This window comes from Bubalus bubalis, chromosome 16 (genome assembly GCF_019923935.1).
Source record: "Bubalus bubalis isolate 160015118507 breed Murrah chromosome 16, NDDB_SH_1, whole genome shotgun sequence".
Classification (NCBI taxonomy): Eukaryota; Metazoa; Chordata; class Mammalia; order Artiodactyla; family Bovidae; genus Bubalus; species Bubalus bubalis.
Genome location: NC_059172.1, coordinates 4,664,307 through 4,736,395, shown reverse-complemented (window position 1 = coordinate 4,736,395; position 72,089 = coordinate 4,664,307). Strand labels below are relative to the sequence as shown.

The 72,089-nt window shown below is 38.4% G+C and overlaps 6 protein-coding genes and 1 pseudogene across 6 annotated transcripts; 6 read left to right on the top strand and 1 right to left on the bottom strand.

Moving 5' to 3' along the window:
* Window positions 1-10: 10 nt before the first annotated feature.
* LOC102414683 lies at window positions 11-871 on the bottom strand (annotated as a pseudogene).
* A 17,301-nt stretch (window positions 872-18,172) lies between these two features.
* LOC123464960 (olfactory receptor 1052-like) lies at window positions 18,173-19,114 on the top strand. The gene has a single exon (XM_045162842.1). The coding sequence runs from the start codon at window positions 18,176-18,178 to the stop codon at window positions 19,112-19,114; it is 939 nt and encodes a 312-aa protein (XP_045018777.1). The 5' UTR covers window positions 18,173-18,175.
* Window positions 19,115-28,871: 9,757 nt separating this feature from the next.
* On the top strand, window positions 28,872-29,813 carry LOC102415359 (olfactory receptor 1052-like). The gene has a single exon (XM_006080771.4). It carries the CDS (start codon window positions 28,875-28,877, stop codon window positions 29,811-29,813), a length of 939 nt encoding a protein of 312 aa, XP_006080833.3. The 5' UTR covers window positions 28,872-28,874.
* Window positions 29,814-39,562: 9,749 nt separating this feature from the next.
* LOC123464959 (olfactory receptor 1052-like) lies at window positions 39,563-40,504 on the top strand. The gene has a single exon (XM_045162841.1). The coding sequence runs from the start codon at window positions 39,566-39,568 to the stop codon at window positions 40,502-40,504; it is 939 nt and encodes a 312-aa protein (XP_045018776.1). The 5' UTR covers window positions 39,563-39,565.
* A 9,745-nt stretch (window positions 40,505-50,249) lies between these two features.
* On the top strand, window positions 50,250-51,191 carry LOC123464958 (olfactory receptor 1052-like). The gene has a single exon (XM_045162840.1). The coding sequence runs from the start codon at window positions 50,253-50,255 to the stop codon at window positions 51,189-51,191; it is 939 nt and encodes a 312-aa protein (XP_045018775.1). The 5' UTR covers window positions 50,250-50,252.
* An 8,147-nt stretch (window positions 51,192-59,338) lies between these two features.
* On the top strand, window positions 59,339-60,277 carry LOC112579604 (olfactory receptor 1052-like). Its single transcript, XM_025266323.3, has one exon. The coding sequence runs from the start codon at window positions 59,339-59,341 to the stop codon at window positions 60,275-60,277; it is 939 nt and encodes a 312-aa protein (XP_025122108.1).
* A 10,289-nt stretch (window positions 60,278-70,566) lies between these two features.
* LOC102392866 (olfactory receptor 8I2) lies at window positions 70,567-71,496 on the top strand. Its single transcript, XM_006080629.3, has one exon. It carries the CDS (start codon window positions 70,567-70,569, stop codon window positions 71,494-71,496), a length of 930 nt encoding a protein of 309 aa, XP_006080691.3.
* Window positions 71,497-72,089: the final 593 nt, after the last annotated feature.

Here is a 72,089-nt window from a genome sequence, read left to right as displayed (position 1 = left end):
GATTCAAAGACTATATATGAGTGGATTCAGCATGGGGATGACAATAGTATAAAACACAGAAGCCACGTGGTCCTTCCCCAAAGAGTAGGACTTACTTGGTTTTACATAAGTAAAAATTGTAGTACCATAAAAGATGGTGACCGCCAAGAGATGGGAGGCACAAGTAGAGAAGTCTTTTTGTTTCCCTGAAGTGGAAGTAATTTTCAGGATGGTAGACAAGATGGCCACATAGGATGCAGACAATGATAAGAGACACCAGTAGAGTGGGGCCAGCAAAAATGGATATAATGATTTCAATGCCAGTGCATGACAGGGCTAAAATTGAGGGTGCTTCACGGAAAAAGTGATAGATTACATTAGAGCCACAGAAATGCAATCTGCTCATGCAAAGCACATTGACAAAAGAGTCCATAAAACCAATCAAATAAAATCCAAAAAGTAGGGAGCAGCACTGTCTGGTGGACATAGCAACCCGGTAATGCAGAGGGTTGCAGATAGCTACATAGCGATCATAGGCCATGGAGGAGAGAAGGAAACATTCAGTGTCACCCAAGAAAACAAAGCAATTCAACTGGATGAAGCAGTTCAGGTATGAAACATACTTGTTGAAAGTCAGTAAATTTTCTAAGGTTTTAGGGGTGATGACACTTGAGTAACTGAGATTAAGAAATGACAAGTGACTGAGGAAAAAATACATGGGTGTGTGAAGCCGGGGGTCCAGGGAGATTATCAATATCATTCCCACATTCCCCAGCACAGTGATCAGGTATATCAGGAGAAAGAGGGTGAAGAGGACCAGCTGGATCTCTTCAGAGTCTGTCAGTCCCATGAGGATGAAGTCAGACACTTGTGTGATATTCCTTCTGCCCAATAGTGTTCAAATGCTCCAAACAGTTGAGATCAAAGTTGATACTCAGGAAAAATTTCTTCAAAAAGTTTTCATTTTCATTAATGACATGGCAAATTTATATTAGTGTTTCTAGGATGTGATAATAATGAAGTGTGTACAGAGTATGAAGAGAAACATCTTAATTTGATTGCCAAATATATAAATACAGAAACAGGTATAAACTGACATTTGGATATAATATAATAAACACTAACATATTGATGCTTTTGAACTGTGGTGTTGGAGAAGACTCTTGAGAGTCCCTTGGACTGCAAGGAGATCTAACCAGTCCATCCTAAAGGAGATCAGTCCTGGGTGTTCATTGGAAGGACTGATGCTGAAGCTGAAACTCCAATACTTTGGCCACCTGATGCGAAGAGCTGACTCACTTGAATAGACCCTGATGGTGGGAAAGATTGAGGGCAGGAGGAGAAGGGGATGATAGAGGATGAGATGGCTGGATGGCATCACTGACTCGATGCACGTGAGTTTGAGTGAACTCCGGGAGTTGATGATAGACAGGGAGGCCTGGCGTGCTGCAATTCATGGGGTCGCAAAGAGTCGGACACAACTGAGCGACTGAACTGAACTGAATATATCAAAAACAATTAGGATATCCCTAACACCATTTCCCTTTGTTAAAATGTTTAATTCTCATTAGAATATTACATCATAGGTATTACCCACGTTTTTTAGTTGAGAAAAAGCACACAGAGAATTTAGGTAATTTTTTCAGTCAGGGCTATTTCATATTTTCTCTGTAATTCTACCAAGAGAGATTCATCCCAGAGAGTATGCTCATGATACTCTATTCCTATTTATAATTAATTTCAGTAAACCTGAAAATAAATGCTAGATATAAAAGGAACAGTGGTAGAATTGTTTTAATGTATCATGTACTGTTCACTATATTTAAATATTCTTTAATACTAATGAAAAACAAATATCAACCTCTTGACTTTTTAGTTGTAAAGAGTATTAAGATTATAGCTTCATATATTAATTTTCAAAATATACATTTTACTAATTTGACTATTAAAATCAAATTTCTTCTAAAATTAACAATTTCCTGCAGACCTTGATTACATCAATTTTATATTTCTGGATCCACAAGTCCTGGAACTTCTTAGGGTAAGAAGAAGAAATGATAAAGTAAGCAATCATTCAAATAATATTTGTAAGAAATGATATAGAAATCATTTAAATGATATCTGTAAGATATGATACAGGTATCATTTAAAAAATGGTACCTGTATGCAGAGACTTCTGATAATTCCTTATTATATTTGAACCTAACAAAAGTCTTCTAATTTTGAGAATAGTACTTACCAGGAGGCAAAGTTAGTGAAAAATCATTTTCTTCTAATATTATCTGTCTAGAAGTATGTCAACCTCAAATTTTGCTCACAAATGAAATATGAAGATCTTTTCAGTCAAAAATTTCTGTAATATAATATTTGTTTTCTTTGAGATAAGTTCTTTTGACTTCTTAGTGCATTCTTTTTTTTATTATTCTGAGAGAAAAATTAATCAACATAGAAATTCTGTTCAGCTGCTGATCATGTGTAAATTTTGCCTGGAAGTTGGTCTAAAAAGCACATCAGGGCTCTACCATGTAAGTAAACAGAGCAGAGTATGCTTTGCCTCTTATATTAACAATTTCAAGGTACTTCACATACTGGGGATTGATGTTAATGCAAAATTTCATCATCTCTGTGGACTAGTTTCAAGGCATATTATATTGTATGTCTCCAAGGAAAACATTTCTTAAACTAAGTGTAGCTATGCTAAGGTTTTCAAAAGCTTGTTATCTTTTCCCTTAGGAGTCAGACAGTGAAGAGCATGATGGTTTAATCTTCCTTTGTGATGCTCTAGATTTATGCATGTGGTAATAGAGAAACTATTTCTAAAAAAATGCTTGATTGCTTTATGACTGGAGCCATTAGGGACAAAATGATGCATTTTTCACAATGAAACATTTATATTTAAATGTGTAACACTATTATAGGAGTTATTATGTTCATTAGAAACGAAATCTGAAAATGTGAAGGGAATTCTAGGCAAGGTAAAAACTAATTATTTTTAAGTTTTATTGAAATATAATTGAAACAGGAAGATTGGCACTCATTTACTAGTACATATTAATAAGTTTGGACTTCTGTATATATCCATGATGCCATCACCACAATCAAAGCTCTAAACCTATCAAAAAATCTCCAAAAATGTCCTTGTGTTCTTTTTTCCATATGTATAATTTATGATTACAACTGATTTTTCTAAAATAACTGTTGCATGCTAAATTGTATCAGGAAAAATAAAGATACAAAATAAGAATATAATAAAATTCAAAAATGATATGAAAATAATCAACCTCTTGTAATATTTGATAAAGTTTTCTCAATTTTTCTGGTTCATAAATGCTTATTTGGGTGCCTCTAGATTTGCATACTTTTTTATCATACTGTATATTTAGTATCCATCTGCATTTTATAACTAAAATTTCACAATATACTATGACCAATGTTATGCTGTCCTTTCCTAAAACCCATAATTTCATGCATTATGCATTGAGTGATACTCCATGACCAATTTTCCTCCAGAAATGTTCATCAAATGCTGCATTGTGGTGAACCAAGGATGAAAGAGCAGATAAAACCAAGGCAGGTCCTGGAACGTAGGAACAGAAAAACCAGACCCTTATCATCTTTCCCTCCCCCATGTTGTAACTATTAATGGATTTCAGGTCCTCCTGAGCAGTAGAACCTGTCTCCCCTCCTACCCCATAGGAGGGAAGAAGGCATTTGCCTTACTCTTCCCCCGGCTGAGTATACCTGCCTCATCCAATCAGCAAATGACCCACAAGTCCCATATCCCACTCCTTGTACCCTGGGAATAAAAGTGGATTAAGGACCTGTGTTCAGCGTCAGCTCTCCCTTGAGCAGGCCTGCTGTCTCCCGCTCTAATAAACTTTATTTCCCTCTCACTCTGTCTATTGTCTGGAAATTCTTTTCCAACTCGTGCCCACACCATGACAGTTTTTGTGGCCCATAAGGCGACTTGGGGTCTTTTTCCCCACCTCCTCACTTCTCCTTTCTCATAGGGACCCTCTGAGAACAGGCGAGTGCTGTGGAAGCAACTGAGGATCTCTGGCCATGGTTTCCCTCTGGTGTGTTCCAAAGGCCCCACTGCTCACAGAGCCCCAGTAGCTGCTCCCTGAATGGGTGAGGGTCTCTCCTTTTTCTTCTCTCCAACTGAGGACTGCTAAGTCACTTCAGTCGTGTGATCCTGACTCTGTGTGATCCCGTAGATGGCAGCCCACCAGGCTCCGCCATCCCTGGGATTCTCCTGACAAGAACATTGGAGTGAGTTGCCATTTCCTTCTCCAATGCATGAAAGTGAAAAGTGAAAGTGAAGTCGCTCAGTCGTGTCCGACTCTTAGCCACTCCATGGACTGCAGCCTACCAGGCTCCTCCGTCCATGGGATTTTCCAGGCAAGAGTACTGAAGTGGGGTGCCATTGCCTTCTCCGCAACTGAGGACTAGGCCAACCAATATTGTGAACATGGGTCAGGCACTTAAAAGCCATTAGGGTGCCTGCCACATGAAGACACCTGTGCAAGGATATGGGGGACACAGAACCAATCAGGCCACAAGGGCATCCGCCCCCAGCAAGACAGCTTCCGTGCACCATGTCAGGTACATAGTGGTTGAAGCAAAACAGATCATTGTCCCCTGGCCACCGCCTTCCCGATAGGATTGTAAGGCTGATTCCTCATCCTTCTTTCCTGTCACTTTCACTTCTTTTCCTTTCGGTCTGGATTGATTTACAGGAGCCTAGGTGTAGCCTCTGAACCATCACAAGAGTGCCTTCCACATTTCAGGAAATCACCAAACGGTGAGTCACCTGGTTGCTCCCAGGAATCTCTGTCTTTCTCTGCCTGGGTCACATGGTGCCTTAGCTGCAACCGTTCTCAGGGGTCACCTCTGTGGACTCGACTGCTGGGACGGTCAGCCATTTGTGTGCCATTAGTCTCACGCAGAGATCACTGGGACAAATAGGACAACTTTCTGTCAGCCGGTGACTCTTTGTAACCACATTCCAGGGCACATAGGCTAAGAGTGTGTTCTGGTATGTTCCAGGAGCCTCACTCAGACTTACCCTTTGGCTATATTCTCAGAAACTGGAAAACGTTGACCCTGAAAAAGGCCTGGCCCCAATACAAACTGGGGGAGCAAAAAAAAAAAAAAAAAAAGGCCTCTGAATGGCACATTCAGTTCAGTTCAGTCACTCAGTCAACTCTTTGTGAGCCCATGAATCGCAGCATGCCAGGCCTCCCTGTCCATCGTCAACTCCCAGAGTTGACTCAGACTCACATCCATCAAGTTGGTGATGCCATCCAGCCATCTCATCCTCTGTCGTCCCCTTCTCCTCCTGTCCCCAGTCCTTCCCAGCATCAGGGTCTTTTCCAATGAGTCAACTCTTCTCATGAGATGGCCAAAGTATTGGAGTTTCAGCCTCATCATCAGTCCTTCCAGTGAACACCCAGGACTGATCTCCTTTAGGATGGACTGGTTGGATCTCCTTGCAGTCTAAGGGACTCTCAAGAGTCTTCTCCAACACCACAGCTCAAAAGCATCAATTCTTCGGCGCTCAGCTTTCTTCACAGTCCAACTCTCACATCTATACATGACCACTGCAAAGACCATAGCCTTGACTAGACAGACCTTTGTTGGCAAGGTAATGTCTCTGCTTTTCAATATGCTATCTAGGTTGGTCATAACTTTCTTTTCAAGGAGTAAGCATCTTTTAATTTCATGGCTGCAATCACCATCTACAATGATTTTGGAGCCCCACAAAATAAAGTCTGACACTGTTTCCACTGTTTCCCCATCTATTTGGCATGAAGTGATGGGACCAGATGTCATGATCTTCATTTTCTGAATGTTGAGCTTTAAGCCAACTTTTTCACTCTCTTCTTTCACTTTCATCAAGAGGCTTTTAAGTTCCTCTTCACTTTCTGCCATAAGGGTGGTGTCATCTGCATATCTGAGGTTATTGATATTTCTCCCAGCAATCTTGATTCCAGCTTGTGCTTCTTCCAGCCCAGCGTTTCTTATGATGTACTCTGCATATAAGTTAAATAAGTAGGGTGACAATATACAGCCTTGACGTACTCCTGCTTCTATTTGGAACCAATCTGTTGGTCCATGTCCAGTTCTAACTGTTGTTTCCTGATCTGCATATAGGTTTCTCAAGGGGCAGGTCATTTGGTCTGGTATTCCCATCTCTTTCAGAATTTTTCAGTTTATTGTGATCCACATAGTCAAAGTCTAGCTTTTGCCAAAAGCAGGGAAAGGTCTCAGAATTTCCTTCCACTCAGTCCTTCCTGACCCTCAGTCAGAATCCTCAGATTTGAGGGACTCATGCCGCATGTGTCTTTCTGTTGCCTCCCTATCTCCTTTTGCTCTCTGTCTCTCTCCATCAGATTTCCTAGACAACCCCAGCTCAATCTGTCATATCCACATGATCTCTAGCATAGGATTCTGAAGTTCCCTTTGATCCAGGTCTTTCTTCTATATTCAAAAGCCTGAAGGGTCAAAAACTCTCCTCTATGTTTCAAAACTGGTTCTTTTTGCACATGCAATTAAAAACAACTAGTTTGTTTAAAAGTCTGCCTAAGGGAAAGCTTGAAGTTAACCCATTCCATGTCCATGAAATACACAGCCCACTTTGCCTGAGACCTCTGCTATTGCTGCTAAGTCACTTCAGTCGTGTCCAACTCTTGCGACCCCATAGACGGCAGCCCACCAGGCTCCCATTTCCCTGGGATTCTCCAGGCAAGAACACTGGAGTGGGTTGCCATTTCCTTCTCCAATGCATGAAAGTGAAAAGTGAAAGTGAAGTTGCTCAGTCATACCCGACTCCTAGAGTCCCTATAGACGGCAGCCTACCAGGCTTCTCCATCCATGGGATTTTCCAGGCAAGAGTACTGGAGTTTGCCATTGCCTTCTCAGCCTTGGGCAAATTAGAACTTAAAAAAAAAAAAAAAAGAGGGGGTGTCAAAGAGACATTTTAAATATCAAGTGGAAAGCTATGAGATCTCTCTCTGTCTGCCTGGGTTTATGTATATCTCAGTGTGTGTCTTTTTTTTTTTTTTTTAAATAATATTGCTGAACTTGTAAGTGAGTTCTAATTTAATTGGCCTAAAGAAAAGTAAGTGCTTACAAGAGAAATTCTAAATATAAGAGAAATTAACTTAAATGAATTTCAGATTCATGTGAACTGGGAAATATTCAATATTAAATATCTAGCATTAATGTTTGTTTGCTAATCTAATATAGACATGTCTAAGAGCTATTAACATTAAGCATAATATTTTCATTGTGCCTAGGTTTAGTATAAATTACAAATTGTCATATTTCTATATCTGTTACAAGTTTGTCAGAAAGGAAAATACCTCGAGTGAAGAAACTTTAAAAAAATGTAAATGAGATATGAGCTTTTAGATAAACTCTATTAAGAATAATTATACTTTAAAACTGTCTGTCTAAAACAGTCTGTCTAGAATTTGGTAACCCGAATTTCTAGGGTTGTGCTAAACTAAGTCACAGAAGTTTATTGGATAGCTAGGTCATTTCCAAATAAAATAAGACTCCAAAACAGTCATAACTTAACTCTAACTTCCTCTTACACAGAAACTAAAGAGATTTTGGACGATTAATGAATAATGTTTGGTGCCACCCTGAGATGGTCTCCATAAGAAAGCAAATTTTTAAAGAAATTATCACTGGTATTTATGTTCACCAATCTACAGAATGCTAATATAAAGGTCAGTTCTTGGTTGCTTAAGGAAAGTAGGATGTGTGTTTTCAGTAAAGAAGGTTTGAGGAATGAAATTACATTTTATGAAGGGAAAAGGAAGTAGGCCTGACTTTCAGGTGGCCGTTTCAGGATGGGAGAACAAATGGGCACAGAAAGTGATAAGAAGGTTTTATGGAAAGTGGACCCCAAGGGAAGAGTTTTGTGCATAAATACCAGTGTTCTTGAAATATTGAACTGCCTTTGATAATGGATTTTAAGTTTCTTTACCTCTGAAGTGATCTGTTCTATGTTTACCTTTAAAATCTTATTTGTTACTTTGGCTAAGTGAATATATTGTTTCACAGTGATATATATGATTCTATCTGATTGAGTGTTATAAATCCTTTTAATATTTATTGACAAAACTTCCTAAATAACTTGACTTCTAGCTAACTTTGGGACGCTTCAGAGGGCCCCTGAAACATCTAAAAGAGCTATTAAACTACCTGAGTTCATTTGACATGTTAAATTACATGGGAAGTATTGTTGGAGGAGTGATGGAATCTTCTCAGGTTATATTGTATATTGATGTTACTTATATAAATATCCTGGAAATTATGTGAAATTCATAAAAATCTGATATGTCCTGGTAAAATGTTTTCAGTTATAATTCTAGTTATCATGTTAAAGTGTTACAAGCCACAGCAATGACCAGGCTACTTTGTCAATTTCACTTTAATTAGATTTTAAACATGTCTTCTATGGTTTCACACTCACGCCTTAAGAAAAATACTGCTAGTTTTTCAAGGTGTATGGAAAAGACTTCTCTAAGATTAAGTGATAAACAAATTTTCTTTGTTATCTGGTACTCTGGTAACAGACTGGAATTTAGTCTACTCTCTATGTTAAGAGAGCAAAGTTTTCTTATAATGAAGCTTTCAATAAAAGATTATGAATTTATTTGCCTCTGAATGATTTATATTTGTTTTTAAAATTTGTTGTGACTTTGGTAAAGTAAATAAGCATTATTTAAGATTATGGTACATGTAAAAGCTCATTCTGCTTCTACAAAAACTAACCCCTCACTGTTAGATTTTTGCTATCCTGATGTCCTTAAAACATGGCAACAGTCTACTCCTAAATCAGGCAATTAAAAATGGGTGAACAACAGCTGTAAATCAAAAAGCCAGGGCTATGGGAAATCCAAGATGGCTCCTTGGCTTTACCCGGCTCCCTGACGAACCTCATTTTCATTTGATGGGTTAAAACCTTCTCTGGCACCAGGGTTAATGCCCTCATAATGAAAAAAATAATGTTTCACTGAATATTAAGTTTTTCTAATTGTTAAACTAAGTTTCTAGTTTTGTTTACTAAGACTCCTGAGATAGCTCCTCGTTATGTTATATTGCTCAAAAATTTAATTAAATTATTAAAAAGGACACTCTAAGTTTGTTTGTAAATCTTATCTCAGTAACCAGCCTTCGGATAAAGATCAGATGCTCCATGGTGTACAATCAGGAGATTAACTCAGGCTATAGTCATTTAACAAATGAAGTCAGATGACCTGGGGTATACTGGGCTCTACCTAATGAAAGTTCTTGACTTATAATTCTTACTTATGACTTCACTAATAACTTCTAGCTATAGCTATTTTATTTTCTATGTCACTTGTTCCCGAAGATTCTTACCTTACCAAATGTGTGACTGAGTCTGTGATAAAATGCTGATACGCAGTTCCATATGAGATCAATGATTGTACTATTGTAACTCTAGATATGGAAAGCAGCAACAAGAGGGAATATTTTCCTGGATCAAGAGGCTAGTAAGACAGATATAATCCAGAAACTTTTGCTCTCACAAGGCCCGGTCCAATAACAGCACACTGAGGAGCCTGTCAATGGAATCTTTCCTAGACCTGGGAATGAGTTTTTCCAGCCCCGTGGGACACAATGGCCATAAAATGCCCCCAAAACATAGTCAAATAGTGGCTTTGAAGGGACCCTGCTGACTGAAAGCTGCCCCTACAAAGATTACATCATGACCACTGCAAGCTGCTAACCCTCAACACTCACTGAAAGGAGTTCAGGGTGGAATTCAGAAAAAAAGGCACCCTGTGCTCTGGGAAAAACCCAGAAGAACTGGCCTTCAGATAGTCAGATGTTTTCAGGTAAAGATTTTATGAGCCCTAATCCTTGCCTCTTCTTGCACCCAGAGAAACACTAACGCCATAAACCAAGGTCTGGTCCTGCTTCTCCTGGTATCCCCCGAGCAGCTCTTCTGCTTCTATTCATCTTTAGGCCACATACCTTTAACTTTCTTGTTAAGCTTGTTTCTCCTAGAATACCGCAAGTCTCCAAGTACGACAAGAATCTCCCTGAGCAACACCTAGACGATGCTGAAACAAGTCACCTTATCATCTCCCTCCTAAATGCACCCTGACAGAGAGCAGGCAAAGGGAACCCAGAGCCAATCAGCAAATGACTCTCAAGACCTCTATCCCACTCCTTGTACCCTGGGTATAAAAGTGGACTAAGGAACCCTGTTCAATGTCAGTTCTCCTTTGAGCTGGTCTGCTGTTCTAACAGCATCTCCCACTCTAATAAACTTTAATTCCCTCTCATTCTGTCTATGGTCTGTAAATTCTTTCCAACCCATGCCTGGACCACAACAAGTATTTCACTAAAGATAATTTATCAAGATGAAGAAACACAGGAAGGGTCTAAAAAGGAACATATTAAGAATAGATTACAATGTTATTATAAAGTTTCTGCTGATTTGTGATAATTAAATCCATGTTAATATAGATTTAAAAGTGACTCTTACAGAGAAGGCTGCTCATACTGCAGACTTTCAGGTGATAGCTTATTGGTGTCGATAAAGGAGCTACTTTTGTATGTGCTATTGAAGGGTGATTCTACTCAACAAATTTAGTTTTGATAAAACAGGCCTCTTTGGAAACAAAAAAAAAAAAAAAAAAAGAAAAGCGGTGTAAACCTATAACAGTCAACTGTGAGAGTTAAGCCAATAATTGAGAAACTAATGGCAATTTTTAATGTAAATGCCACCGCTGTACCAATGGTAATTGCAAAATTACCAGAATCGAGTTGTTCATGCTCAATAATGTCCCAAAGTTGAAACTCATTTTGCTCATGCTTAGTGTTATGACTTCACGCTACTCTCATATGTCAGCTACAAACTGGCACTTATCGAGTGTTGCCAACAACTGAACAACAAAGGCGTTTGCCATCTGTCTCTATGGAGATTGAACCCCATGCTGCTATAGCTTTTGACCTCCAACAACACCTGAGAGAGTTCAGGGTGCAGTGAGGTACTCTGTGCTCTAGGGAATCTGGTGGGACAGGTATTTAGATAGTTAAATGATTTTATGATCTCAGTGCTTGCATATCTTATATCTAGAGAAGCGTTAAGCACTAAATCCCTTCACAGTGACTCTGTGCTCTAGGGAATCTGGTGGGACAGGTATTTAGATAGTTGAATGATTTTATGATCTCAGTGCTTGCATCTCTTATATCTAGAGAAGCGTTAAGCACTAAATCCCTTCACAGTGACCTCAGATCCTCATGACTAACAAAAAACCTTTTGTAGAATGAGTGCTTCAGGGTATTAACTCCCTTCACCAAAACCTTATATATTGACTTTAACCCACTGCCACTTTGGAGCAGTCTCTCAGAGCTGTATGAGATGCTGCCTCCTGGCTGCAGTCCTATTTTTGCCCCAAATAGAACTTAATTCACAACTCTCAAGTTATACATCTTTTTTAGTGGACTTATACCATCTATTTTGTCACGTTGAAACCAGGTCCTCTTAAAATTGAGCTCCCCTGCTGAATTTATTATTAACGTCTCTATGCAAAATGGGATCTCTTTTCTTATTCATCACTTGTTCCCCACAAGGTTGAAGATTATCAAAGAAAAGTGGGATTGAAATGCAGAGGACAGGCTGGGGCCCTTTCAAATACAAAACCATTGTCCCCCAGTTTCTTATTTGTAGAAAAAAGTCTTTCTTCCTCCTAGACCTTCCCTGTTTCCCAAAGGGCATATTCACACAGTAACTAATTAAGGCTTGAAAAAGTTGGCTTAAAACTCAACATTCAGAAAACTAAGATCATGGCGTCCGGTCCCATCACTTCATGGCAAATAGATAGGAAAACAATGGAAATGGTGAGAGCCTATTTTTTGAGGCTGCAAACTCACTGCAGATGGTGACTGCAGCCATGAAATTAAAGATGTTTTCCCTGGGAAGAAAAGCTGTGACCAACCTAGACAGCATATTAAAAAGCAGAGACATTACTTTGCCAACAAAGGTCCATCTAGTCAAAGCAATGATTTTTCCAGCAGTCATGTATGGATGTGAGGTTTGGATTCTGAAGAAAGCTGAGTGGTGAAGAATTGATGCTTTTGAACTGTGATGTTGGAGAAGACTCTTGAGAGTCCTTTGGACTGCAAGGAGATCCAACTAGTCCATCCTAAAGGAAACCAGTCCTGACTATTCATTGAAGGACTGATGTTGTAGCAGAAACTCCAATCTTTGGCCACGTGATGTGAAGACTGACTCATTGGAAAAGACCCTGATGCTGGGAAAGATTGAAGGCAGGAGGGGAAGGGTTCAACAGAGGATGAGATGATTAGATGGTATCACTGACTCAATGGACATGCATTTGAGCAAGCTCCAGTAGTTGGTGATGGACAGGGAAGCCTGTGTGCTGCAGTCTATGGGTCGCAAAGAGTCAGACATGACTGAGCGACTGAACTGAACTGAACTGAACTGGACTGCAGCATGCCAGGATTCCCTGTCCATCACCAACTGCCAGAGCTTGCTCAAATTCATGTGTATTGAGTTGTGATGCCATCCAAATACCTCATCTTCCCTCTGCAGTGGTCCATTTATGTATCAATTTGTTTCAATTTTGGCTACTACATTACTAAAGGATCCTCAGTTGAATTTGTAGAAGTGGATGAACCACAAAAACAGAGGGAAGACTCACAATTACACATGGATTTTTCAACTGCACAAGAGGACTGGCATCCCAACACATTATTCAAGAGTCAGTTGTGCATTTCTTATATAAATATGTCATATGTGGACTGAAAATGGATTATATATTAAAAAACAAACAAACAGAGAACACATCAAGTACTTAAAGTGCTCTAGGTCTCATCAAATAATGGAGTATCTTCTGGCCTAACTCAAGCTTAGAATATCAACTAACCCCCACTCCTAACCTTTGCCCCATCAGCTGTTAATTCAGACATTTAAGAAATTTTCATTTAGGTTGAAAAATTGTAATTGATTATAGAATAAATAATAAAGGAATATATATATATATATATATATATATATATATATATATAATATGGAATAGTTTGAAATACTGCTACCAGAATCACTCATGATTCATTTTAAGATAAAGATAAAAACCCCCAAATTTTTATCAGCAAACACAGGCTAGATTGGATGAATGATTGACTTCTTTACAAGGAAGACTTTTACGATGTAGTAGTTTTAATTCTAATTTTCTTGATGACATTCTTACAATCCAAGGAAGTAAAGGGATAGATTTTTTAATTATCAGGTCTTGTTCTACTACCTTAAAGCTCACTGGAGTTTGCTTTTTCTTCTGTTTGTGTGTTTATTGGAATATGTGTGCATGTGTGTGTGTTTCCAACATTAGGCACAGATAATACATTATGAAAAGCTCCTCTTCCTAAAGCACCAAGCAGGGATCACTATCAATTGCATCAATTGCATTTCAGTTCAGTTCAGTTACTCAGTTGTGTCTGACTCTTTTCGACCCCATGCACTGCAGCACCCCAGGCCTCCCTGTCCATCACCAACTCCCGGAGTTTACTCAAACTCTTGTCCATCGAGTTGGTGATGCCATCCAGCCATCTCATCCTCTGTCGCCCCCTTCTCCTCCTGCCTTCAAGCTTTCCCAGCATCAGGGTCTTTTCCAGTAAGTCAGTTCTTTGCATCAGGTGGCCAAAGTATTGGAGTTTCAGCTTCAGCATCAATCCTTCCAATGAATACTCAGGACTGATCTCCTTTAGGATGGACTGGTTGGATCTCCTTGCAGTCCAAGGGACTCTCAACAGTCTTCTCCAACACCACAGTTCAAAAGTATCAATTGTTTGGTGCTCAGCTTTCTTTATAGTCCAACTCTCAATACATTTATGACTACTGGAAAAACCAAAGTTTTGACTAGACAGACCTTTGTTGGTATGTATGTATACACACACACACACACACACACACACACACACACACAGATTTTTCTCTTTACTTGTGGCAAATTTCCTTTATTCATTGTAAAGTAAGGAAGTAAAATCCTTAGGGGCAAATTGCATTCTTGTGAGTTTCCTAAATCTCTCAAGATACACAGAGGAACTTTTAAATAACATATTTATTATATCCTTTGATCACAAGATGAACTCCAGGGACTATTTCCATTTGAACTGAGGTAATTATATAAATTAACTTTTTAACTAAATCTGTTTTCTGATATGATTGTTCTTTGTTCATCTTTCTCTTGCGTTGACAGCATGGAATCTGTGCCTTTTCTTTTATATTAAAATTTTTAAATTTCAAATCTACTACCTGCTAACTTCTGCCACTGACTTAATTTATGCATCACTGAAAACCAAGAGATTTAACTATTTTTTGTGTGTTTGTTTTTGTTTGGGGGGAAATATAGAAAAATAGACCACAAGAACGGGTGATGAGGAGGCTCATAAATGAGCTAAGTTGTCGCACATTTTTTTCTTCCACTCACTGATAAGTAAAATTCATGCAATACTCAGTATATATGCACTCTGTCAAAAGTTGAAATACAAAGAAGAAGAAGAAGAAGAAAATCACATTCAGATTTTAATGTGATCACGACTTCACGGTGTAGGGGAGGAAAGGATTTGTAATTTGGCTCTCATCTCCTTGTATATCCTCCACTTAAGTCTTTTTCTCTATATTAACCTCAAAGTTGTCATGCAACTTCTTTGGGAGTAATACAAATGAATGTTTGGATTCAATTTGGAATATTTTCTAAAGAATGAATTTCAATATAAAACATAACTATGTAATCTTATGAAGATTATTCACCTGTCTCCACAGATTTCTAGATCTATAAAAGTATTATCATAGAAGAACAATATTGTGAGATTATGAAAATAATAGGAAATAAGGAAATATTGGGCTTTACATACTGAACACAGGGCTAGCACCTCACATGTGAAAGGATGATAAATCCAAGAAAACCTAATCCTTTATTCTGTAGAAGTAAAGTTACTATGTGTGTGTCAGTTGTTCAGTCTTGTCTGACTCTTTGCCACCCTGTGGACTGTAGCCAGCCAGGTTCTTCTGTCCATGGAATTTCCCAGGAATGGGATGCCATTTCCTTCTCCAGGGGATCTTTCCAACCCAGAGATTCAACCCAGGCAGATTGCAGGCAGGCAGAATTTTGTAGCATCTGAGCCAAGGTTGCACTAGTAATCCTGCTTATTTACAATGTTTTCATTTTTAATATAAATGTAAAAAAAAAGAGTTCCATTTTGTGGGCAATATATAGAAATAATAAACGTGCATTGGAAAAGACATGGCATATTTTAAGAAACTTGCTGCGATATCATGAAAAAAATATTGCAAAGAAGTAGCCGTATATTCTATAGTTGGTTTTATTTTATGGGACTTTCCAAGTGCTCAGAAGATGTCTATTGGTTAAGTGGAAAAAACGTGGCATATTTTAAGAAACCTGTTGCAGTATCATGAAAAAAATTATTGCAGAGAAGTAGTTGTATGTTTTATAGGTTGGCTTTATTTTATAAACTTGCTTTACTTAGAAAAGTATAAAGATTGTTTCCTGAGTCTCTTACATATGGCATTTCTATTGGATATCAAAGGCCATAGATCTTCCTTTGTATTAGAAATGCATTGTTAATACAAACCATCCAAAGTAGATTAATAAAAGTTCTGCTTCTTATGTCATTTATTCTATAAGACTTTCCACACTATCATATGAATGTAGGAGTATATTGTTGTATGGCTTGTCCTTTTGGAAAATGGGAACCACCCAAACATGCAAACTATTTCAACAAATTTTTTTTAAAAAGGAAGTTTTTCCCAAAAAAGGCCAATTATAAGCTCTACTTATCATATTTCGTATTTCAGCTCAGAGTACCCTCTCTCTCAATTTCTAGTGGACATTCTTCTTAAAAGCCAATTCTTCCTGCTATTTTCTAAGAATGAATCCAGAATTTTTGATATTGAGAACTTGCCTTTTGTCAAATCAAAGTTTAAAAAAATGTGGACTACACACTAAACATGAGAACATAAGTGGGAAAACAAGCTAAAAGGTTATGACATAGTTTATACTCAGATATTTATAGATATGACATTCAGTTCTGTTCAGTTCAGTCGCATCCAACTCTTTGCGACCCCATGAATTGCAGCACGCCAGGCCTCCCTGTCCATCACCAGCTCCCAGAGTTCACTCAAACTCACATCCATCAAGTCAGTGATGCCATGCAGCCATCTCATCCTCTGTCATCCCCTTTTCCTCCTGCCCCTAATCCCTCCCAGCATCAGAGTCTTTTCCAATGAGTCAACTCTTCCCATGAGGTGGCCAAAGTATTGGAGTTTCAGCTTTAGCATCATTTCTTCCAAAGAACATCCAGGACTGATCTCCTTTAGAATGGACTGGTTGCATTTCCTTGCAGTCCAAGGGACTCTGAAGAGTGTTCTCCAACACCACAGTTCAAAAGCATTTCTTCGGCGCTCAGCTTTCTTCACAGTCCAACTCTCACATCTGCACATGACTAGTGGAAAAACCATAGCCTTGACTAGACGGACCTTTGTTGGCTAAGTAATGTCACTCCTTTTCAATATGTTATTTAGGTTAGTCATAACTTTCTTTCCAAGGAGTAAGTGTCTTTTAATTTCATGGCTGCAGTCACCATCTGCAGTGATTTTCGAGCCCCCCAAAAATAAAGTCTGACACTGTTTCCACTTTTTCCCCATCTATTTCCCATGAAGATATGACATTAGCCACAATTAAATCTGTTATGTTTATTTTTTTGTTCTTGTGTATGTATAGTTGATTTATAATATTGTTTTAGTTTCTGGTGTATGGCAAAGTGATTCTCGCTCTCTCTCTCTCTCTCTCTCTCTATATATATATATATACACACACACATACACACACACACACATATATATATATGTATATAATACATATAAATGCTTTGTATATAATGTATATGGAATCGTTTTCAGATTCTTTTCCCATGTAGCTTACTACAAAATATTGAGTATAGTTCCCTGTGTCATTCAGTAGGTCCTTGTTTTTATCTATGTCATCTATGCTGCTGCTAAGTCGCTTCAGTCATGTCTGACTCTGTGTGTCCCCGTAGACGGCATCCCACTAGGCTCCCCTGTCCCTGGTATTCTCCAGGCAACAACACTGGAGTGGGTTGCCATTTCCTTCTCCAATGCATGAAAGTGAAAAGTGAAAGTGAAGTCGCTCAGTCCTGGCCGGCTCTTAGCGACCCCATGGACTGCAGCCCACCAGGCTCCCCTGTCCTTGGGATTCTCCAGGCAAGAGCACTGGAGTGGGGTGCCATTGCTAGTAGTGTGCATATGTTACTCTCAAAACCCTACTTTATGTCTCCCCATCCCCTTTCCCTTTGGAGACAATAGGTTTGTTTCCTATGTCTGTAGGTCTGTTTCTATTTTGTAAATTAGTTCATTTGCATCATTTTTAAAAACTTTTTTCTTTCAGTTTTTGACTGAGGGATCTTAGTTCACTGATCAGAGATCAAACCTACAACCCCCTGCAACAGAAACGTGGAGTCCTAACCACTGGACTCCAGGGACACCCCTGTATCATTTTTAAAAGAGAACTTCAGTGGTATTACAGATTACAGTTCCAACTTAAATAATTATGCTTTATAATATAGATTTTGCCTATTTTAGAAGCTTCTCTGGTGGCTCAGATGGTAAAGAATCTGCCTGCAATGCAGGAGACCTGGGTTTGATCTGTGGGAAGATCCCCTGGAGAAAGGCTACCCCCTCCTGTATTTTTGCCTGGAAAAATCCCATGGAGGAGGGACCTGGTGGGCTACAGTCTATGAGGTCACAAAGAGTAGGACACAACTGAGCAATGCACACACACACAGAATGAAATTCACTTAAGTTTTTTTCTTCACACTAAGAACAGCATTTTGAATGTATCCTGAAGCTAAAACTCTAATGTTTTCTTGCTTCAATTCTTAGAATTTTCTATGGGACAAGCAAATAGTGCTTGAAGAGGCTAGATATTTTTAGTTAAATTGTTTTCTAATTTTATAGCTAAAACACTCAGAGCAGAGCAGTCAATAACTCAAGTCATATTGCTAGTTAGAGATTCCGAGTAGTCTTGATAATGCTGCATGACCATTCTCAATTTATTTGTTGACAGTTACCAAGGTAAACAAACCCATGGCTGATGTTAATTTTACACTGGTGACTGAGTTTATCCTTTTGGGACTGACAGATCATGCTGAACTGAAAGTGGTCCTCTTCCTGGTGTTCCTGCTCATCTATACCATTTCCTTGGTGGGTAATCTAGGAATGTTCCTTCTAATCCAAGTAACTCCCAAACTCCAAATGCCCATGTATCATTTCCTCAGCTGTCTGTCATTCATTGATGCCTGCTATTCGTCAGTCTTTGCACCCAGAATGCTGCTGAACTTCTTTGTGGAACGGGAGACAATCTCGTTCTCTGGATGCATTCTGCAGTACTTTTCATTCGTGTCTCTCCTTACCGCTGAGGGTTTCTTGCTGGCAACAATGGCTTATGACCGCTACATGGCCATTGTGAACCCTTTACTTTATACCGTGGCTATGACAAAAATAGTTTGTGTTGTTCTGGTCATTGGATCATGTGTAGGGGGCGTAATCAACTCCTTGACTCACACAATCGGCTTGCTGAAGTTGTCTTTCTGTGGGCCAAATGTCATCAGGCACTTCTTCTGTGGCCTGCCCCCGCTGTTGAAGCTGTCCTGCTCTGACACATCCATGAATGAGCTGCTGCTTTTAATCTTCTCTGGCGTTATTGCCTTGATCACTTTCATGACTGTGATGGTCTCCTACATCTTCATTGTTGCCGCTATCCTGAGCATCCGCTCAGCAGCAGGCAGACACAAAGCCTTCTCCACATGTGTGTCACACCTCACGGTTGTGACTCTATTCTATGGCTCTGTAAGCTTTAGCTACATTCAACCAAGCTCCCAGTATTCCTTAGAACAGGAAAAGGTGGTATCTGTGTTTTATACCCTGGTTATTCCTATGTTAAACCCATTAATTTATAGCTTAAGAAACAAGGAAGTGAAGGATGCTGTGAAAAGGGCTAAAGAAATGAAGCATATTCCTTGTTAATGTCATACCATATGTGCCAAATTGTTTGTAGACAAATGAGTGCTTTGGATAATGGTATGTATATGCATTTACTCAAATTATGAACTGTTTTGCAATGGAAGGAAAAGGCTTGGAAGTATAGCATGTCATAGTACATATGGTTGGTTATTGTTTAAACTAAGCTAATAAGCCATACTAGGTTACAGTTTAGCTATCTCTGGCTAATTGTTAACATTCTTATTCCTGTATTTAGGTAGAAATAAATATATACAGGCAGATACACAGACACACCCACAAATAGGGAGACACAAACATAAAATTCAAAAGTAATGAAGTATCTCTTAACTCATTTTCTCTATTGAGCACAGACAAAAAGCAAAATAATTTCAAAGCAAAAGGCACTGATATTTGAACTATCCAATAAAACTGACAGATACATGTTCCTGGAATTAACCTGAAATACTTATAGTCAGATATTCTGCAAAATGAATGCAAACACGCAAAAATTTTCAGAAAGAGGATTTGGTTCTTGATTACCTTTCCACTCACAGGGGTTAATTCAGACCATTTCTTTTTTTCTTGCCATGGTTTCCATTACTATTAAATCATATGAAACTGAGAAAGGTGGAATACCTCAGTTTCTGTACCATTTCACACAGAAGGGCCACTAAGATTCACAGGAAATATACCCTGAAAAAGTTTACTTAATGTTTAGAAAGGGTGCTGTCAAGTTAATTAAGGAACCATTAATAATCAGACTTATTCCCCTTTCCTTTAAGGATCTTCCAACATCTTCTTCAGACATTAAACAAAAAATTATCTGCCAGTAGCTTAGATAGGAGAAAACATGCTCCAAATTCTAGGGAGAGAAAATGTGTGAAGCCAGTTGCTTTCCTTTTGACTCAAAGTATATGTGTATTTTTTGATCATGGCCATTCTGTCTGGTGTGAGGTGATACCTCATCACAGTTTTGGTTTGCATTTCTCTAATAATTAGTGATGTTGAGCATCTTTTTATATATTTTTTCAACATGTGTATGTCTTCTTTGGCAAAATATCTGTTTAGGTCTGCCACCCATATTTTTATTGCATTGTTTTTTGTTTTTGTTTTTTTCATACTGAGCTATATGAATTATTTTTACATTTTGGAGATGAATTCTTTGTCAGTTGCTTCATTTGCAAATATTTTCTCCCATTGTGAGGGAGGCTTCTGGATTGCTGGTAATGTTGTGTTTCCTGATCTGAGTGGGTGTGACATGACTGTGTTCATTCTATCAAAATCTATTCACTTAAAATTTATGGCTTCTCTATGTGACTGGCGCACTAAGTGCAGCTGAGAGAAGCTACCCCACGTCTGAGGTCAGGGCAGTGGCTGAGAGGAGCTACCCCGCGTCTGAGGCCAGGGGTGGGGGCCGGGAGGACCAACCCCAGGTCTAAGGAGCAGTGGCTGCACGGGCGCAGGAGGGCCTAGAGGAGCTATCCCACATTGCAGGTCAGGAAGGGTGGCGGTGAGAAGATACCCCTCCTCCAAGGTAAGGAGCAGCAGCTGTGTTTTGCTGGAGCAGCCGTGCAGAGATACCCCACGCCCAAGGTAAGAGAAACCCAAGTAAGATGGTAGGTATTGCAAGGGGCATCAGAGGGCAGACACACTGAGGCCATACTCACAGAAAACTAGTCAATCTAATCACACTAGGACCACGACCTTGTCTAACTTAATGAAACTAAGCCATGCCTGTGGGGCAACCGAAGATGGGCACGTCATGGTGGAGAGATCTGACAGAATGTGGTCCACTGGAGAAGGGACTGGCAAACAACTTCAGTATTCTTGCCTTGAGAACCCCATGAGCAGTATGAAAAGGCAAAATGATAGGATACTGAAAGAGGAACTCCCCAGATCAGTAGGCTCCCAATTTCTCCAATCAGTGCAAAAATATTTCTCCAATCAGTGGAGAAATAACTCCAGAAATAATGAAGGGACAGAGCCAAAGCAAAAACAATACCCAGCTGTGGATGTGACTGGTGACAGAAGCAAGGTCTGATGCTGTAAAAAGCAATATTGCATAGGAACCTGGAATGTCAGGTCCATGAATCAAGGCAAATTGGAAGTGATCAAACAAGAGATGGCAAGAGTGAATGTCGACATTATAGGAATCAGCGAACTGAAATGGACTGGAATGGGTGAATTTAACTCAGATGACCATTATATCTACTACTGCGGGCAGGAATCCCTCAGAAGAAATGGAGTAGCCATCATGGTAGACTAAAGAGTTCGAAATGCAGCACTTGGATACAATCTCAAAAATGACAGAATGATTTCTGTTTGTTTCCAAAGCAAACCATTCAATACAATAGTAATCCAAGTTTATGCCCCAACCAGTAACGCTGAAGAAGCTGAAGTTGAATGGTGCTATGAAGACCTACAAGACCTTTTAGAACTAACACCCAAAAAGATGTCCTTTTCATTTTTGGGGACTGGACTGAAAAAGTAGGAAGTCAAGAAACACCTGGAGCAACAGGCAAATTTGGCCTTGGAATTCAGAATGAAGCAGGGCAGAGACTAAAAGAGTTTTGCCGAGAAAATGCACTAGTTATAACAATCACCCTCTTCCAACAACACAAGGGAAGACTCTGCACGTGGGCATCACCAGATGGTCAACACCAAAGTCAGATTGATTATATTCTTTGCAGCCAAAGATGGAGAAGTTCTATACAGTCACCAAAAACCAGACTGGTAGCTGACTGTGGCTCAGATCATGAACTCCTTATTACCAAATTCAGACTTAAATTGAAGAAAGTAGGGAAAACCACTAGACCATTCAGGTATGACCTAAATCAAATCCCTTATAATTATACAGGGGAAGTGAGAAATAGATTTAAGGGCCTAGATCTGATAGATAGAGTGCCTGATGAACTATGGAATGAGGTTCGTGACATTGTACAGGAGACAGGGATCAAGACCATTCCCATGGAAAAGACATGCAAAAAAGCAAAATGGCTGTCTGGGGAGGCCTTACAAATAGCTGTGAAAAGAAGAGACGTGAAAAGCAAAGGAGAAAAGGAAAAATATAAACATCTGAATGCAGAGTTCCAAAGAATAGCAAGAAGAGATAAGAAAGCCTTCTTCAGCGATCAATGCAAAGAAAAGGAGGAAAACACAGAATGGGAAAGACTAGAGATCTCTTCAAGAAAATTAGAGATACCAAGGGAACATTTCATGCAAAGATGGGCTCGATAAAGGACAGAAATGGTATGGACCTATCAGAAGCAGAAGATATTAAGAAGAGATGGCAAGAATACACAGAAGAACCGTACCAAAAAGATATTCACTACCCAGATAATCACGATGGTGTGATCACTGACCTAGGGCCTGACATCCTGGAATGTGAAGTCAAGTGGGCCTTAGAAAGCATCACTAAGAACAAAGCTAGTGGAGGTGATGGAATTCCAGTTGAGCTACTCCAAATCCTGAAAGATGACGCTGCGAAAATGCTGCACTCATTATGCCAGCAAATTTGGAAAGCTTAGCAGTGGTCACAGGACTGGAAAAGGTCAGTTTTCATTCCAATCCCAAAGAAAGGCAATGCCAAAGAATGCTCAAACTACCGCACAATTGCACTCATCTCACATGCTAGTAAAGTAATGCTCAAAATTCTCCAAGCCAGGCTTCAGCAATACTTGAGCTGTGAACTTCCTGATGATCAAACTGGTTTTAGAAAAGGCAGAGGAACCAGAGATCAAATTGCCAACATCTGCTGGATCATGGAAAAAGCAAGAGAGTTCCAGAAAAACATTTATTTCTGCTTTATTGACTATGCCAAAGCCTTTGACTGTGTGGATCACAATAAACTCTGGAAAATTCTGAAAGAGATGGGAATACTAGACTACCTGATCTGCCTCTTGAGAAATCTGTATGCAGGTCAGGAAGCAACAGTTAGAACTGGACATGGAACAACAGACTGGTTCCAAATAGGAAAAGGAGTACGGCAAGGCTGTATAATGTCACCCTGCTTATTTAACTTCTATGCAGAGTACATCATGAGAAACACTGGGCTGGAAGAAACACAAGCTGGAATCAAGATTACCAGGAGAAATATCAATAACCTCCGATATGCAGATAACACCACCCTTATGGCAGAAACTGAAGAGGAATTAAAAAACCTCTTGATGAAAGTGAAAGTGGAGAGTGAAAAAGTTGTCTTAAAGCTCAACATTCAGAAAACGAAGATCATGGCCTCTGGCCCCACCACTTCATGGGAAATAGATGGGGAAATAGTGGAAACAGTGTCAGACTTTATTTTTCTGGGCTCCAAAATCACTGCAGATGGTGACTGCAGCCATGAAATTAAAAGATGCTTACTCCTTGGAAGGAAAGTTATGACCAACCTAGATAGCATATTCAAAAGCAGAGACATTACTTTGACAACAAAGGCCCGTCTAGTCAAAGCTATGGTTTTTCCCTGTGGTCATGTATGGATGTGAGAGTTGGACTGTAAAGAAGGCTGTGCACCAAAGAATTAAAGCTTTTGAACTGTGGTGTTGGAGAACACTCTTGAGAGTCCCTTGGACTGCAAGGAGATCCAACCAGTCCATTCTGAAGGAGATCAGCCCTGGGATTTCTTTGGAAGGACTGATGCTGAAGCTGAAACTCCAGTACTTTGGCCACCTCATGCGAAGAGTTGACTCATTGGAAAAGACTCTGATGCTGGAGGGATTGGGGGCAGGAGGAGAAGGGAACAACAAAGGATGAGACGGCTGGATGGCATTACTGACTCGATGGATGTGAGTCTGAGTGAACATAGGGAGTTGGTGTTGGACAGAGAGGCCTGGCGTGCTGCATTTGGGGATCGCAAAGAGTCAGACACGACTGAGTGACTGAACTGAACTGAACTGAACTGATGTGTATGTGTATGCTAATTCTTGGAAAGGAAATGGCAACCCACTCCAGTATTCTTGCCTGGAGAATCCCCATGGACAGAGGAACCTGTCAGGCTATAGTCCATGTAATCGAAGAGTTAGACATGACTGAGCAAGTGAGCACAATACATGTTAAATCTCAGTTAAAAACTTAAAAAAAAAAATTATGTACAGATGCATAATGATAAAATCAGGCCTGTAAATACTGATTTTCCCATAGTGATCTCCTTTCCCTAAATTGCTATAAATTGGACTATCTGGAAAACAGAAACAGTTTTCTAAAAATATTTCATTTATAAATAAAATCATATTTAATTTTCTAAATACTGAAATAACTAGTGGCAAGTAGGCTAAACAGTACAATGACAAAGCTGAAGGCTCACTAAATATTGTCATGTTTTAAATTTTTTTCTCAGTTGCAATTAAAATAATATGTAAATTGTTCTACTACCTGAGAAGGTAGCAAGTTGAAATACTTATTATATTAGCCATTCATGCAAAGTAACTCATTTGAATGTTTACTTTTTAGAATGAAATAACACCACAACTACTATCAAAAAGAGCATATAACATTTGTATGAAAGTGAAGTCGTTCAGTCGTGTCTGAATCTTTGCGACCCCATGGACTGTACCCTACCAGGCTCTTGTATCCATGGGATTTTCCAGGCAAGAATACTTGAGTGGGTTGCCATTTCCTTCTCCAGGAGATCTTCCTGACCTAGAGATTGAACCCAGGTCTTCCACATAGAGTATGGAACACAAGGAATGGTACACAGATAAGATTTTTAAACTAAGAAAAATAAATTTTTATTTTTAAAATTCTGTTATAGTATATTCTGTGTGCTGTACTAATTTGCTTCAGTTGTGTCTGACTCTTCACGAGGCTATGGACTATAGCCCACCAGGCTCCCCTGCCCACGGATTCTCCAGGCAAGAATACTGGAGCGGGTTGCCATTTTCTCCTCCAGATGATCTTTCTGACTTACACTGAATCTGCTTTTCTTGCATCTCCTGCACTGGTAGGTGATTTTTTACCACCTGAGTAGCCCAAGAGCTCCTATCAGTTCAGTTCAGTCACTCAGTCATGTCCGACTCTTTGCAACCCCATGGACTGCAGCACACTAGGCCTCCCTGTCCATCACCAACTCCCTGAGTCTACTCAAACTCATGTCCACTGAGTCAGTGATGCCATCCAACCATCTCATCCTCTGTCGTCTGCTTCTCCTCCCGTGTTCAATCTTTCCCAGCATCAGGGTCTTTTCCAATGAGTCAGCCCTTGGCATCAGGTGGCCAAAATATTGGAGTTTCAGCTTCAACATCAGTCCTCCCAGTGAATATTCAGTACTGATTTCCTTTAGGATGGACTGATTGGATCTCCTTGCAGTCCAAGGGACTCTCAAGCGTCTTCTCCAACACCACAGTTCAAAAGCATCAATTCTTCAGTGCACAGCTTTCTCTATAGTCCAACTCTCACATCCATACATGACTACTGAAAAAACCATAGCCTTGACTAGATGGACCTTTGCTGGTATGTATATATATAATATATATTATATATATATACACACACACACACAGTTTTTTTCTCTTTACTTGTGGCAAATTTCCTTTATTCATTGTAAAGTAAGGAAGTGAAATGCCTTAAGCAGGCAATTGCATTTATGTGAGTTTCCTGAATCCCTCAAGATACACAGAAGAACTTTTAATAACATATTTATTATATCCTTTGGTCACAAGATGAACTCCAGGGACTCTATTCCCATTTGAACTGAGGTAATTATATAAATTAACTTTTTAACTAACTCTGTTTTCTGATATGATTGTCTTTGTTCATCTTGCTCTTGCATTGACAGCATGAAATCTGTGCTTTTTATTCTTTTATTTAAGAAACTTTAAATTTCAAATCTACTACCTGGTAACTTCTGCCACTGACTTAACTCATGCATCACTGCAAACCAACAGATTTAACTATCTTTTGTGTGCTTGTTTTTGTTTGGGGGGAAATATAGAAAAATAGACCACAAGAATGGGTGGTGATGAGGCTCATAAATGAGCTAAGTTGTTGCAATTTGTTTTTCTTCCATTCACTGGTAAGTAAATTTCATGCAATACTCAGTATATATGCACTCTGTCAAAAGTTGAAATACAAAGAAGAAGAAGAAGAAGAAAATCACATTCAGATTTTAATGTGATAAAGACTTCAAGGTGTCGGGGAGGGAGGGATTTGTAATTTGGCTCTCATCTCCTATATCCTCCACTTAAGTCTTTTTCTCTATATTAACATCAAAATTGTCATGCAACCTCTTTGGGAGTAATACAAATGAATGTTTGGATTCAATTTGAAATATTTTCTAAAGAATGAATTTTAATATAAAACATAACTATGTAATCTTATGAAGATTATTCACCTGTCTCCACAGATTTCTAGATCTATAAAAGTATTATAATAGAAGAACAATATTGTGAGATTATGAAAATAATAAGAAATAAGGAAATATTTGGTTTTACATACTGAACACAGGGCTAGCATCTCCCACGTGAAAGGATGATAAATCCAAGAAAACCTAATCTTTTATTCTGTAGAAGTAAAGTTACTGTGTGTGTGTGTGTGTTAGTTGTTCAGTGGTATATGACTCTTTGCCACCCAGTGGACTGTAGCCCTTCCAGGCTCTTCTGTCCATGGAATTTCCCAGGCTAGAATACTGGATTGGGTTGCCATTTCCTCCTCCAGAGGATCTTTCCAACCCAGAGATTGAACCCAGGCAGATTACAGGCAGATTGTTTTAGCATCTGGGCCAAGGTTGCACTAGTAATCCTGACTTATTTACAATGTGAAAAAAGAGTTCCATTTTGTGTGCAATATTTAGAAATAATAAATGTGCATTGGAAAAGACATGATATATTTTAAGAACCTTGCTGTGATATCATGAAAAAAAATATTGCAAAGAAGTAGCCATATGTTCTATAGGTTGGTTTTATTTTATGGGACTTTCCAAGTGCTCAGAAGATGTCTATTGGTTAAGTGGAAAAGACGTGGCATATTTTAAGAAACCTGTTGCAATATCATGAAAAAAATTATTGCGGAGAAGTAGTTGTATGTTTTATAGGTTGGCTTTACTTTATAAACTTGCTTTACTTAGAAATATATAGAGATTGTTTCCTGAGTCTCTTGAATATGGCATTTCTATTGGATATCAAAGGCCATAAATCTTCCTTTGTATTAGAAATGCATTGTTAATATAAACCATCCAAAGTAGGTCAGTAACCGTTCTGCTTCTTATGTCATTTATTCGATAAGACTTTCCACACTATCATATGAATGTAGGACTATATTATTATATGGCTTGTCATTTTGGAAAATGGGAACCACCCAAACATGCCAACTATTTCAATAATTTTTTTTTTATAGCAAGTTTTCCCCAAAAAGGCCAATTATAAGTTCTATTTATCATATTTCAGCTCAGAGTACCCTCTCTCTCAATTTCTAGTGGACATTATTCTCAAAAGCCAATGCTTCTGGCTATTGCCTAAGAATGAATCCAGAATTTTTGATACTGGGGCCTTGCCTTTTGTCAAATCAAAGTTTTAAAAAATGTGGACTACACACTAAACATGAAAACATAAGTGGGAAAACAAGTTTAAAGGTTATGATACAGTTTATGCTCAGATATTTATAGATATGACATTAGCCACAATTAAATCTGATGTAAGTTTATTTTTTTGTTGTTGTATGTAGTTGATTTACAATATTGTGTTAGTTTCTAGTGTATGGCAAAGTAATTCTCTCTCTCTCTCTCTCTCTCTCTCTCTCTATATATATATATATATATATATACACACACACACATATATATGTATGTATATAATGTGTATAAATTCTTTGTATATAATGTATATGTAATTGTTTTCAATTTCTTTTCCAATGTAGCTTGCTATAAAATATTGAGTATAATTCCCTGTGCCATTCAGTAGGTCCTTGTTTTTATCTATTTCATTTATAGTAGTGTGCATATATTACTCTCAAATTCCTACTTTATATCTCCCCATCCCCTTTCCCTTTGAGACCATAGGTTTGTTTCCTATATCTGTAAGTCTGTTCCTATTTTGTAAGTAAGTTTATTTGTATCATTTTTTTTAACTTTTTTTCTTTCAGTTTTTGACTGTGGGGACTTAGTTCCCTGAACAGAGATCAAACCTACACCCTCCCCCTGCAATGGAAGCGTGGAGTCCTAAGGGACTCACCAGACTCTAAGGGACATCCCTGTATCATTTTTTAAAAGAGATATTCAGTAGTATCAGAGAATAAATTTCTAATTTAAATAATTATGATTTATAATTTAGATTTTGCCTATTTTAGAAGCTTCTCTGGTGGCTCAGATGGTAAAGAATCTGCCTGCAATGCAGGAGACCTGGGTTTGATCTGTGGGAAGATCCCCTGGAGAAAGGCTACCCCCTCCTGTATTTTTGCCTGGAAAAATCCCATGGACAGAGGGACCTGGCAGGCTACAGTCTATGAGGTCACAAAGAGTAGGACACAACTGAGCAATGCACACACACACAGAATGAAATTCACTTAAGTTTTTTTTCTTCACACTAAGAACAGCATTTTGAATGTATCCTGAAGCTAAAACTCTAATGTTTTCTTGCTTCAATTCTTGGAATTTTCTATGGGACAAGCAAATAGACAGTGCTTGAAGAGACTAGATATTTCTAGTTAATTTTTTTTTTCTATTTTATAGCTAAAAGACTCAGAGCAGAGCAGTCAATAACTCAAGTCATATTGCTAGTTAGAGATTCCGAGTAGTCTTGATAATGCTGCATGACCATTCTCAATTTATTTGTTGACAGTTACCAAGGTAAACAAACCCATGGCTGATGTTAATTTTACACTGGTGACTGAGTTTATCCTTTTGGGACTGACAGATCATGCTGAACTGAAAGTGGTCCTCTTCCTGGTGTTCCTGCTCATCTATACCATTTCCTTGGTGGGTAATCTAGGAATGTTCCTTCTAATCCAAATAACTCCCAAACTCCAAATGCCCATGTATCATTTCCTCAGCTGTCTGTCATTCATTGATGCCTGCTATTCGTCAGTCTTTGCACCCAGAATGCTGCTGAACTTCTTTGTGGAACGGGAGACAATCTCGTTCTCTGGATGCATTCTGCAGTACTTTTCATTCGTGTCTCTCCTTACCACTGAGGGTTTCTTGCTGGCAGCAATGGCTTATGACTGCTACATGGCCATTGTGAACCCTTTACTTTATACCGTAGCTATGACAAAAATAGTTTGTGTTGTTCTGGTCATTGGATCATGTGTAGGGGGCATAATCAACTCCTTGACTCACACAATTGGCTTGCTGAAGTTGTCTTTCTGTGGGCCAAATGTCATCAGGCACTTCTTCTGTGACCTCCCCCCGCTGTTGAAGCTGTCCTGCTCTGACACATCCATGAATGAGCTGCTGCTTTTAATCTTCTCTGGCGTTATTGCCTTGATCACTTTCATGACTGTGATGATCTCCTACATCTTCATTGTTGCCGCTATCCTGAGCATCCGCTCAGCAGCAGGCAGACACAAAGCCTTCTCCACGTGTGCGTCACACCTCACGGTTGTGACTGTATTCTATGGCTCTGTAAGCTTTAGCTACATTCAACCAAGCTCCCAGTATTCCTTAGAACAGGAAAAGGTGGTATCTGTGTTTTATACCCTGGTTATTCCTATGTTAAACCCATTAATTTATAGCTTAAGAAACAAGGAAGTGAAGGATGCTGTGAAAAGGGCTAAAGAAATGAAGCATATTCCTTGTTAATGTCATACCATATGTGCCAAATTGTTTGTAGACAAATGAGTGCTTTGGATAATGGTATGTATATGCATTTACTCAAATTATGAACTGTTTTGCAATGGAAGGAAAAGGCTTGGAAGTATAGCATGTCATAGTACATATGGTTGGTTATTGTTTAAACTAAGCTAATAAGCCATACTAGGTTACAGTTTAGCTATCTCTGGCTAATTGTTAACATTCTTATTCCTGTATTTAGGTAGAAATAAATATATACAGGCAGATACACAGACACACCCACAAATAGGGAGACACAAACATAAAATTCAAAAGTAATGAAGTATCTCTTAACTCATTTTCTCTATTCAGCACAGACAAAAAGCAAAATAATTTCAAAGCAAAAGGCACTGATATTTGAACTATCCAATAAAACTGACAGATACATGTTCCTGGAATTAGCCTGAAATACTTATAGTCAGATATTCTGCAAAATGAATGCAAACACGCAAAAATTTTCAGAAAGAGGACTTGGTTCTTGATTACCTTTCCACTCACAGGGGTTAGTCCAGACCATTTCTTTTTTTCTTGCCATGGTTTCCATTACTATTAAATCATATGAAACTGAGAAAGGTGGAATGCCTCAGTTTCTGTACCATTTCACACAGAAGGGCCACTAAGTCTCACAGGAAATATACCCTGAAAAAGTTTACTTAATGTTTAGAAAGGGTGCTGTCAAGTTAATTAAGGAACCATTAATAATCAGACTTATTCCCCTTTCCTTTAAGGATCTTCCAACATCTTCTTCAGACATTAAACAAAAAATTCTCTGCCAGTAGTTCAGATAGGAGAAAAGATGCTCCAAATTCTAGGGAGAGAAAATGTGTGAAGCCAGTTGCTTTCCTTTTGACTCAAATTATATGTGTATTTTTTGATCATGGCCATTCTGACTGGTGTGAGGTGATACCTCATCATAGTTTTGGTTTGCATTTCTCTAATAATTAGTGATGTTGAGCATCTTTTTATATATTTTTTCAACATGTGTATGTCTTCTTTGGCAAAATATCTGTTTAGGTCTGCCACCCATATTTTGATTGCATTGTTTTTTGTTTTTGTTTTTTTCATACTGAGCTATATGAATTATTTTTACATTTTGGAGATGAATTCTTTGTCAGTTGCTTCATTTGCAAATATTTTCTCCCATTGTGAGGGAGGCTTCTGGATTGCTGGTAATGTTGTGTTTCCTGATCTGAGTGGGTGTGACATGACTGTGTTCATTCTATTAAAATCTATTCACTTAAAATTTATGGCTTCTCTATGTGACTGGCGCAATAAGTGCAGCTGAGAGGAGCTACCCCACGTCCGAGGTCAGGGCGGTGGCTGAGAGGAGCTACCCCGCATCTGAGGCCAGGGGTGGGGGCCGGGAGGACCAACCCCAGGTCCAAGGAGCAGAGGCTGCACGGGCGCAGGAGGGCCTAGAGGAGCTATCCCACATTGCAGGTCAGGAAGGGCGGCAGTGAGAAGATACCCCTCCTCCAAGGTAAGGAGCAGCAGCTGTGTTTTGCTGGAGCAGCCATGCAGAGATACCCCACGCCCAAGGTAAGAGAAACCCAAGTAAGATGGTAGGTATTACAAGGGGCATCAGAGGGCAGACACACTGAGGCCATACTCACAGAAAACTAGTCAATCTAATCACACTAGGACCACGGCCTTGTCTAACTCAATGAAACTAAGCCATGCCTGTGGGACAACCAAAGACGGGCACGTCATGGTGGAGAGATCTGACAGAATGTGGCCCACTGGAGAAGGGACTGGCAAACAACTTCAGTATTCTTGCCTTGAGAACCCCATGAGCAGTATGAAAAGGTAAAATGATAGGATACTGAAAGAGGAACTCCCCAGATCAGTAGGCTCCCAATTTCTCCAATCAGTGCAAAAATATTTCTCCAATCAGTGGAGAAATAACTCCAGAAATAATGAAGGGACAGAGCCAAAGCAAAAACAATACCCATCTGTGGATGTGACTGGTGACAGAAGCAAGGTCTGATGATGTAAAGAGCAATATTGCACAGGAACCTGGAATGTCAGGTCCATGAATCAAGGCAAATTGGAAGTGATCAAACAAGAGATGGCAAGAGTGAGTGTCGACATTATAGGAATCAGCGAACTGAATGGACTGGAATGGGTGAATTTAACTCAGATGACCATTATATCTACTACTGCGGGCAGGAATCCCTCAGAAGAAATGGAGTAGCCATCATGGTAGACAAAAGAGCTCGAAATGCAGCACTTGGATACAATCTCAAAAATGACAGAATGATTTCTGTTTGTTTCCAAAGCAAACCATTCAATACAATAGTAATCCAAGTTTATGCCCCAACCAGTAACGCTGAAGAAGCTGAAGTTGAACGGTTCTATGAAGACCTACAAGACCTTTTAGAACTAACACCCCAAAAAGATGTCCTTTTCATTTTGGGGGACTTGACTGAAAAAGTAGGAAGTAAAGAAACACCTGGAGTAACAGGCAAATTTGGCCTTGGAATTCAGAATGAAACAGGGCAGAGACTAAAAGAGTTTTGCCGAGAAAATGCACTAGTTATAACAATCACGCTCTTCCAACAACACAAGGGAAGACTCTGCACGTGGACATCACCAGATGGTCAACACCAAAGTCAGATTGATTATATTCTTTGCAGCCAATGATGGAGAAGTTCTATACAGTCACCAAAAACCAGACTGGTAGCTGACTGTGGCTCAGATCATGAACTCCTTATTACCAAATTCAGACTTAAATTGAAGAAAGTAGGGAAAACCACTAGACCATTCAGGTATGACCTAAATCAAATCCCTTATAATTATACAGGGGAAGTGAGAAATAGATTTAAGGGCCTAGATCTGATAGATAGAGTGCCTGAGGAACTATGGAATGAGGTTCGTGACATTGTACAGGAGACAGGGATCAAGACCATTCCCATGGAAAAGAAATGCAAAAAAGCAAAATGGCTGTCTGGGGAGGCCTTACAAATAGCTGTGAAAAGAAGAGACGTGAAAAGCAAAGGAGAAAAGGAAAAATATAAACATCTGAATGCAGAGTTCCAAAGAATAGCAAGAAGAGATAAGAAAGCCTTCTTCAGCGATCAATGCAAAGAAAAGGAGGAAAACACAGAATGGGAAAGACTAGAGATCTCTTCAAGAAAATTAGAGATACCAAGGGAACATTTCATGCAAAGATGGGCTCGATAAAGGACAGAAATGGTATGGACCTAACAGAAGCAGAAGATATTAAGAAGAGATGGCAAGAATACACAGAAGAACCGTACCAAAAAGATATTCACTACCCAGATAATCACGATGGTGTGATCACTGACCTAGGGCCCGACATCCTGGAATGTGAAGTCAAGTGGGCCTTAGAAAGCATCACTATGAACAAAGCTAGTGGAGGTGATGGAATTCCAGTTGAGGTACTCCAAATCCTGAAAGATGACGCTGTGAAAATGCTGCACTCATTATGCCAGCAAATTTGGAAAGCTTAGCAGTGGTCACAGGACTGGAAAAGGTCAGTTTTCATTCCAATCCCAAAGAAAGGCAATGCCAAAGAATGCTCAAACTACCGCACAATTGCACTCATCTCACATGCTAGTGAAGTAATGCTCAAAATTCTCCAAGCCAGGCTTCAGCAATACTTGAGCTGTGAACTTCCTGATGATCAAACTGGTTTTAGAAAAGGCAGAGGAACCAGAGATCAAATTGCCAACATCTGCTGGATCATGGAAAAAGCAAGAGAGTTCCAGAAAAACATTTATTTCTGCTTTATTGACTATGCCAAAGCCTTGACTGTGTGGATCACAATAAACTCTGGAAAATTCTGAAAGAGATGGGAATACTAGACTACCTGATCTGCCTCTTGAGAAATCTGTATGCAGGTCAGGAAGCAACAGTTAGAACTGGACATGGAACAAAAGACTGGTTCCAAATAGGAAAAGGAGTACGGCAAGGCTGTATAATGTCACCCTGCTTATTTAACTTCTATGCAGAGTATATCATGAGAAACACTGGGCTGGAAGAAACACAAGCTGGAATCAAGATTACCAGGAGAAATATCAATAACCTCAGATATGAAGATGACACCACCCTTATGGCAGAAAGTGAAGAGGAATTAAAAAACCTCTTGATGAAAGTGAAAGTGGAGAGTGAAAATGTTGGCTTAAAGCTCAACATTCAGAAAACGAAGATCATGGCCTCTGGCCCCACCACTTCATGGGAAATAGATGGGGAAATAGTGGAAACAGTGTCAGACTTTATTTTTCTGGGCTCCAAAATCACTGCAGATGGTGACTGCAGCCATGAAATTAAAAGATGCTTACTCCTTGGAAGGAAAGTTATGACCAACCTAGATAGCATATTCAAAAGCAGAGACATTACTTTGACAACAAAGGCCCGTCTAGTCAAAGCTATGGTTTTTCCCTGTGGTCATGTATGGATGTGAGAGTTGGACTGTAAAGAAGGCTTCGCACCAAAGAATTGATGCTTTTGAACTGTGGTGTTGGAGAAGACTCTTGAGAGTCCCTTGGACTGCAAGGAGATCCAACCAGTCCATTCTGAAGGAGATCAGCCCTGGGATTTCTTTGGAAGGACTGATGCTGAAGCTGAAACTCCAGTACTTTGGCCACCTCATGCGAAGAGTTGACTCATTGGAAAAGACTCTGATGCTGGAGGGATTGGGGGTAGGAGGAGAAGGGGACAACAAAGGATGAGACGGCTGGATGGCATTACTGACTCGATGGACGTGAGTCTGAGTGATCTTAGGGAGTTGGTGTTGGACAGGGAGGCCTGGCGTGCTGCATTTCATGGGATCGCAAAGAGTCAGACACGACTGAGTGACTGAACTGAACTGAACTGAACTGATGTGTATGTGTATGCTAATTCTTGGAAAGGAAATGGCAACCCACTCCTGTATTCTTGCCTGGAGAATCCCCATGGACGGAGGAACCTGTCAGGCTATAGTCCATGTAATCGAAGAGTTAGACACGACTGAGCAAGTGAGCACAATACATGTTAAATCTCAGTTAAAAACTTAAAAAAAAAAAATTATGTACAGATGCATAATGATAAAATCAGGCCTGTAAATACTGATTTTCCCATAGTGATCTCCTTTCCCTAAATTGCTATAAATTGGACTATCTGGAAAACAGAAACAGTTTTCTAAAAATATTTCATTTATAAATAAAATCATATTTAATTTTCTAAATACTGAAATAACTAGTGGCAAGTAGGCTAAACAGTACAATGACAAAGCTGAAGGCCCACTAAATATTGTCATGTTTTAAATTTTTTTCTCAGTTGCAATTAAAATAATATGTAAATTGTTCTACTACCTGAGAAGGTAGCAAGTTGAAATACTTATTATATTAGCCATTCGTGCAAAGTAATTCATTTGAATGTTTACTTTTTAGAATGAAATAACACCACAACTACTATCAAAAAGAGCATATAACATTTGTATGAAAGTGAAGTCGTTCAGTCGTGTCTGAATCTTTGCGACCCCATGGACTGTACCCTACCAGGCTCTTCTATCCATGGGATTTTCCAGGCAAGAATACTTGAGTGGGTTGCCATTTCCTTCTCCAGGAGATCTTCCTGACCTAGAGATTGAACCCAGGTCTTCCACATAGAGTATGGAACACAAGGATAGGTACACAGATAAGATTTTTAAACTAAGAAAAATAAATTTTTATTTTTTAAATTCTGTTATAGTATATTCTGTGTGCTGTACTAATTTGCTTCAGTTGTGTCTGACTCTTCACGAGGCTATGGACTATAGCCCACCAGGCTCCCCTGCCCATGGATTCTCCAGGCAAGAATACTGGAGCGGGTTGCCATTTTCTCCTCCAGATGATCTTTCTGACTTACACTGAATCTGCTTTTCTTGCATCTCCTGCACTGGTAGGTGATTCTTTACCAGCTGAGTAGCCCAAGAGCTCCTATCAGTTCAGTTCAGTCACTCAGTTGTGTCCGACTCTTTGCAACCCCATGGACTGCAGCACACTAGGCCTCCCTGTCCATCACCAACTCCCTGAGTCTACTGAAACTCATGTCCACTGAGTCAGTGATGCCATCCAACCATCTCATCCTCTGTCATCTGCTTCTCCTCCCACGTTCAATCTTTCCCAGCATCAGGGTCTTTTCCAATGAGTCAGCCCTTGGCATCAGGTGGCCAAAATATTGGAGTTTCAGCTTCAACATCAGTCCTCCCAGTGAATATTCAGTACTGATTTCCTTTAGGATGGACTGGTTGGATCTCCTTGCAGTCCAAGGGACTCTCAAGCGTCTTCTCCAACACCACAGTTCAAAAGCATCAATTCTTCAGTGCACAGCTTTCTCTATAGTCCAATTCTCACATCCATACATGACTACTGAAAAAACCATAGCCTTTACTAGATGGATCTTTGCTGGTATGTATATATATAATATATATATTATATATATATATACACACACACAGTTTTTTTCTCTTTACTTGTGGCAAATTTCCTTTATTCATTGTAAAGTAAGGAAGTGAAATGCCTTAAGCAGGCAATTGCATTTATGTGAGTTTCCTGAATCCCTCAAGATACACAGAAGAACTTTTAATAACATATTTATTATATCCTTTGGTCACAAGATGAACTCCAGGGACTCTATTCCCATTTGAACTGAGGTAATTATATAAATTAACTTTTTAACTAACTCTGTTTTCTGATATGATTGTCTTTGTTCATCTTGCTCTTGCATTGACAGCATGAAATCTGTGCTTTTTATTCTTTTATTTAAAAAACTTTACATTTCAAATCTACTACCTGGTAACTTCTGCCACTGACTTAACTCATACATCACTGCAAACCAACAGATTTAACTATCTTTTGTGTGCTTGTTTTTGTTTGGGGGGAAATATAGAAAAATAGACCACAAGAATGGGTGGTGATGAGGCTCATAAATGAGCTAAGTTGTTGCAATTTGTTTTTCTTCCATTCACTGGTAAGTAAATTTCATGCAATACTCAGTATATATGCACTCTGTCAAAAGTTGAAATACAAAGAAGAAGAAGAAGAAAATCACATCAGATTTTAATGTGATAAAGACTTCAAGGTGTCGGTGAGAGAGGGATTTGTAATTTGGCTCTCATCTCCTATATCCTCCACTTAAGTCTTTTTCTCTATATTAACATCAAAATTGTCATGCAACCTCTTTGGGAGTAATACAAATGAATGTTTGGATTCAATTTGAAATATTTTCTAAAGAATGAATTTTAATATAAAACATAACTATGTAATCTTATGAAGATTATTCACCTGTCTCCACAGATTTCTAGATCTATAAAAGTATTATAATAGAAGAACAATATTGTGAGATTATGAAAATAATAAGAAATAAGGAAATATTTGGTTTTACATACTGAACACAGGGCTAGCATCTCCCACGTGAAAGGATGATAAATCCAAGAAAACCTAATCTTTTATTCTGTAGAAGTAAAGTTACTGTGTGTGTGTGTGTGTGTGTGTGTTAGTTGTTCAGTGGTATATGACTCTTTGCCACCCAGTGGACTGTAGCCCTTCCAGGCTCTTCTGTCCATGGAATTTCCCAGGCTAGAATACTGGATTGGGTTGCCATTTCCTCCTCCAGAGGATCTTTCCAACCCAGAGATTGAACCCGGGCAGATTACAGGCAGATTGTTTTAGCATCTGGGCCAAGGTTGCACTAGTAATCCTGACTTATTTACAATGTGAAAAAAGAGTTCCATTTTGTGTGCAATATTTAGAAATAATAAATGTGCATTGGAAAAGACATGATATATTTTAAGAAACTTGCTGTGATATCATGAAAAAAATATTGCAAAGAAGTAGCCATATGTTCTATAGGTTGGTTTTATTTTATGGGACTTTCCAAGTGCTCAGAAGATGTCTATTAGTTAAGTGGAAAAGACGTGGCATATTTTAAGAAACCTGTTGCAGTATCATGAAAAAAATTATTGCAGAGAAGTAGTTGTATGTTTTATAGGTTGGCTTTACTTTATAAACTTGCTTTACTTAGAAACATATAGAGATTGTTTCCTGAGTCTCTTGAATATGGCATTTCTATTGGATATCAAAGGCCATAAATCTTCCTTTGTATTAGAAATGCATTGTTAATTAAACCATCCAAAGTAGGTCAGAAACCGTTCTGCTTCTTATGTCATTTATTCGATAAGACTTTCCACACTATCATATGAATGTAGGACTATATTATTATATGGCTTGTCATTTTGGAAAATGGGAACCACCCAAACATGCCAACTATTTCAATAAATTTTTTATAGCAAGTTTTCCCCAAAAAGGCCAATTATAAGTTCTATTTATCATATTTCAGCTCAGAGTACCCTCTCTCTCAATTTCTAGTGGACATTATTCTCAAAAGCCAATGCTTCTGGCTATTGCCTAAGAATGAATCCAGAATTTTTGATACTGGGGCCTTGCCTTTTGTCAAATCAAAGTTTTAAAAAATGTGGACTACACACTAAACATGAAAACATAAGTGGGAAAACAAGTTTAAAGGTTATGATACAGTTTATGCTCAGATATTTATAGATATGACATTAGCCACAATTAAATCTGATGTAAGTTTATTTTTTTGTTGTTGTATGTAGTTGATTTACAATATTGTGTTAGTTGCTAATGTATGGCAAAGTGATTCTCTCTCTCTCTCTCTCTCTCTATATATATATATATATACACACACACACACACATATATATGTATGTATATAATGTGTATAAATTCTTTGTATATAATGTATATGGAATCGTTTTCAATTTCTTTTCCAATGTAGCTTGCTATAAAATATTGAGTATAATTCCCTGTGCCATTCAGTAGGTCCCTGTTTTTATCTATTTCATTTATAGTAGTGTGCATATATTACTCTCAAATTCCTACTTTATATCTCCCCATCCCCTTTCCCTTTGAGACCATAGGTTTGTTTCCTATATCTGTAAGTCTGTTCCTATTTTGTAAGTAAGTTTATTTGTATCATTTTTTTTTTAACTTTTTTTCTTTCAGTTTTTGACTGTGCGGACTTAGTTCCCTGATCAGAGATCAAACCTACACCCTCCCCTGCAATGGAAGCGTGGAGTCCTAAGGGACTCACCAGACTCTAAGGGACATCCCTGTATCATTTTTTAAAAAAGATATTCAGTAGTATCAGAGAATAAATTTCTAATTTAAATAATTATGATTTATAATTTAGATTTTGCCTATTTTAGAAGCTTCTCTGGTGGCTCAGATGATAAAGAATCTGCCTGCAATGCAGGAGACCTGGGTTTGATCTGTGGGAAGATCCCCTGGAGAAAGGCTACCCCCTCCTGTATTTTTGCCTGGAAAAATCCCATGGACAGAGGGACCTGGCAGGCTACAGTCTATGAGGTCACAAAGAGTAGGACACAACTGAGCAATGCACACACACACAGAATGAAATTCACTTAAGTTTTTTTTTCTTCACACTAAGAACAGCATTTTGAATGTATCCTGAAGCTAAAACTCTAATGTTTTCTTGCTTCAATTCTTGGAATTTTCTATGGGACAAGCAAATAGACACTGCTTGAAGAGACTAGATATTTCTAGTTAATTTTTTTTTCTATTTTATAGCTAAAACACTCAGAGCAGAGCAGTCAATAACTCAAGTCATATTGCTAGTTAGAGATTCCAAGTAGTCTTGATAATGCTGCATGACCATTCTCAATTTATTTGTTGACAGTTACCAAGGTAAACAAACCCATGGCTGATGTTAATTTTACACTGGTGACTGAGTTTATCCTTTTGGGACTGACAGATCATGCTGAACTGAAAGTGGTCCTCTTCCTGGTGTTCCTGCTCATCTATACCATTTCCTTGGTGGGTAATCTAGGAATGTTCCTTCTAATCCAAATAACTCCCAAACTCCAAATGCCCATGTATCATTTCCTCAGCTGTCTGTCATTCATTGATGCCTGCTATTCGTCAGTCTTTGCACCCAGAATGCTGCTGAACTTCTTTGTGGAACGGGAGACAATCTCGTTCTCTGGATGCATTCTGCAATACTTTTCATTCGTGTCTCTCCTTACCGCTGAGGGTTTCTTGCTGGCAGCAATGGCTTATGACCGCTACATGGCCATTGTGAACCCTTTACTTTATACCGTGGCTATGACAAAAATAGTTTGTGTTGTTCTGGTCATTGGATCATGTGTAGGGGGCGTAATCAACTCCTTGACTCACACAATCGGCTTGCTGAAGTTGTCTTTCTGTGGGCCAAATGTCATCAGGCACTTCTTCTGTGGCCTGCCCCCGCTGTTGAAGCTGTCCTGCTCTGACACATCCATGAATGAGCTGCTGCTTTTAATCTTCTCTGGCGTTATTGCCTTGATCACTTTCATGACTGTGATGATCTCCTACATCTTCATTGTTGCCGCTATCCTGAGCATCCGCTCAGCAGCAGGCAGACACAAAGCCTTCTCCACATGTGTGTCACACCTCACGGTTGTGACTCTATTCTATGGCTCTGTAAGCTTTAGCTACATTCAACCAAGCTCCCAGTATTCCTTAGAACAGGAAAAGGTGGTATCTGTGTTTTATACCCTGGTTATTCCTATGTTAAACCCATTAATTTATAGCTTAAGATACAAGGAAGTGAAGGATGCTGTGAAAAGGGCTAAAGAAATGAAGCATATTCCTTGTTAATGTCATACCATATGTGCCAAATTGTTTGTAGACAAATGAGTGCTTTGGATAATGGTATGTATATGCATTTACTCAAATTATGAACTGTTTTGCAATGGAAGGAAAAGGCTTGGAAGTATAGCATGTCATAGTACATATGGTTGGTTATTGTTTAAACTAAGCTAATAAGCCATACTAGGTTACAGTTTAGCTATCTCTGGCTAATTGTTAACATTCTTATTCCTGTATTTAGGTAGAAATAAATATATACAGGCAGATACACAGACACACCCACAAATAGGGAGACACAAACATAAAATTCAAAAGTAATGAAGTATCTCTTAACTCATTTTCTCTATTGAGCACAGACAAAAAGCAAAATAATTTCAAAGCAAAAGGCACTGATATTTGAACTATCCAATAAAACTGACAGATACATGTTCCTGGAATTAGCCTGAAATACTTATAGTCAGATATTCTGCAAAATGAATGCAAGCACGCAAAAACAGTCAACGAGGACTTGGTTCTTGATTACCTTTCCACTCACAGGGGTTAGTTCAGACCATTTCTTTTTTCCCTGCCATGGTTTCCATTACTATTAAATCATATGAAACTGAGAAAGGTGGAATACCTCAGTTTCTGTACCATTTCACACAGAAGGGCCACTAAGATTCACAGGAAATATACCCTGAAAAAGTTTACTTAATGTTTAGAAAGGGTGCTGTCAAGTTAATTAAGGAACCATTAATAATCAGACTTATTCCCCTTTCCTTTAAGGATCTTCCAACATCTTCTTCAGACATTAAACAAAAAATTATCTGCCAGTAGCTTAGATAGGAGAAAACATGCTCCAAATTCTAGGGAGAGAAAATGTGTGAAGCCAGTTGCTTTCCTTTTGACTCAAAGTATATGTGTATTTTTTGATCATGGCCATTCTGTCTGGTGTGAGGTGATACCTCATCACAGTTTTGGTTTGCATTTCTCTAATAATTAGTGATGTTAAGCATCTTTTTATATATTTTTTCAACATGTGTATGTCTTCTTTGGCAAAATATCTGTTTAGGTCTGCCACCCATATTTTTATTGCATTGTTTTTTGTTTTTGTTTTTTTCATACTGAGCTATATGAATTATTTTTACATTTTGGAGATGAATTCTTTGTCAGTTGCTTCATTTGCAAATATTTTCTCCCATTGTGAGGGAGGCTTCTGGATTGCTGGTAATGTTGTGTTTCCTGATCTGAGTGGGTGTGACATGACTGTGTTCATTCTATCAAAATCTATTCACTTAAAATTTATGGCTTCTCTATGTGACTGGCGCACTAAGTGCAGCTGAGAGAAGCTACCCCACGTCTGAGGTCAGGGCAGTGGCTGAGAGGAGCTACCCCGCGTCTGAGGCCAGGGGTGGGGGCCGGGAGGACCAACCCCAGGTCCAAGGAGCAGTGGCTGCACGGGCGCAGGAGGGCCTAGAGGAGCTATCCCACATTGCAGGTCAGGAAGGGCGGCGGTGAGAAGATACCCCTCCTCCAAGGTAAGGAGCAGCAGCTGTGTTTTGCTGGAGCAGCCGTGCAGAGATACCCCACGCCCAAGGTAAGAGAAACCCAAGTAAGATGGTAGGTATTGCAAGGGGCATCAGAGGGCAGACACACTGAGGCCATACTCACAGAAAACTAGTCAATCTAATCACACTAGGACCACGACCTTGTCTAACTTAATGAAACTAAGCCATGCCTGTGGGGCAACCGAAGATGGGCACGTCATGGTGGAGAGATCTGACAGAATGTGGTCCACTGGAGAAGGGACTGGCAAACAACTTCAGTATTCTTGCCTTGAGAACCCCATGAGCAGTATGAAAAGGCAAAATGATAGGATACTGAAAGAGGAACTCCCCAGATCAGTAGGCTCCCAATTTCTCCAATCAGTGCAAAAATATTTCTCCAATCAGTGGAGAAATAACTCCAGAAATAATGAAGGGACAGAGCCAAAGCAAAAACAATACCCAGCTGTGGATGTGACTGGTGACAGAAGCAAGGTCTGACGCTGTAAAAAGCAATATTGCATAGGAACCTGGAATGTCAGGTCCATGAATCAAGGCAAATTGGAAGTGATCAAACAAGAGATGGCAAGAGTGAATGTCGACATTATAGGAATCAGCGAACTGAAATGGACTGGAATGGGTGAATTTAACTCAGATGACCATTATATCTACTACTGCGGGCAGGAATCCCTCAGAAGAAATGGTGTAGCCATCATGGTAGACTAAAGAGTTCGAAATGCAGCACTTGGATACAATCTCAAAAATGACAGAATGATTTCTGTTTGTTTCCAAAGCAAACCATTCAATACAATAGTAATCCAAGTTTATGCCCCAACCAGTAACGCTGAAGAAGCTGAAGTTGAATGGTGCTATGAAGACCTACAAGACCTTTTAGAACTAACACCCAAAAAAGATGTCCTTTTCATTTTTGGGGACTGGACTGAAAAAGTAGGAAGTCAAGAAACACCTGGAGCAACAGGCAAATTTGGCCTTGGAATTCAGAATGAAGCAGGGCAGAGACTAAAAGAGTTTTGCTGAGAAAATGCACTAGTTATAACAATCACCCTCTTCCAACAACACAAGGGAAGACTCTGCACGTGGGCATCACCAGATGGTCAACACCAAAGTCAGATTGATTATATTCTTTGCAGCCAAAGATGGAGAAGTTCTATACAGTCACCAAAAACCAGACTGGTAGCTGACTGTGGCTCAGATCATGAACTCCTTATTACCAAATTCAGACTTAAATTGAAGAAAGTAGGGAAAACCACTAGACCATTCAGGTATGACCTAAATCAAATCCCTTATAATTATACAGGGGAAGTGAGAAATAGATTTAAGGGCCTAGATCTGATAGATAGAGTGCCTGATGAACTATGGAATGAGGTTCGTGACATTGTACAGGAGACAGGGATCAAGACCATTCCCATGGAAAAGACATGCAAAAAAGCAAAATGGCTGTCTGGGGAGGCCTTACAAATAGCTGTGAAAAGAAGAGACGTGAAAAGCAAAGGAGAAAAGGAAAAATATAAACATCTGAATGCAGAGTTCCAAAGAATAGCAAGAAGAGATAAGAAAGCCTTCTTCAGCGATCAATGCAAAGAAAAGGAGGAAAACACAGAATGGGAAAGACTAGAGATCTCTTCAAGAAAATTAGAGATACCAAGGGAACATTTCATGCAAAGATGGGCTCGATAAAGGACAGAAATGGTATGGACCTATCAGAAGCAGAAGATATTAAGAAGAGATGGCAAGAATACACAGAAGAACCGTACCAAAAAGATATTCACTACCCAGATAATCACGATGGTGTGATCACTGACCTAGGGCCTGACATCCTGGAATGTGAAGTCAAGTGGGCCTTAGAAAGCATCACTTAGAACAAAGCTAGTGGAGGTGATGGAATTCCAGTTGAGCTACTCCAAATCCTGAAAGATGACGCTGCGAAAATGCTGCACTCATTATGCCAGCAAATTTGGAAAGCTTAGCAGTGGTCACAGGACTGGAAAAGGTCAGTTTTCATTCCAATCCCAAAGAAAGGCAATGCCAAAGAATGCTCAAACTACCGCACAATTGCACTCATCTCACATGCTAGTAAAGTAATGCTCAAAATTCTCCAAGCCAGGCTTCAGCAATACTTGAGCTGTGAACTTCCTGATGATCAAACTGGTTTTAGAAAAGGCAGAGGAACCAGAGATCAAATTGCCAACATCTGCTGGATCATGGAAAAAGCAAGAGAGTTCCAGAAAAACATTTATTTCTGCTTTATTGACTATGCCAAAGCCTTTGACTGTGTGGATCACAATAAACTCTGGAAAATTCTGAAAGAGATGGGAATACTAGACTACCTGATCTGCCTCTTGAGAAATCTGTATGCAGGTCAGGAAGCAACAGTTAGAACTGGACATGGAACAACAGACTGGTTCCAAATAGGAAAAGGAGTACGGCAAGGCTGTATAATGTCACCCTGCTTATTTAACTTCTATGCAGAGTACATCATGAGAAACACTGGGCTGGAAGAAACACAAGCTGGAATCAAGATTACCAGGAGAAATATCAATAACCTCCGATATGCAGATAACACCACCCTTATGGCAGAAACTGAAGAGGAATTAAAAAACCTCTTGATGAAAGTGAAAGTGGAGAGTGAAAAAGTTGTCTTAAAGCTCAACATTCAGAAAACGAAGATCATGGCCTCTGGCCCCACCACTTCATGGGAAATAGATGGGGAAATAGTGGAAACAGTGTCAGACTTTATTTTTCTGGGCTCCAAAATCACTGCAGATGGTGACTGCAGCCATGAAATTAAAAGATGCTTACTCCTTGGAAGGAAAGTTATGACCAACCTAGATAGCATATTCAAAAGCAGAGACATTACTTTGACAACAAAGGCCCGTCTAGTCAAAGCTATGGTTTTTCCCTGTGGTCATGTATGGATGTGAGAGTTGGACTGTAAAGAAGGCTGTGCACCAAAGAATTAAAGCTTTTGAACTGTGGTGTTGGAGAACACTCTTGAGAGTCCCTTGGACTGCAAGGAGATCCAACCAGTCCATTCTGAAGGAGATCAGCCCTGGGATTTCTTTGGAAGGACTGATGCTGAAGCTGAAACTCCAGTACTTTGGCCACCTCATGCGAAGAGTTGACTCATTGGAAAAGACTCTGATGCTGGAGGGATTGGGGGCAGGAGGAGAAGGGAACAACAAAGGATGAGACGGCTGGATGGCATTACTGACTCGATGGATGTGAGTCTGAGTGAACATAGGGAGTTGGTGTTGGACAGAGAGGCCTGGCGTGCTGCATTTGGGGATCGCAAAGAGTCAGACACGACTGAGTGACTGAACTGAACTGAACTGAACTGATGTGTATGTGTATGCTAATTCTTGGAAAGGAAATGGCAACCCACTCCAGTATTCTTGCCTGGAGAATCCCCATGGACAGAGGAACCTGTCAGGCTATAGTCCATGTAATCGAAGAGTTAGACATGACTGAGCAAGTGAGCACAATACATGTTAAATCTCAGTTAAAAACTTAAAAAAAAAAATTATGTACAGATGCATAATGATAAAATCAGGCCTGTAAATACTGATTTTCCCATAGTGATCTCCTTTCCCTAAATTGCTATAAATTGGACTATCTGGAAAACAGAAACAGTTTTCTAAAAATATTTCATTTATAAATAAAATCATATTTAATTTTCTAAATACTGAAATAACTAGTGGCAAGTAGGCTAAACAGTACAATGACAAAGCTGAAGGCTCACTAAATATTGTCATGTTTTAAATTTTTTTCTCAGTTGCAATTAAAATAATATGTAAATTGTTCTACTACCTGAGAAGGTAGCAAGTTGAAATACTTATTATATTAGCCATTCATGCAAAGTAACTCATTTGAATGTTTACTTTTTAGAATGAAATAACACCACAACTACTATCAAAAAGAGCATATAACATTTGTATGAAAGTGAAGTCGTTCAGTCGTGTCTGAATCTTTGCGACCCCATGGACTGTACCCTACCAGGCTCTTGTATCCATGGGATTTTCCAGGCAAGAATACTTGAGTGGGTTGCCATTTCCTTCTCCAGGAGATCTTCCTGACCTAGAGATTGAACCCAGGTCTTCCACATAGAGTATGGAACACAAGGAATGGTACACAGATAAGATTTTTAAACTAAGAAAAATAAATTTTTATTTTTAAAATTCTGTTATAGTATATTCTGTGTGCTGTACTAATTTGCTTCAGTTGTGTCTGACTCTTCACGAGGCTATGGACTATAGCCCACCAGGCTCCCCTGCCCACGGATTCTCCAGGCAAGAATACTGGAGCGGGTTGCCATTTTCTCCTCCAGATGATCTTTCTGACTTACACTGAATCTGCTTTTCTTGCATCTCCTGCACTGGTAGGTGATTTTTTACCACCTGAGTAGCCCAAGAGCTCCTATCAGTTCAGTTCAGTCACTCAGTCATGTCCGACTCTTTGCAACCCCATGGACTGCAGCACACTAGGCCTCCCTGTCCATCACCAACTCCCTGAGTCTACTCAAACTCATGTCCACTGAGTCAGTGATGCCATCCAACCATCTCATCCTCTGTCGTCTGCTTCTCCTCCCGTGTTCAATCTTTCCCAGCATCAGGGTCTTTTCCAATGAGTCAGCCCTTGGCATCAGGTGGCCAAAATATTGGAGTTTCAGCTTCAACATCAGTCCTCCCAGTGAATATTCAGTACTGATTTCCTTTAGGATGGACTGATTGGATCTCCTTGCAGTCCAAGGGACTCTCAAGCGTCTTCTCCAACACCACAGTTCAAAAGCATCAATTCTTCAGTGCACAGCTTTCTCTATAGTCCAACTCTCACATCCATACATGACTACTGAAAAAACCATAGCCTTGACTAGATGGACCTTTGCTGGTATGTATATATATAATATATATTATATATATATACACACACACACACAGTTTTTTTCTCTTTACTTGTGGCAAATTTCCTTTATTCATTGTAAAGTAAGGAAGTGAAATGCCTTAAGCAGGCAATTGCATTTATGTGAGTTTCCTGAATCCCTCAAGATACACAGAAGAACTTTTAATAACATATTTATTATATCCTTTGGTCACAAGATGAACTCCAGGGACTCTATTCCCATTTGAACTGAGGTAATTATATAAATTAACTTTTTAACTAACTCTGTTTTCTGATATGATTGTCTTTGTTCATCTTGCTCTTGCATTGACAGCATGAAATCTGTGCTTTTTATTCTTTTATTTAAGAAACTTTAAATTTCAAATCTACTACCTGGTAACTTCTGCCACTGACTTAACTCATGCATCACTGCAAACCAACAGATTTAACTATCTTTTGTGTGCTTGTTTTTGTTTGGGGGGAAATATAGAAAAATAGACCACAAGAATGGGTGGTGATGAGGCTCATAAATGAGCTAAGTTGTTGCAATTTGTTTTTCTTCCATTCACTGGTAAGTAAATTTCATGCAATACTCAGTATATATGCACTCTGTCAAAAGTTGAAATACAAAGAAGAAGAAGAAGAAGAAAATCACATTCAGATTTTAATGTGATAAAGACTTCAAGGTGTCGGGGAGGGAGGGATTTGTAATTTGGCTCTCATCTCCTATATCCTCCACTTAAGTCTTTTTCTCTATATTAACATCAAAATTGTCATGCAACCTCTTTGGGAGTAATACAAATGAATGTTTGGATTCAATTTGAAATATTTTCTAAAGAATGAATTTTAATATAAAACATAACTATGTAATCTTATGAAGATTATTCACCTGTCTCCACAGATTTCTAGATCTATAAAAGTATTATAATAGAAGAACAATATTGTGAGATTATGAAAATAATAAGAAATAAGGAAATATTTGGTTTTACATACTGAACACAGGGCTAGCATCTCCCACGTGAAAGGATGATAAATCCAAGAAAACCTAATCTTTTATTCTGTAGAAGTAAAGTTACTGTGTGTGTGTGTGTGTTAGTTGTTCAGTGGTATATGACTCTTTGCCACCCAGTGGACTGTAGCCCTTCCAGGCTCTTCTGTCCATGGAATTTCCCAGGCTAGAATACTGGATTGGGTTGCCATTTCCTCCTCCAGAGGATCTTTCCAACCCAGAGATTGAACCCAGGCAGATTACAGGCAGATTGTTTTAGCATCTGGGCCAAGGTTGCACTAGTAATCCTGATGTATTTACAATGTGAAAAAAGAGTTCCATTTTGTGTGCAATATTTAGAAATAATAAATGTGCATTGGAAAAGACATGATATATTTTAAGAACCTTGCTGTGATATCATGAAAAAAAATATTGCAAAGAAGTAGCCATATGTTCTATAGGTTGGTTTTATTTTATGGGACTTTCCAAGTGCTCAGAAGATGTCTATTGGTTAAGTGGAAAAGACGTGGCATATTTTAAGAAACCTGTTGCAATATCATGAAAAAAATTATTGCGGAGAAGTAGTTGTATGTTTTATAGGTTGGCTTTACTTTATAAACTTGCTTTACTTAGAAATATATAGAGATTGTTTCCTGAGTCTCTTGAATATGGCATTTCTATTGGATATCAAAGGCCATAAATCTTCCTTTGTATTAGAAATGCATTGTTAATATAAACCATCCAAAGTAGGTCAGTAACCGTTCTGCTTCTTATGTCATTTATTCGATAAGACTTTCCACACTATCATATGAATGTAGGACTATATTATTATATGGCTTGTCATTTTGGAAAATGGGAACCACCCAAACATGCCAACTATTTCAATAATTTTTTTTTATAGCAAGTTTTCCCCAAAAAGGCCAATTATAAGTTCTATTTATCATATTTCAGCTCAGAGTACCCTCTCTCTCAATTTCTAGTGGACATTATTCTCAAAAGCCAATGCTTCTGGCTATTGCCTAAGAATGAATCCAGAATTTTTGATACTGGGGCCTTGCCTTTTGTCAAATCAAAGTTTTAAAAAATGTGGACTACACACTAAACATGAAAACATAAGTGGGAAAACAAGTTTAAAGGTTATGATACAGTTTATGCTCAGATATTTATAGATATGACATTAGCCACAATTAAATCTGATGTAAGTTTATTTTTTTGTTGTTGTATGTAGTTGATTTACAATATTGTGTTAGTTTCTAGTGTATGGCAAAGTAATTCTCTCTCTCTCTCTCTCTCTCTCTATATATATATATATATACACACACACACACATATATATGTATGTATATAATGTGTATAAATTCTTTGTATATAATGTATATGTAATCGTTTTCAATTTCTTTTCCAATGTAGCTTGCTATAAAATATTGAGTATAATTCCCTGTGCCATTCAGTAGGTCCTTGTTTTTATCTATTTCATTTATAGTAGTGTGCATATATTACTCTCAAATTCCTACTTTATATCTCCCCATCCCTTTTCCCTTTGAGACCATAGGTTTGTTTCCTATATCTGTAAGTCTGTTCCTATTTTGTAAGTAAGTTTATTTGTATCATTTTTTTTTAACTTTTTTTCTTTCAGTTTTTGACTGTGGGGACTTAGTTCCCTGAACAGAGATCAAACCTACACCCTCCCCCTGCAATGGAAGCGTGGAGTCCTAAGGGACTCACCAGACTCTAAGGGACATCCCTGTATCATTTTTTAAAAAAGATATTCAGTAGTATCAGAGAATAAATTTCTAATTTAAATAATTATGATTTATAATTTAGATTTTGCCTATTTTAGAAGCTTCTCTGGTGGCTCAGATGGTAAAGAATCTGCCTGCAATGCAGGAGACCTGGGTTTGATCTGTGGGAAGATCCCCTGGAGAAAGGCTACCCCCTCCTGTATTTTTGCCTGGAAAAATCCCATGGACAGAGGGACCTGGCAGGCTACAGTCTATGAGGTCACAAAGAGTAGGACACAACTGAGCAATGCACACACACACAGAATGAAATTCACTTAAGTTTTTTTCTTCACACTAAGAACAGCATTTTGAATGTATCCTGAAGCTAAAACTCTAATGTTTTCTTGCTTCAATTCTTGGAATTTTCTATGGGACAAGCAAATAGACAGTGCTTGAAGAGACTAGATATTTCTAGTTAATTTTTTTTTTCTATTTTATAGCTAAAAGACTCAGAACAGAGCAGTCAATAACTCAAGTCATATTGCTAGTTAGAGATTCCGAGTAGTCTTGATAATGCTGCATGACCATTCTCAATTTATTTGTTGACAGTTACCAAGGTAAACAAACCCATGGCTGATGTTAATTTTACACTGGTGACTGAGTTTATCCTTTTGGGACTGACAGATCATGCTGAACTGAAAGTGGTCCTCTTCCTGGTGTTCCTGCTCATCTATACCATTTCCTTGGTGGGTAATCTAGGAATGTTCCTTCTAATCCAAATAACTCCCAAACTCCAAATGCCCATGTATCATTTCCTCAGCTGTCTGTCATTCATTGATGCCTGCTATTCGTCAGTCTTTGCACCCAGAATGCTGCTGAACTTCTTTGTGGAACGGGAGACAATCTCGTTCTCTGGATGCATTCTGCAGTACTTTTCATTCGTGTCTCTCCTTACCACTGAGGGTTTCTTGCTGGCAGCAATGGCTTATGACCGCTACATGGCCATTGTGAACCCTTTACTTTATACCGTGGCTATGACAAAAATAGTTTGTGTTGTTCTGGTCATTGGATCATGTGTAGGGGGCGTAATCAACTCCTTGACTCACACAATTGGCTTGCTGAAGTTGTCTTTCTGTGGGCCAAATGTCATCAGGCACTTCTTCTGTGACCTCCCCCCGCTGTTGAAGCTGTCCTGCTCTGACACATCCATGAATGAGCTGCTGCTTTTAATCTTCTCTGGCGTTATTGCCTTGATCACTTTCATGACTGTGATGATCTCCTACATCTTCATTGTTGCCGCTATCCTGAGCATCCGCTCAGCAGCAGGCAGACACAAAGCCTTCTCCACGTGTGCGTCACACCTCTCGGTTGTGACTCTATTCTATGGCTCTGTAAGCTTTAGCTACATTCAACCAAGCTCCCAGTATTCCTTAGAACAGGAAAAGGTGGTATCTGTGTTTTATACCCTGGTTATTCCTATGTTAAACCCATTAATTTATAGCTTAAGATACAAGGAAGTGAAGGATGCTGTGAAAAGGGCTAAAGAAATGAAGCATATTCCTTGTTAATGTCATACCATATGTGCCAAATTGTTTGTAGACAAATGAGTGCTTTGGATAATGGTATGTATATGCATTTACTCAAATTATGAACTGTTTTGCAATGGAAGGAAAAGGCTTGGAAGTATAGCATGTCATAGTACATATGGTTGGTTATTGTTTAAACTAAGCTAATAAGCCATACTAGGTTACAGTTTAGCTATCTCTGGCTAATTGTTAACATTCTTATTCCTGTATTTAGGTAGAAATAAATATATACAGGCAGATACACAGACACACCCACAAATAGGGAGACACAAACATAAAATTCAAAAGTAATGAAGTATCTCTTAACTCATTTTCTCTATTGAGCACAGACAAAAAGCAAAATAATTTCAAAACAAAAGGCACTGATATTTGAACTATCCAATAAAACTGACAGATACATGTTCCTGGAATTAGCCTGAAATACTTATAGTCAGATATTCTGCAAAATGAATGCAAACACGCAAAAACAGTCAACGAGGACTTGGTTCTTGATTACCTTTCCACTCACAGGGGTTAGTTCAGACCATTTCTTTTTTCCCTGCCATGGTTTCCATTACTATTAAATCATATGAAACTGAGAAAGGTGGAATGCCTCGGTTTCTGTACCATTTCACACAGAAGGGCCACTAAGATTCACAGGAAATATACCCTGAAAAAGTTTACTTAATGTTTAGAAAGGGTGCTGTGAAGTTAATTAAGGAACCATTAATAATCAGACTTATTATCCTCTCCTTTAGGGATCTTCCAACATCTTATTCAGACATTAAACAAAAAATTTTCTGACAGTAGTTTAGATAGAAGAAAATGTGCTGTGAACTCTAGGGAGAGAAAATGTGTGAAGCCAGTTACTTTCCTTTTGACTCAAATTATATGTGTATTTTTTGATCTTGGCCATTCTGACTGGTGTGCGGTGATACCTCATCATAGTTTTGGTTTGCATTTCTCTAATAATTAGTGATGTTGAGCATCTTTTCATATATTTGTTGAACATGTATATGTCTTCTTCAGAGAAATGTCTGTTTAGGTCTTCCACCCATATTTTGATTGCATTGTTTGTTTTTTTTCATACTGAGCTATATGAATTATTTTTACACATTGGAGATTAATTTTTGTCAGTTGCTTCATTTGCAAATATTTTCACCCATTTTGAGGGAGTCTTCTGGATTGCTGATAATGCTGTGTTTCTTGATCTGAGTGTTGTTCCATGACTGTGTTCATTCTATTAAAATCTATTCACTTACAATTTATGGGCTTCTCTATGTGTGTGTGTATGTTAATTCTTGGAGAAGGAAATGGCAACCCACTCCATTATTCTTGCCTGGAGAATCCCCATGGACAGAGGAACTTGGCAGGTCCATGAAGTCGGAGAGTCAGACACGAGTGAGAAAGTGAGCACAGCACATATAAAATCTCAGTTAAAAACTTTACAAAATAAGAAAAAAAAAATTTATGTACAGATGCATAATGATAAAATAGGCCTGTAAATACTGATTGTCCCATAGTGATCTCCTTTCCCTAAATTGCTATAAATTGGACTATCTGGAAAACAGAAACAGTTTTCTAAAGAATACTTTCATTTATAAATAAAATCATATTTAATTTTCTAAATACTGAAATAACTAGTGGCAAGTAGGCTAAATAGCACAATGACAAAGCTGAAGGCTCAATAAATATTGTCATGTTTTTAATTTTTTTCTGTTTCAATTAAAATAATATGTAAATAGGTCCACCACTTGAGAAGGTAGCAAGTTGAAATGCTTCTTATATTAGCCATTCATGCAAACAAATTCATTTGCAAGTTTACTTTTTAGAATGAAATAACACCACGACTGCTATCAAAAAGAGCATATAACATTTGTATGAAAGTGAAGTCGCTCAGTCGTGTCTGACTCTTTGCGACCCCATGGACTGTACCCTACGAGGCTCTTCCATCCATGGGATTTTCCAGGCAAGAATACTGGAGTGGGTTGCCATTTCCTTCTCCAGGAGATCTTCCTAACCTAGGGATTGAACCCAGGTCTCCCACATTGTAGGCAGATGCTTTACCATGTGAGCCACCAGGGAAGTCCATTTGTATAGACCTTGACAATTTTCCAAAATCATTTAATATATTGTTTTATATTGACTCCTATATGGCTACATTAATTTTTTTTTTTTTTTGGTATGAGACTTCATGTAAATGTATTTGTATGAAAGTAATTTTCAGAATAAAATAAAATAATGGCAATATTTAAGCCTAATTTTATATAATTCTTCACAATTTCTGCAGAACATTCAATATCTTGTATCTAGAGTATGGAACACAAGGAATGGTATACAGATAAGATTATTAAACTAAGAAAAATAAATTTTTATTTTTATTTTTTAAATTTTGTTATAGTATGTTCTGTGTGCTGTACTAATTTGCTTCAGTTGTGTCTGACTCTTCTCGAGGCTATGGACTATAGCCCACCAGGCTCCCCTGCCCACGGATTCTCCAGGCAAGAATACTGGAGCGGGTTGCCATTTCCTCCTCCAGATGATCTTCCTGACTTACATTGAATCTGCTTTTCTTGCATCTCCTGCACTGGCAGGTGATTCTTTACCACCTGAGTAGCCCAAGAGCTCCTATCAGTTCAGTTCAGACACTCAGTCGTGTCCGACTCTTTGTGACCCCATGAATCACAGCACACCAAGCCTCCCTGGCCATCACCAACTCCCAGAATTAACTCAAACTCATGTCCATTGAGTCAGCGATGCCATCCAACCATCTCATCCTCTGTCGTCTGCTTATCCTCCCACCTTCAATCTTTCCCAGCATCAGGGTCTTTTCCAATGAGTCAGCCCTTGGCATCAGGTGGCCAAAGTATTGGAGTTTCAGCTTCAGCATCAGTCCTTCCAGTGAATATTCAGGACTGTTTTCCTTTAGGGTGGACTGATTGGATCTCCTTGCAGTCCAAGGGACTCTCAAGAGTCTTCTCCAACACCACAGTTCAAATGCATCAATTCTTCAGTGTGCAGCTTTCTCTACAGTCCAACTCTCACATCCATACATGACTACTGAAAAAACTATAGCCTTGACTAGACAGACCTTTGTTGGCAAAGTAATGTCTCTGCTTTTTAATATGCTGTCTAGGTTGGTCTTAACTTTTCTTCCAAGGAATAAGCGTCTTTTAATTTCATGGCTGCAGTCACCGTCTGCAGTGAGTTCACTCTTGCCATCTCCTGTTTGACCACTTCCTATTTGCCTTGATTCATGGACCTGACATTCCAGGTTCCTATGCAATATTGCTCTTTACAGCATCGGACCTTGCTTCTATCACCAGTCACATCCACAGCTGGGTATTGTTTTTGCTTTGGCTCCATCGCTTCATTCTTTCTGGCATTATTTCTCCATTGATCTCCAGTAGCATATTGGGCACCTACTGACCTGGGGAGTTCCTCTTTCAGTGTCCTATCTTTTTGCCTTTTCATACTGTTCATGGGGTTCTCAAAGCAAGAATATTGAAGTGGTTTGCCATTCCCTTCTCCAGTGAAGAGCTACTATATTATACTATAAAAAGAAACTGGCTGTTTAAGTGAGGAAAATAAATCTCTGTCTTAGAATTCTCAGACAAATGGAGAGTCTGTCGCAGATTTGTAGTTCATATTATTAGATTGAAAAATTAAGAATATAACAAAAATTAGTAACAAACTAAATATATATATTAGTATATAACCTGAAAGTAAATAAACTAAGTAAGCACATTCTAAATGTCTTTAAATAACAAATATAATTAGTCAATGGGAAATCAATGAGGACTTCACCAATGAAATATCTGGTAGTACTCTATCAACTGTCATGTAAAATATCAGGAAAAAAATTGAGAATGAGCACTTGTAGCTCTAAGCCCTGCATTTCATACATAAAACTGGTTACTGTTTAATATCCATATTGAGAGAAATCACAGCTCAGCTGATGTTTATATCACATAATTCCCTCTCAGAACTCAGAGAACCTCTATCAAATATGTGCTAATTTTATTTCATATGTGTAAACATAGAGTCTGCAATTTGGAAATGGTCCAAATCATTATAAAAATAAGTTACTGGCAGCATCTGGACTAGCCATGGCAAACTGGCATTGTGGTCATTTTTGATACGTATTAGAAGACTCTCCAGAGAAGGCAATGGCACCCCACTCCAGTACTCTTGCCTGGAAAATCCCATGGATGGAGGAGCCTCGTAGGCTACAGTCCATGGGGTTGCTAAGAGTCTGACACGACTGAGCGACTTCACTTTCATTTTTCACTTTCATGCATTGAAGAAGGAAATGGCAACCCACTCCAGTGTTCTTGCCTGGAGAATCCCAGGGACAGAGGAGGCTTTCGTCTATGGGATCACCCAGAGTCGGACACAACTGATATGACTTTGCAGCAGCAGCAGCAGGAGACTCAAGCCAATGCAATCAATTTGTGTTTCTAAGATTTGAGGTTTCTTTGGCCTTCCCAGGTGGTGCTAGTGTAAAGAACTCACCTACCATTGCAGGAGATGTAAGAGACATGGGTTCAATTCCTGGGTCATGAAGATCCCCCGGAAGAGGGCATGGCAACCCACTCTCATATTCTTGCCTGGAGAATCCCATGAACAGAGGAGGCTGGAGGGCTACAGTCTATGGGGCAGCAAAGAGTCGAACATGGCTAACGGCTGAACAACAACTACAACAGAAACATGTGGTCATCAAAAAATGGGACTTAGGATTCTTTAAAACACACACACACACACACAAATATATATATAATTAGGCCATGTAAATCATAACAATAAACACCATGGAGTTCATTTTTAATAATTTGGTTTTCCCTCCTTGTTGTTGTTTAGTTATTAAGTCATGTCCAACTCTTTTGTGACCTCATGGACTGTAGCCCACCAGGCCCCTCTGTCTGTGGGATTTCCCAGGCAAGAATACTGGAGTGGGCTGCCATTTCCTTCCCCAGAAGATCTTCCTTACCCAAGGATCAAACCCACCTCTCCTGTATTGCAGGCAGATTTTTTTCCACTGAACCACCAGGGAAGCACTTTCCCATGTAGAGCCTCCTATTAGTTAGACAAGAACATATACAACAATTTTCCCTAAGACTGAGAAAAAGCCAAATCCATGAACTGCTGTAATTTGGAAAGATAGTGCTGGGACCTTACTTCTCCCATGCCTCTTGTTAGCCGTTTTGATGAAACAGTATTCACAGAATCCCCGATGATCACATCCTCCAAAGGCCCAGAGCCAAATATAAACACAGGTCAGGAAACTAAGAGAGAGGAACAGACTTCCTTTTGGCACCAGGTAGGTGTTGCATTTGTGTGTTCTAACAAAGGAATTATAAATGCCTTTTCCACTTCTCAAAAACACCATCTCTCAGTACATGCTGTGAATGGAAGGGGAAGAAAAATCACCTGCCTCAAATCTATTCTGATCACTGGAAATAGAACTGTCTCACAATACAAGTCAACTAACTCTCTTGAAAGAATCAGTGGGCTTAGTCCATATTTCCTGAAGTAGCTCTGCTTAAAATTTCACATAACTACATAAATTAAAATAATTAATATATTCAAAGAAATTCTTTAAGAACTAAAATGAATTATTGCAAACTGTTGAATTTTGTTAAATCTGAGGGAAAGAACAGTCATTTATTATCAAAGCTAATCCTGAGACTCAAAGATTAATTTATTTTATATACCTGAATCTATAGCAAAAGAAAAGTGCTGTTATAAGGCAGTATAGAGGAAAATTACTGTTTATTAAGTGATTCTTGGTGACTCGGATAGTAAAGAATTTGCCTGTAATGTGGGAGACTTGTGTTTGATCTGTGGGTCAGAAAGATTGCCTGCAGAAGGGGATTCCAATCACTCCAGTATTGTTGTCTGGAGAATTTCATGGACAGAAGAACCTGGCGGGCTATAGTCCATGGGGTTGGAAAAAGTCAGACATGACTGAGAAATTGACACTCAAGCAAAAAAGAAATATGAAATCAATAAAATAAGAAACTCAGGATTAAAGAAAGTTAGTCAATGCAAAGTTAACAAAACGAAACCCAAAACAGCAAAGATCCAAAAAGTGACTTTAGCCAAAAGCTGTTTGTCCTGTATATCAACAGATAGTCTTATCTCTATTTTCCCTATTAGTTTTACTTTGAATATAAAGCAACCTTTCAGAGAGTACCTATGGTATACAACATGGCTTTCACATGTTTTCTTATTTAATTCCCTTAACTACATCTGAGGAAGGGCTTTACATGAAGCTAAGAGACATGAAACCACAGCTTAAGGTGGTAAAAAGTGTCTAGTCATTCTTTTTTACATCTTGTGCTTTGGTAACATGGACATAATCAAAGGTATTTTGTAGCATGGTTTCCAGTATTTGAATTGTTATTAATAACTTACATCACACTAATGTTATTAAATAGCTTACTTTACACCACATTGATAATAGGGCATAGAGATCCAAACTCATTCATTCTTCATTCAATACCAGGAAGTATTATTTCCAAAGCACAGATTTTTGGAACATCATATTCATTAATTTTTAGTGAAAATATATTCAACTGTTAATTGGATGTGAAACATGTTCTATATTTATTTCTTTGTTTATTTATTTATTTGTTGGCACTCACAAAACATAGTCATATACTATGCACTACTAAAAGTTCTGCAGTAAAGAAAACCTTCCTTAAAAATTGTTTAATCAAGTATTTCCCCAATGTATTAAATATCAAAACCTTGCTTTTTAAAATTTATTTATTTTTAATTGAAGGATAATTGCTTTACAAGAACCTTGACTTTTATGTGCTTTGAGTTATATGATAAAAACCTAAAAGAAAATAATGATCTAACTATTCCTGGATAATTATACCTGAGTAAAAATTCACTCCAGTGTTCTTACCTGGAGAATCCCAGGGACTGCAGAGCCTGGTGGGCTGCCATCTATGGGGTCACACAGAGTTGGACATGACTGAAGCGACTTAGCAGCACCAGCAAAAATTCAGATATGGGATGAAATATGCCAAAAGCATATGCATTATACTTGAAATTAGATTTGAGACTTTTTGACTGCCAGGATTAAGAAATATTGAAAGTTTTCTATCTTAATTTAAAAATCTGATATGGACTAATTCAAGCCATTGGATAATAAAATGGGAAATCAGGATGAAATAATAAATATCTATTGGAGGAGCAAAGAAGGACTTCCTGCAGTGAGTGCATTTTAACAAGTAAGGTATGTTAGGATAGACAATTTTTAAATTTGTTACTTTTTATATTCTAGATGCCCATAATTGCCATTTTCCATTTTTATGGATAATCATTAATTTTATTAGGTGATATTATATACATGCATATGTATATACATATATATATATTCTATTCATTTGTTATTTTTATTGCTTAACATGTTTTTTGTCTAGGTGGAAAAGTTATAGAGAATAATTTTGCTAGATGTCTCAAGAATTTACCTGTTAAATACTAATTTTTTTTTTTTTTTGCTCTTTGTTAACAGATGTACTTTCTTAAAATATGAGATTCTTGTCCATGTCTGGAATTTGGACTATACTGTTATCCAGGATCTATCTCCTGAATTTTCTTTGTTAAAGACTCCTCTTAGGGCTCTTAACAAGGAATTTAATTTCTCTAGAGGTTCTTGTATGGTGGGTAATGCCAGGTTACATGCACTGGTGACACTTTGTACCAAATAAAGTTTTGTATCTGGTAAACTTTTCATACTAAAAAGAATTGGATTATTATAGATTACTATTATTATTATTATTATTGAGGCTTCCCTGGTTGCTCAGACAGTAAATAATCTGCCTACCAGGCAGGAGACCAGGTCCCATCCCTGGGTCAGGAGGATCCTCTGGAGAAAGCAGTGTCAACACAGTCCAGTGTTCCTGCTTGCAGAACTCCCTGAACAGAGGAGCCTGGCAGGTTTACAGTTCATGGGTCCACAAAGAGCTGAACAAGACTGACTGCCTAGCACTTCACTTTCACTTTCAGCTTATTAACTAAAACCATGCAGTTTTCTAAAGCTACTAGCAAATGGAATTCATATATTCAAGTTGTTGCTTTGCTTATTTTCTTTATTCTCTTACCCTCTGCAGATCCGTCTTAGAGGAGTCACATAAATGGCTGACAGCAATGTCAGTGGGATAACTGAATTCATCCTCCTGGGGCTGACTGATAACCCGGAACTGAATACAGTCCTATTTGTGGTGTTTCTCTTGATCTATCTCATTACTGTCCTGGGCAATGTCTGGATCATCACCATCATCCTGGTTAGTGATCAGCTCCACTCTCCCAAGTACTTTTTCCTTAGCCAGTTGGCTTTCCTGGATTTCTGCTATTCCTCAGTCTTCATTCCTAAGCTGTTGGTGAACTACGTAGCAGGACAGAAAGTTATCTCCTACAGAGGTTGCCTCCTGCAATACTCCTTTGTCAGCTTGTTCCTGACCACGGAATGCTTCCTCTTGGCCGCCATGGCCTATGATCGGTACCTTGCCATCTGCCGCCCTCTTCACTATAAAGGTCTCATGACACCCACCTTCTGCATCCACCTGGTCGCTGCCTCCTATCTACTGGGCTGTGCCAACTCACTCACCCACCTGTCTGGTTTGCTCAGTCTGTCCTTCTGTGGACACAATGTCATTAACCACTATTTCTGTGATATCCCACTGCTTTTCCAACTTGCCTGTTCTGACACCCATTACAGTGAGGCTTTATTTACTGTCCTCTCTGGAGCCACATCAGTGGCTACCTTTCTGATGGTGGTTAGTTCCTATCTGGGAATCCTTCTCACGGTCCTGAAGACACGGTCTTTGAGAAGCAGATACAAAGCCTTCTCCACATGTGCCTCCCACCTAACGGTAGTGAGTGTCTTCTATGGAACAGTGATTTTTACTTATTTGGGGACCAGCTCTAGCTACCCAGACAAGAAAGCCAAAATCTTGTCTGTGTTCTATACCCTTTTGCTGCCAGTACTAAATCTTCTGATATACAGCATAAGGAACACAGAAGCCAAAGAAGCAATGAAAAGAATTATCATGAGAAAAATATTTGCTCAGTGACTATGATTTTCAAGCAGAAACTTTTAAGAATACTAGTTGATGCTACATATGGGTGCATTATTAAATATGTGAGAGAATTTTGGAGAAAAGAAGGATGATATTTTAAATTAGCATATGCACAAAGATACTTTTCATTGGCATTTGGAAACAGATGCCCATACGTTATATTACATTTTATGTGTGTGCATATACATACATACCTATGCAATACTTTCTGTCATGAAGGAAGAAACCTTTTTTTTGACTTCCTTAGGTTTATTAATTAAAGGACTGTGGATTAAATTGACAAAAGGTAGATTATTGGGAGAATAGATGAAGTTTATTCATATGTATATAAAAGTGTACAACAAATTTACTTGTTCAGTAATGTGACAATATAGGAAAGGGAGAGTGAGAAATGGCTTCTGTGAGAAAAACAAATGGGCTTCTAAGGGAAGAGATGGGAGATAAGAAATCCTGGGGTATCATTTATTTATGATAGAGGCATGTGGCCTTCTCTGTCTTTTCCTGGCAGACGAAGAAGCCTGAAAGAGAGGTGGTTTATGGCAGCCTCCTCTCAGAAGTTCTGCCTTCAGTCAGATAAAGGAAGCTCTGAGAAGTCTCTCTACATTGAATCCAAAGTATCTCCAGTATACAATAATTTTATACCACTGTACACTTTGGATTCCTTCAATTCCAAAATTATTATTTGGAATCTCTTCTAACTTCTTATGTAAGAAACTGACATCATCTTCTACAGGTTGTTTAGTTATAAAATATGATTTTAAGTTTTGGTTGAATAATAATAAACCAGTAGATGATAATCACACATACACCCACACATACATGCTTCTATACAAAGCACCTCCCCCCAAAAATCAGTTACAGACAGTGGTCTCAATTTTCCTTCTTTTTTAAACTCTAAAAGAACTATTCTATTTTATAGTTGAGGAAACAAAGGATCAATGGAGTTAAAAGCTTGATCAAGATAAAAAAACATCAAGATTTCAGAAGTAGAATTCAAGCACACATATGTTCATATATTAGTATATAGTCCTCCTACCATTTTACATAAACAAATAGAATTCCCTATATGTATTTTGTAATTCCATATCGACCTACAGAAGAAACCAACACAACATTGTACATCAATTATACTCCAATAAAATTTTTAAAACATGTATAAAAATAAACAACAAAAAATCATGATTAGTGTGAAAGTCAAACAGTAGAGGAAACAGTTCAATAAATGTGGCTGTATGGTTGTAATAGATTATTATAAAGCATTTACATTAAGGACATGAGATATTGACTGAAGGTGTGCTTAGTCATTCAGTCATGTCTGACTCTTTGCGACCCAATGGACTGTAGACCACCATACTCCTCTGTCCTTGGGGACTCTCCAGGCAAGAGTACTGGAGTAGGCTGCCGTGCCCTCCTCCAGGGGATCTTCCCCACCCAGGGATGAAACTCAAGTCGTCCACATTGCAGGCAGATTCTTTGCCATCTGAGCCACCAGGGAACTGATTGAATATATGAAAGTCCACTCAGGTAATTGTTGAATACCTGGGGAATCTTAATACCATGCAGTATATTTTATAATTTAATTTAATTTTCACAAACATGTAAGGTGGGTACTACTATTGTCACTTTGCAGGCAAGGACACTGTGAATCAAAGTGATAAGGAATGCTTACATGGCCATAAAGCTAGCAAATGGCTTTTCTGAACACAAACTCAGAATTATGTTTCCCAGTTCTAAACATCTTCAACTAAGGCATAGAGTCTTCATTTATAAAATCATGATTAGAAAGACTTGAAACTTAAAAACATTAACAATGTTAAAAACTTGTTATATATTCTTAAGGGAAAAATATAAATGCACACACAAAAATGAAATGCAAGTGAAAATAAAATATCCTGGAGTCCAAACACCCTACTCTCATAAAAGATAACAGGCATCCTTGGAAAAGTGGTTGTCTCCCCAGGAAAATATAAAATAAACCTGGATACACGTGTCTCTTTCCCTTCTGGTTTCCTGATTAGTGTGTATGCCCAGGAGTGGGATTGCTGGATCATAAGGCGGTTCTATTTCCAGTTTTTTAAAGAATCTCCACACTGTGAAGGAAGCCAGAAAGAAAAACACCAATACAGTATACTAACACGTATATATGGAATTTAGAAAGATGGTAACAACAACCCTGTGTACGAGACAGCAAAAGAGAAACTGATGTATAGAACAGTGTTATGGACTCTGTGGGAGAGGGAGAGGGTGGGAAGATTTGGGAGAATGGCATTGAAACATGTAAAATATCATGTATGAAACGAGTTGCCAGTCCAGGTTCGATGCACGATACTGGATGCTTGGGGCTAGTACACTGGGACAACCCAGAGGGATGGTATGGGGAGGGAGGAGGGTTCAGGGTGGGGAACACATGTATACCTGTGGTGGATTCATTTTTATATTTGGCAAAACTAATACAATTATGTAAAGTTTAAAAATAAAATAAAATTAAAAAAAATAAAAATAAAATAAACCTGGAGTACCTTGCGCTTCCAGGGTGTAAGAAGTAAAAATAAAACAAAGAGGAATGACAAGCATGTACAAACAACAATGCACAGAGGAACAGTGATGTCCCCACTAACAAAGCTAGAACAATTGGAGCAACAAAGTAAGTGATGACAGTGTTGGATAATAACCTCAAAGGACAAAGCACTTATAAACAAGTACATACTGGTATAAATAAATGCATAAGAACCACTCTCCCTTAGAGGATATTTTCAATTAAAATACATTGAAAGAATATGGGAAATGGAAATTTACTATGAAAGCACCACTGTGATATTCATCAGATGTAGCTTATTGATGGATTCCAAAAAGTATCAGTGAAATAACCTGACATAGTCTGTTTTCTTACATATATATGAATTTGTATAAAAGACATAGTAAATGATATTAATTTAAGTAAGAATGTTCATACTGCATATATATGCAATTACATATTCATATTAATTTATGTAAATTACATAATAAGGAATCATATTTTTACAGTAAAGAATTCAGGCAGACACTACCTTAACTAAGTGACCAAGTTTAATATTACTAGAAATATTTATCAATGTAATGTATCCTCTGATAATATGAACAAGGCATATATATGGGCCTTTGGTACTTTTTCCCATAATGAATAATTTCAAGTTAGTCATGAGAAAAAACCAGGCTAACTTAAATTGAGACATTCTTCAAAATACTTGACCAATTTCTTTAAAATGCCTCAAGATCATGAAGGAAAAGGAAAGGAAAAGAGGCAATCACTGATAACAGAAAACTAAAGAGATAAGACATTAACTGTGTTGCCAAAAAAATGACCTCTCTTTGCTAATATTGAAAAGAAATATGGAGACAGAGTTTTGGAGGAGTAGAAAGGAGTAACTATATTACTTTGCCAGTCAAAGGGGAACCACAGCAAACTAATACTTCCAAGACTGCACCCCCTTCCTCAGAAGTTGGAAGAGGTCTTATAGTTTCAGGATGGAAAGTGGGGCTGAAGATAAAGATCAGGGTTGATGTGGTCTTGTATTCTTCTCCTCCTGGAGGCAGTGAGATCTTTAGGGTGATTCCAGGACCTCAGGTGATTCTAGGACAGGTTCTGATGTTTCTTGAGGTCATCATCCTGTGATAATCTTTCTGGAATGAAGAATGCCCCCAGAGGAAAGGACTGTTAGAGAGTGTTGTCTTGGAGGGGTGTAGCTAGAGGGTAAATATTTTCAGAGTGCAATTAAGCAAGAAAAAGAGGAAGAACAAACATCTGTAGGTTAAATGGGTGGAGAGAACAAGAGCTGAAGAAAGGCTAACGTAATGGGGTGCCTCAATAGTGTCTGCGAGAGCAACTGCTGCATGCTATGCTGACTCAGATCTTGGAACAGGAAAAAAGAAATTAGTGTAAACACTGGTAAAATTAAGTAAACTCTTTAATTTATTTCTTCTTTATGCTAATAATTATGCTATAATCATGTAAGCTGTTAGCGTTCCTGAGCAAGGTAAGGTGCATCTGTAAGTCTGAAAATATCTAATAAAAAGTAAAAATATAGCTAATTAACAGCCAGAACCCAAAGTGGGTTTATTTTCTTATTATTGTTGTTTACTGGCTAAATCATATCTGACTCTTTGCAACCCCATGGCCTGCAGCATGCCAAGCTCCTGTCATTCACTATTGCACAAATTCACGTCCGTTGAGTCAGTAATACTCTCAACTATCTCATCCTCTGCCACCCACTTCTGTTGCCTTCAATCTTTCCCAGCATCAGGGTCTTTTCTTCACATCAGGTTTTCTTGTCTTCACATCAGGTGGCCAAAGTTTGGAGCTTCAGCATCAGTCCTTCCAATGAATATTCAAGGTTGATTTCCTTTAGGATGGACTGGTTGGATCTCCTTGCAGTCCAAGGGACTCTAAGAGTCTTCTCCAGCATCACAATTCGAAAGCATCAGTTCTTTAGCGCTCAGCCTTCTTTGTGGTCTAACTCTCACATGGTGTAACTCACGGTCTAACTCAGTCCCGACATGGCTAATGGAAAAGCCACAGCTTTGATGTTATGGATCTTTGTCTGCAAAGTGACATCTCTGCTTTCTAATATACTGTCTAGGTTTGTCACAGCTTTTCTTCCAAGGAGCAAGAATTTTTCAGTTTCATAGCTGCAGTCACTTCCTGCAGTGATTTTGGAGTCCAAGAAAATAAAATCTGTCAATAAAACCTTCCACTTTTCCCCTTCTATTTTCCATGAAGTAATGGGACTAGATGTCATGATCTTCATTTGTTTGTTTGTTTTAATGTTGAGTTTCAAGGAAGTTTTTTCACTCTCTTATAAATGGGTTTATAAGATATATGAATTGAATTGAGCAAGCATTTATTACATGGTAAAGAACCCTCCTGCTAAGGCAGGAGACATGAGCCGTGGGTTCCATCCTGGGTTGGGAAAATCCCCTGGAGGAGGGCACAGGAACCCACTCCAGTATTCTTGCCTGGAGAATCCCCATGGACAGAGGAGTCTGGTGAGCTGCAGTCCATAGGGTTGCAAAGGGTTGGACATGACTGAAGTGACTTAGCATGCACACACACATTCACTCTATAGCGAGGCCAAATAAAGTCCCTAAACCAATTAAACAATGGTAGCCACAATAACTTTAGCTCATCAAACGTCAGAATATTGAAGAACTGAGACAAATTTTGAAACTTGAAGGAGGCAACCAACTCTAAGGGATGCAAAAGTAGAGATGATTTTATTCTCATCTTTGTTTTCCCACATAAAGCACAGTTGCTGCTAAGTCACGTCAGTCATGTCCAACTCTGTGCGACCCCATAGATGGCAGCCCAACAGGCTCCTCGGTCCCTGAGATTCTCCAGGCAAGAATACTGGAGTGAGTTGCCATTTCCTTCTCCAATAAACCGCAATGAACCTTAAACATATCGAACAAGATTAAATGATTAAAAGTTTAAACGTTCTTCGTAGTTTCCAGACCATCCCTAATTCCACTATCAACTGCAGGTACTGAACAAATGTTCAAAACCCTTACTCCATAAGCTCTGCTGTCAAAAGGAGGAGTTTATCGTGTCTCATAATTTCACAATGATACAGGAAAACAGGTTTCCCACTAGGCTGTTAATAAACTGGGAAATGGCAGTAAAGTACAGATCGGGGAAATGGCACGTAACAACGGGTCTACCTAGCCAACTACGTCTATGCAACTCTACTGGTGAGAAAGGTAAAGAGATAAGCCACTCAGAGTCCGAGAGACGCAGAGACAACATTTCTAACAGAGCACAGTTAGAAAGCACCGTATCTGTTATTTAATAGTTGCTCGATAAAAGTATGTTGAAAGAAGTAAGATAATGGATGGAAATTTGATATTTACAGCCCAATGTTTTCAAAGTCTAAGTTTTTCAAGACACATACTAGAGGGGGGAAAATGTAGTACAATTTCTTGCTTCCTAATGTCTTAATTTGCTGTCCACCTTTAACTGATATGGCCCATGCATAATAGATTTTATTTCTCTTTTTAAATCTATAGTGCAACAAGTAGAATTAGAGATGTGGTTTTTTTTCTTCCCCAATGAAAAATCTGTCATGTTTCATCATTGTAATACTAAATGCCTTCTAAAGGTAAGTAAAATAATAAAATATAATAATACCAATTGAAAAGTAACTTAATTAGATAAATCTGTGAGATTCTTCTAAGCTAGTATTTGGAAAGAGTCCATGGACCTGAGACACTTTAAAAATTTTGCCTTTGTGGGTCAGTCACAGATTTACTAACCTAGAATCTTTATAGAGTGTGTCCTACCAAGCTGATTAGAAAATAAAGAAACAATAATAATATAATTAAATTGTTTCAAATTACTGACCATTCTGCTGAGCATGAAACTCAGAGCACAAACTTTAAAATTTTTTGTTTATTTTTCTAGATGGCGTACTTATTCTCAACTAGTTATTTTGTGTACATACAATGGAGCAAGTCAATTAAAAATCACTGAATGCCTGCATTAAAAAAAAAAAGCATACATGATTTATTAACCTAGGTGGTAACATGATTTCAATGTTAAATCAGTAGATAGGAAGACGCACTTCTCTTTGCTGGGAGAGTTACCTGGGAAGCTTAGAAAGGGGCAGTATTTATCTGATATTTTCTAGTGCCATGAATCTCATATACATTTCATATTTTAGAAAAGCTGTTATATATATTTATATATAATATGAATAATATAATATATATATAAATTTAATAACAGAAAATCTAAAATGTATAAAATAAAAACAAATATAATAAATATAATGTTAATAATTTAAATGTATAATAAAAAATAAATATAATTTTGAAAACTATATTAAATTGCATTTTTCAGTATGCCTATGGACATTTAAACAAATACACACAAGTAAGGGCTATTTATTTCCAAACCTTTTCACTGCGGATGTATCCCATGCAAATTAAAAATAAACCTTGGGGTACAATTAAAATACAAATCTCAAGAGATGAAAGGTGCTAATTGGCCAGTTTCTTTATGATTTATATTTGTGAGTTTAAACAGAGATTTTGGTACAAAAAGACAGTTTAAGACTAGATAGATTTCTGAAGATAATTCTTTGTCATGAGAATGCTTTATAAAAACACTGAGAACAAAAATAATTCTGAATACAAATCTAAATTTGAACTAAAAAATAGATTTGAATTCTTGAGAAGTACATGCAGATAAACAATCACTTTGCTAATTTGGCTCATATTTTATCCCGTCATTAGAAGGTGATATATGTATTTTCCATAATTGTCATCAAAACCACCATTTTCCCCATCAATTTCCTGATATCATTAGGGGTCCATTATGTTAGAAATAGAGCTCTGTGATAAGCACAGTGGCAGCAAAAACAGCAACAGATCCAAGTCATCTTACTGGGAATTCACAGAGTTCAGAATTATAGGTGAGAAAAATATAATTATGTGCCAAAAAAATGATGAATTTTGCAAGTATTAAGCAATGTTTTCTCTTTCTATTGTCTGATCATAAACCTGATAAAAGGTGGAAGAGTCCTGAATGAAAAGAGAGTTTCCTTTTGATGACTAAATCCCAGGTAAGTCTGATTTTATCACCCTTTTCTTTTAATTATTGTGTAGTTATGTGTGTTTCTCACATTGACACAGTTTTATTTTTATACACCTGAAGCTTCCAGTATGCTTTAAGAAAAGTGCCTTTAATGACAGCCAAGACAAAATGTCTTCATTGACTAAATGCTAAATACAGGAATGAATGGATAAGTAAATAGGAACACTGTGAACATGAGATATACTAAGGGATTAAGTATACTTTATATAACATAAGATTCCTTTGGGCTACTCAAGCAGAGTGCCACATGTCTGAAATAAACTGCATTAATATCACACCAGTTTTCAGTTTTCCTTATCGCATGCTTATGTCAATGTAACTAGGAAAATAAGTTCTTTAATTTTTAGTGAAATCACTTTATATTTAAATTTTCTGTTTTAAATATAACATATCATATTCATTTTACCATTTGTAGGCTTCTTCACACCATATTATTGAGTTGAATCCTGCTATTGGCAATGAATTATTTATTGCCTGATGTTGTAGATAACCAAGTGTTTCATTCTGGCAATAAACCTGATTCTAACCACAGAGACAAAACAATTTGGCTGCATCATAGACTATGTTCCCCATTTAGAAATGTTCACCAATAGAAAGAAAGGGTATGTGATAGAAAAAAAAAGTAGAGAGGATTTTAGCATTAAAGTATAAAATAAACAAGATGTTTCTTTCCTTTTATATTAACATATAAATCCCCTACATATGAATGAGTTCTGTTCCTAGAGCACATTGGGAAGTCCAGTTTGTTCATTAAGTCCAACAAAGTTAAGTTAGGTACCTAGCTAACACAACCAGCTATCTAGTTTTGTCCTGTAGTAGGTTTATAATAATTTTTGCACAAATAATGCATAAAACACACATAAGAGAAAGAAAACATTTTTAATCTTACAGAACAGTACCTTGAAAGGCTCAGTACTACAGAACAACAGCTCCATACAGGGGCTGGCACTGAGTGAGCAGGCAAGAAGAGTTACCGACTGAAGGGAAGAGAGGAGCTGGGAGATGGCAGAGCTGAAGATCGTCAGCGATAGTAACAGGGAAAGCTGCGGCGTCACTCAGGCCTGACGCTGATGCACAGGTTCTTGCTCCTTGCCGGATTCAGTTCTATCGATGAATACCCTTTTGAAAAATCGATGCAGAGATGTCTGAGTAGTAGCTCTTTTATTCTTTTCGTAGATGACAGGCTAGCAATGGGTTGCATTCCAAACGGCTGCTGCAGCTTTCATGCACCATTCTACTTACGGGTCCTGTGCCTCAAAAAACTGCAATGTCTCCTCAAATAAATAAAATCCCCTTACCATTTTCTGAATCTCTTCTGAGCAGTACCAGCTACATCACTGCTGCTTTTATGCTTGCTTCCCCCCAACCTGCACTTGAAATAAAGATCCTGCACTACCGCACTCCACATAGCAATGTACAGTAAAATACACAGAAGCACAACCAATTGTAGAGGACGGACAACACACGCCAGACACATAAACTGGCATGCGATTGAACATGTGAACTCACATTTGCATCTTTGAAAGTTCACAACTTGGGGGTTCATATTAGGGGACGTACATATCACTCACTCACTAAGTCACTTCAGTCGTGTCCGACTCTGTGTGACCATAGATGGCAGCCCACCAGGCTCCCCCGTCCCTGGGATTCTCCAGGCAAAAACACTGGAGTGGGTTGCCATTTCCTTCTCTAATGCATGAAAGTGAAAAGTGAAAGTGAAGTCACTCAGTTGTATCCAACTCTTAGCGACCCCATGGACTGCAGCCTACCAGGCCCCTTCATTCATGTGATTTTCCAGGCAAGAGTACTGGAGTGGGGTGACATCGCCTTCTCTGGGACTTACATATATGTATATATAAAGTGTGTGTGTGTGTGTGTGTGTGTGTCCAAATCTTTGTGACCCCATGGACTCTAGCTCACCAGGGTCCTCTGTCCATAGGATTCTCCAGGCAAGAATGCTGGAGTGAGTTGCCATCCCCTTCTCCATTTTATGTATATAATATCTCACTTACTATATGTAAATATATGCATATGTGTATATATAACATTTTGTGAAATATACATTTTATATATTTATATACATATATATATTTGCAAAATGTAGCAAGCTTTATTGAGTCCAAAGCACTATTAGATATGCCCACTGAAGATCTCATTAAGCACCTAAAACAAGCCTGTAAAGTAGTTATTGGCTGCTGAAATCTTATGACTGCCACACAAGGTATCATTACATACCAAAATTTAAATTTCCAGTTGAGCTCCATGTTTTTTAAGAATAATACATAATCAATTACAGTATGTAAGTTTCTAAGTATATGAATTGGGTCCCGGTGATAGATAAGGGAAGAGGGTGATTTATCTCTAGAGAAATTTCCTTAAAAAGCAATCCAGATAGATTTGGTTTTTTAGAGTGCAACCAATTCCAGTGAATGTGTGCTTGGAATTTTTGATTAGTGTTTGTTAGTTCTATTGTTTTTAAATCAAAATCATGTATAAATTCTCAATTAACTTGAAATCATTTAATATATGCTTCCCATCTGTTACTCTCATTATGGGAGTCTAGGTCAGTGCTAGTTATCATGCCTTTGGACTTCAATTTCCTCTAACTTTTCTTATCATTTTTCAGTAGAGAAGTCAAGGGTCTGAGTTGACAGAAATGGCTGGGAACAATTTCACGGAGGTGACGTTCTTTATTCTCTCTGGATTTGCAAATCACCCTGCACTACAAGTCAGCCTCTTCATAATGTTCCTCTTTATTTATCTCATCACTGTTTTGGGGAACCTTGCACTAATTCTGATCATCAGAATTGACTCTCAACTCCACACACCTATTTGCTTTTTCCTTAGCAATTTAGCATTCATTGATATATTTTATTCTTCTCCTGTAACACCCAAGGCACTGGTAAATCTCCAGTCAATTCAGAAAACCATCTCCTTCGTTGCTTGCTTTGTTCAAATGTACTTTTTTGTGGGTTTAGTGTGTAGTGAGTGTTTTCTTATGGGGTCTATGGCCTATGACCGCTATGTAGCTATCTGCAATCCCTTACTGTATTCAGTGGTTATGTCCCAGAAAGTGTGCAGGTGGTTGGGAGTCATCCCTTATATGATTGGCTTCACCAATTCTCTGGTCTCCATCTGTGTGATCAGCAGGTTGGCATTCCATGATGCCAGCATCAATCACTTTTTCTGCGACACCACAGCTCTTCTGGCTCTGTCCTGCGTGGATGCATTCAGCACAGAAATGGTGATCTTTGTTTTAGCTGGCTTCACCCTTCTTAGCTCTCTCTTCATCATCACAGTCACCTACATTGCCATCATCTCAGCCATCCTGCAGATCGGGTCTGCAGCAGGCAGACAGAAAGCCTTTTCCACCTGTGTGTCCCACATCATGGGGGTGACCGTCTTCTATGGGTCCCTGATTTTCATGTATTTGCAGCCTGATAACACATCCTCCTTGACCCAGGCACAGGTGGCATCTGTATTCTATACCATTGTCATTCCCATGCTGAATCCACTTATCTATAGTTTGAGGAACAAAGATGTAAAAAATGCTCTCCTGAAAGCATTTCAAAAACTGTTTCCATGACAAATCTGTGCATGTTGCAACTAAAGCAAACCTGGAGTGCTTCAGGCATTCAATGGCTCAAAAGTTTGGGAGCTAGTAGAGTAACCCCCAAAAGAATAAGACAAAATAAATGATAACAGAGTCATGAAATGCAGGAGATAAATTATCATTTTATTTGTTGATATGGATACTGGATCACCATGGAAGGTGTTCATTTCAGTACTAAAATTATTCAGACATAGACATGCACAGACATGTAAAGCATCTGGATGGTGGCTAAACCCCACCTATGATGATGCCATCACACTGCAAAATGTTGAACTGCTATTAAATTGACTTTTAATAAGTTTTGACATGGTGTTTTCTCCACTATCAACAAATTGAGAGTAGAAAATTGGTAGATTAAGAAATGATGACTCAAATGCTATTAACAAGAAATGATTGCTGATTAGCGGAGAGGAAGTGAAAGCATGCTGCTGCTGCTGCTAAGTTGCTTCAATCATAGAGAAATAATAAAAGTGATTATAAATCTGTGGCCAGAAGGGAGTGGTGAGGGTTAGAGTTATTAATTTTCATGAGGTGTAAACACAAGTGATAAGAGGACATTGGGTGAT

What these genes read in the sequence shown, in the direction of transcription:
- LOC123464960 (XM_045162842.1), top strand. Translation starts at nt 18,176, where the DNA reads ATGGCTGATGTTAATTTTACACTGGTGACTGAGTTTATCCTTTTGGGA.
- LOC102415359 (XM_006080771.4), top strand. Translation starts at nt 28,875, where the DNA reads ATGGCTGATGTTAATTTTACACTGGTGACTGAGTTTATCCTTTTGGGA.
- LOC123464959 (XM_045162841.1), top strand. Translation starts at nt 39,566, where the DNA reads ATGGCTGATGTTAATTTTACACTGGTGACTGAGTTTATCCTTTTGGGA.
- LOC123464958 (XM_045162840.1), top strand. Translation starts at nt 50,253, where the DNA reads ATGGCTGATGTTAATTTTACACTGGTGACTGAGTTTATCCTTTTGGGA.
- LOC112579604 (XM_025266323.3), top strand. Translation starts at nt 59,339, where the DNA reads ATGGCTGACAGCAATGTCAGTGGGATAACTGAATTCATCCTCCTGGGG.
- LOC102392866 (XM_006080629.3), top strand. Translation starts at nt 70,567, where the DNA reads ATGGCTGGGAACAATTTCACGGAGGTGACGTTCTTTATTCTCTCTGGA.